Raw genomic sequence first — 72,089 nt, forward strand, 5'->3', positions numbered from 1 at the left:
GCTGTAGCACAGTTTGACTTATGATAAAGCAGTAAAATGAACACAAAGAACACATGTGTGACGTTAGCTTGTCATCTGCTCAAATCCCATATCTGTACATGATGCACGACAAAACCTTTCACAACAGTACATTTTATAGAAATTGTACACAGTATATGTCAGAAATATTTTGCAGGCTGCATGCTTGCACCCCCCTACTACCCAACTCACAAGTGGTCCATCGTAAAACGCTGTGAGGCACTGATGATTGGCAGGTACCCCTTGAGAACTGTGTCTACATATTTGTGTGCCTCAAATGGGGGTTGTGTGGTAATGTCAACCATATCAGACACAGTTATATGCTTATTTGCACATGTGTGTTTTCCTTTCTGTGGGTCCATCTGAGAAAATGACACTGCCGCTGTTGTTTTTTCCCTTTATTTATTTTTTATTTTACATATAAATGTCAGTATATTTAATATAGTGTCATGTCAGTGACAGTAAAATGCTTGTGTGAAGCATGACACATGATGAATAATTTAGCCCTGTGGGCATGCAGGCACTCTTAAGCACTACTACAAATGTGTGTGTGTGTGTGTGTGTGTGTGCGTGCAAAAGTGGACGAGGTCTTTTATCTATTAGTCCTACTGACACTAAAGTATCCATTTAAAATATTGTAAAATAATAATAATAAAATGTATTTTTAACAGGGAACCCAGACATTTGAGGCCTATTAGCAGATTATCTAATAGATGTATTTAGTAAAGAGCTGCTGCTGAAATGTGAATGCTTATGCACAAAGACATTTTTCTTTATAATATGTATTTTTCCCTCTCCAGAGAGGAATAAATTAAAAAATGCTGTCTTCTTGCCCGCTTCTCCCTGTGCGTCAATTTATCCAAGAAGCCTGGAGGAAAATCTGATATTCTGTCCGTCAAACTAAATAATTTACCTGATCCATTGGCTGATAGGACACAATTACCTCCCCTTCCTCAAAAGAAGAAAAATGTTGGCATTTGGTGAGCCATGGAGTTACAGAATGGACTGAGATATTAGTGTTCAGGTAAAGATAAGAGGCAGGCAAATTGGAAGGAGGCAAACATAACAAATGTTCTTAATCTGGAGATTTAAGATGATCTAGTGTTTGTGGACTTAAAAAAGGGGGGATTTTTAGGACATGGTTTTGAGTACTTTTCCATTACAACCACTCACAGAAGGCATACCGAGGTCATTAAATGGTCTTTGTTGATGTATGTAACCTCAGTAAGCAGTCTGACCAGATAAAACAGCATCGCTGCAATTATCTAAGTAGTATTTATTGTTATATGTGCCATTACAGCCAAGTGTTGAAAGATGACAGCCAGCCTTGTACTTTAACCCGACTGTAACCTTTTCTCATGTCATTTAAACACAGTAAATGACACACAAAATGGTTCAAATGTGAAGAAATGACTAAGGGAATGTGCCTGGAGCGTCGTGCTATTTATATGCATGCGGAATGAAAGCTGTAGGACTGAACTCACACATAGGATGATTGTTGTCTGGCTTATGAGTGCCTCTGAATGGCTCTTTATTGAGTTATCCGGCTAAACAGTTTTATGGAGCAATGACACAGACGCCTATATTTTTTTCAAAACATGTCAAACTGTTTGCTTAAAATAAAAATAGGTTTGTGTCTCCACTTGTGTGCATGTAAAATTGCCACCCTAAACCTATAACTAAATCCCACCTCAAAGTGCAGCCTAATAACCCTCCCCACGAACAAAAAGAAAAAGGAAAAAAAAAAACAAAGAGAAGAAGATAAAAACCTGCCTCCCTCTTGCAGGAGTGAAAAGAGAGCAACAATAGGGCCCTAATTTGGAGGCATTGTCTGGATTCCTATTCGGAGCGATTTGGAGAACAAAGGCCCGCTTGGTCCCCTCGGACTGTCCGGGACATCACTCTGATCTCCGACTGGTAATTCCCTCCCCGGGTCTCGTCAAAGGTGACAGGGGCCTGCGAGCTGACGGGTCAGCGGGGTGAGAGTTGTCGCGGAGCGGCCAATAGTTTTCCTTACGTCGGTGTTGTGATCCAGTTTGGTTAAAACATTGATTAAAAATGAATTAATTAATAAACTAAAGTGCCTGAAAACGCTGAAGAAACACGAACCGAGGACTTTTTTCAAGCTTTTGTGGCGAGAAAGCGTCCGTAGCGGTTGCTCTCTCGCGCTTCTCCGTCAACGTTTCTGCCGCTGCCGTTGAAGCGTTTCTTTTGCCTTAGCAGGGGGCCGCCTTGAAACCGACACGCTGCAAGGGGGAGGGGCCGGTTGGAGTGGAGATGAAGAGGGCAGCATGGGCAACTTGAAACCGACTCTGATTTCTTTTTTTTTTTTTCAATCAGCCTTTTTTGCAACTATGTAACATGGAGCGGTGCGCTTCATAGCAAAGTTAGGGCTCGTAAAAATCCACCAGTATGACTGTACTGTGCGCGACGAGGACCAAGAGGTCATGAGCGAGGATTTCAAAAAACCACACCAAAGACTGAACCACCTCCCGTCTTCTCACCCCCCCTACATGACGCCGTATTCTTAGTTTTAACATAATGGTACTAAATGAGTAGACCATGGCACCCCCCCCCCCCCCCCACCCCCCTCTTCAAATGCAAATGTGTGCATGTTTTTGTCCCCTCTTGAAGTCGGACAGTCGACACACCCAGCGTTGATTCACTTACAGGTCATTTGCATACCGAAAGCGTGACATTATTATTCTTAGATTGGTTTAGGTTAGTGCGTCAAAAATTACAGGCATCATGAAGGTGATAGGAATGACTTGTCTAAACTTAACTCTAGCTTATTTGATAGAGGTGTAAGAGGATTTTCACCGCTGAATGAACAGTGCTTTGGGATGGGAATGACCGTGCGGGCATTTGAACACACCTGGTATAATGTAGCCTTATAATGTAGCCTAATTAATGATCAACCAGGTGAATGTCCTAAACATTGAACAAAAACTTGATTGTAATGCATTGGCTAAAAACTATACCAATAAAAAAAGCTTACTGTGATTTATTTAGGACCTAGACTAGGAGACAACTCCTAAATTTTAAAAGCATCAAGAAACAGTTCATTATAGGCCCACTGAGTTAGAAATTTTAAGCTCTTTGTCGCATCCAGAAAATGTCTTATCTATAAGAAAGTAAATTAGTGCTCAGGTTAATTATTCATCGTTTCCTGGTGAGGAAAAAGTAAACTGCTGTCCATGTAAAAGAAGTGGAGTGTGACGTTTTGAGGGGTCACACCGCCCTCCATACATTCCTCTTCCCTTCCTGCGAACCAGCGTTAATTATAATCGGCGTGGAAATGGGAATGAGTCTTAAAATTACTCCCCCTCAACAAACTTACACACGGAGCCTACATAAAATCAAACACATACACACACAGAGACATTTCCATGAAAAAAGTGGACCCCTCTGCTTGTTTTGATCACTCAGTCTTGAAGGGGAGAGGGGACCTTGAAACTGCTTAACATCCTTGCTCCATAATTGGTTTTATAGTGTTGGCAAGCGGCCAGCGTATTTCTTCTTTAATACGCTGGGGACTTTGATTGACAGTTGTTTCAGCCAATCAGACAGGAGCTGCTTGAACGCTCCAGGGTTGGGTGGTAGTGAAGGAGATGGGCGGGGCTTTGAAGGAGATGGGCGGGGCTTGTAAAACAATGCTGTGTTTCATTGCTGAGGAGGACGCGTCAGGGGGCTTTCTCCCCCCTCCTCACCCCCCTGTTATCCCCCAGTTTACCTTCGGACTAGCCTGCAATGGACTACTCCAGTTTTCCCAGCAACCTGGACGGATTTTGAGAGACGTAGGCATATATATTTTTAAGCTCCTTCCCCGACATTTCCCTCCTTTAAAGTAAGCGGTCGGCATATGTTTTTCTTTTATTTGCTGTTTTCAGCTTTAAAAAATGTCAACGTTATCGCTATTTTAAAACCTAATTTGTCACAGAAAAGCGTGTAAAAAGGGCGCGGAGGGTTATTGCTGTGATATGTAGGGAGATGTTCGCGGTGTGAAGGGAAAAAAAAAACACAGTTTCGAGACGTTTCCTCTGTGAAAGTTTTGCGTGTGTAACCGTGAAAAGTTTGAAACGTGGCTGAAATGCGGAGCTCCACCGCCCGCTGTCGAGCCGCAGAGTTTCACCAGCCTGCCCGGTCCCATAAGCCTACCTTTCTGTCCGGGTTTCTGAGGGCTTAATGGCAACATTTTGTCTGCAGTGTTTTTGTTAAAGGAAGGGGGAAAAAAAAAGGGTTATTGTGTTTCTGAACGGGCTTTTCTTCGGATCCCGCCCGCCTGGATATCACGAGTCATTGGTGTTGTGTTTTCTTGCAACCTTTGAAGGTTATCATGACTGTACCTTTGTTTCCCCTCATTCTGTAAATATATTTTTTTAACTTTAATTTAGATTTTATTTAATCTACGTGGAGTCTAATTCCGATCGCCGTGTTGAAGATGACTGTGCATCCCGAAATATGTCTTTTTTTTGTCATATCAGATAAAGTCGTAGTTACTTAATTTTTATTCCGCCTTTTTAGTCATTTATTTTTTTATGTAACACGTGCATACACATGACTGCATAGATAGTAGGCTTTTTTTTATTTAAGCTGTCGGGAATTTAAGCTCTTCCAAAGTATTTATTTTCTTCGGCTTTACGTTGAATAAAGTCGATTATCATCCGATGTTGTGATGTAAAACATACTTTTCTATATTAATATTTCTTCAGAAATGCGTTTGAATTGTTTATTCACGTGTAGATCAAACGAGATTGTCCTTTTATGAAGTGTTTTGCTTCTGATTCTTTTGCTGGGCTGCACCCATGTCCAATAGAGAGGTAGCCCATATACTAAAGATTCATCTGTGGGCAACAAAACACCGCTGGCCCTGCTGATGAATGATGCAGGCTTTTGCAACCTTATTTATTTTTAACCCGTTTGAAATTTATATTTGATGCGCCTTTAGTATTTATGGTGTATTGGTTTACATGGCTCCTCGGGTGCGTCGCGGATAGGCTTGCATGATTTACTGTTTAGGAAAACAGCTGGGTAATCGGAAAAAGAAAAGAATAGGTCATTAAATCGGACATTTAGCCTTTCCAACGCGTGATCTAGAGGGATGTTTTCACGGCGATCACACAGCAAGCTGGCCGCTCCTCCGCCTGCTTGTTTCTCTGGGAAGCGGAGCTCCAGGAGCGGCTGCCTGCTCGATGTGCGGTGGGGGTGTGGAGAGCCGCTCACACATCACATCATGAAATTATAAATATAAGTTAAATCCGCATTAAGGTCTGCATTTAGAAGACAACGAGGGCAACTCGCGTGGTTTTGCTTTAGGACAGTCGATATTCAGCATTTAGTTTCTGAAGTGTTTTTTCCAAACTGCGTCATTGCGCGGATGGGCCGCCTTTTCGTCGAAAACGGGAGAAATCCTAAAAACTATCGCTTTCCAACAGTTTGTTTTGAAGCTGCGTGTTACTGGATGGTGTATCAAGAGATGTTTTCTTGTATTTTATAGGTCAGCAGTATGGCTGAAAAGGAGTCCGAGTCGCCTGGGAAGCTAAAGACATTATTATAGCCAGAATTGGCTTCTTTTTCGGACCTATATAATTTCCTTTTAATAACTTTCCCCTCTGTGGATAATGGATGGCAGAGATTTCGGTCCTCCACGATCCGTCCACGTACCACCTCCGTTGTTGGCGGGGCTCGCGATGGAGTCTCACCGACTCGGATCAGCAGCAGCAGCCGGGAGGATCCCTCCCTCGCCCGGCCACTTGGGCGCGAGCCATCCGCCGCCTCTCCACTCCGGGAAATTTTTGCCATCGGCCATTAACCTACATCCACATCACAGTAAGTGCCCGATGTTTGACTGTCAGATCCTATCATGCGCGTTGCCCCACAAGCGCAGCCATGAAAAGATGAAATATTAACTTAAAATGCAGAAAAAGAAAGAAAAAAAAAAAAGCGCGCAGTTTGCGTGTTCATGTGCGGTCATATGGCATTGGGTTGAGATGTTGATCTTTATATGGTTCAATTGCTGTAATAAAGCTGTGGCAAGTTTCAAGTGCGATCAGATCACTCTCTTTTTACAATGTGCAACCCATTTGCGGAAAATTACTTGGCAATTTCTAACACACACAGTCCGGGTTTGACTGTTTGGAGGCTTTGGGGATGGTGTAGGTGTTTACTGCAGCAGTGTGCGGGTCAGGCGGCACTGGTCTTTTGATTGTATGTGGACCATTACACCGTCACTGCTGTGAGAGCAAATGCAGTCCGTGTTTAGCCTGTGTGCGTGTGTATGTTTGCCAAAGTGGGAATGGTGAAGTTGTGACCTTAGAGGGATGACAGAGCACTGTTTACCCTGCTGAGAGAATTGCTGGAGTGTTTGTGTGAGTGAAGAACGATGGTGGTTCTGTATTTAGAGTTAAAACCACTCTGCTGGAACATTTGTCAAACGACTGATGTTTTTTCCCCCCCTTTTTTTTTTCAACGCTTTTGTAGCTGTAGGACACTCCTCTCTGCTGCTTCCAGCAAACAGGAGAGGAATCTCTGGGATGAGAGTGTGTATTTGTGTGTGTAAGCATGCCTTAGGTGCAAAGTACAAGCATCTTGTAGGTGTGTGCTTGTATTGTGTATTCAATAGATCATCTACAGTATCTGGTGTTTCATGCTGAACTGGTGATTTTCCTCGTTGCTTTCATTATCTGCATTAAACAAAACCTTGAAAACGTGATTTAGAGAAAAGAAACGAGAAAAAAAGACAGAACGTTTGCAAATGGTTATGTGGTCGGTTGCAAATGAAGTTAGATCACCCATGAAAACATATGTTCTGCAAGTAGGAAAGATGTTTCTGCTGTGTCTTATGGAAAGTCTGACATCCACTTTCATCAAGTTACCTCCCTATGAAGTCATAGCTGCAGATACAATTCCGTTTTCTTTGGTTCCTCTCAGAGGTAAACCACAAAGATAATCATTTTCCACTTTGAGATGCGTCCCCCCCGCCCCTCTTCATCCTTTGAGTGTGGGTTCAGTGCTGTATTTGGGGTGGTATTGGAGGCTATGCTTGCAGGGCAGGGCTCTGATGCAGCGTTAATTTGACATACCAACAAAAGCCCGCACACTGAAACTAACGCGGAGACATGAAAAGGTGTCACAGATGAAATCAGCTCGCAGCGGGGGGGGGGGGGGGGGGGGGGTATGAGGATGATTGATAGGTGCGTTGTGGCAAAGAGCTGCTTCTGGGTGCAGAGTGTTGCAGTCAGTTCAACGGATTTCTGCATCTCCCACTGAACATGAAACACCAGATTTACAGAGAGCAACACAAATACTATATCTGCCTAAATGTTTTCTGCAGCAGAATGCTTGAGCTCGGGTGATTGTGATGCGCCCCCCCCCCCCCCTCCTGTGGCTCTGAAATGAGCTGAAAACTGCTTGTGGTGTGGAACAAACTTTACCTGTAGTTGGGAGGGGGGGGGTTGTGAAGTTGAATCGACCCAACCACTGTTTCAGCCCAGATCGGTAGTTTAAATACGCCCTTGAAGCGGGATACATTTTATTCTGCCCACACACTGACCTTCTCGCTCTCTCTCACACTCACAGGCTGCACTCACTCAAACAGACCACTGTACGATGCAGGTCATTTAGCTTTATGGCGCGCTTCAATTTTCAATCCCCACACATTATATTAACCAAAACCGATTGAGATCTCAGTCCCATGTTTGTAATACCACTATGCAGCCTTATTACATAATAATTACCCAGTAATTGCAAATGCTCATAATGTGCCAGTTTAGTTGCAATTAAATGGGATGAATCCAGTGCTCAAGGACCTGCTGTGCAATCAATGGAGCTCAGACAGCTCTGCTGCTGGTTTTGTTTACATGTCCCCCTTTGAATTCAGTACATTTTTTTTGCATTGTTGTTTGTGGCTGAAGTCTTGTTAGAAGATCTTGTCTGTTTATAGTTGCGAGTTAACTCTTATTTCCCAGGAGTCTGGCTGATTTTGTTCATTATTTGTCAGTTCTATTAAGATTTATTAAGTGTCTCCCTTATTTTAACCGTTCATGTGAAGCAGCTCTATTTGGTTTAAGTGCATCGTCGGGGCTGCAAATATTACATTGACATTTATGCTGCTGGTGCTCTCTGTGGTTTAAAAAAGACTAAATGTAGTGAAAATGGGATTTTTTTTTTTCCTTTAGAAGATTTCTGCAGCACCTACTTCCCTCTATTTGCACTGTTTATATTTAAACAGGAATTCACTAAAGTCTGTGTTTTTAGATGTAAAATGCCTGTAAAAGGTCCTCTGTCTACTGAAGGTCTGATGGTGTTGTCATCACCAGATTGAGGTCCTCTTCCTTTGCTTCTCCTCCTTTTGCGTCTGAGAGCAGCAGTGGCAGAAAACGCTGAAATATAAATGCACAGAGTCCAGGGGACGTTTGTTTGTTTGTTTTTTTATGTTCCCAAACTGAAATGTTGCCATGGCAGCAGAATATTTCACGCATCAAAAATTCAAAGAGATCGTTTCACAGTATAAAATGATATTAGATTTTGGCCAAATAACTACAAACTTTTTCTTATTATTACTGAATAAACCTGAAGCGAGTTGGAGTCACTTCTGGTGTATGACGTTTTGACTCTATAGAGGAACCTGTGAAGTATCAGACAGCAATGTGAAACAAGTGCATGTTGAGTGAGACTAAAAAATGTCACTGGTGGCAGCATCCCTCATCGGGGAGGCTATTCACAGAGGAGTTGCAGAAGACAGGAATGAGACGCATGTGGGTGTTGCGGCGCGACCAGAGAAGGAAGGTCAATAGAAGCAGATGAAAACAGCTTGAGACAAATGGGGAAGGAAAACTAAACGGGCACATTCTCTATGGCGGCAAGCAGCGTTTTGTCTCTCCGAAGGTTAAGAGCTGAGCTTACCGTTTGTGTGTGTGTGTGTGTGTGTGTGTGTGTGTGTGTGTGTGTGTGTGTGTCGGTGCAGATGGAGAGGATTGAGGTCTTGTGTATGTAGGAGCATGTGATTGTGCTTAGTGCTGTTACGACTGGGATTTCCCCCCGGGACCGTGCAGAGATAAAGTAAGAGATTTATCCTGACCACAACACATTCATACACTGTTAGATAAATGTGGTAACCCTTCAGTTGTTTTCTCATTCCATTTTACACACACACACACACACACACACACTCTCACTGGTGCAAAGGTGTAATAATTCATGCAGCTTACAGAGGAGGCCAGCAGTATCCGTACCAGTTTGTCTTCTGCAGTGCGAGGTTAGTGTTTCTGTTTAAATTAATGTGACGAGTGTGTGTTTATATGTATTCAAGACAAAGCCCTGAGAGTGTAAGGATGAGGCTCGGACATGTCCCCGCTCAGATTAATTGAATCCTCCAGGAGAGAAAACAGCCTCCTTAAGAGAATGCACAAGACATCGCTGCCCTGCTACAATAAACCTGTCAAGCAGACAAATGACACACACACACACACACACACACACACAGCACTCACACACAGCTGTCAAACATGAGAGTGATAGGATGGTGTGTGTGTGTATGTGTGTGTGAGAACAAGCATGCCTTGGCATGTTGAAATACCCAAAGCATTAGCTAAGTCATTCACTCTGCCAGAGCCCTCCCTTTAACACAAACAACAGCCTCCAGCACACAAAGATCTCTCTCACACATACACACACGCTGCATGTTTGGCTATGTGTTGAGGCTCTGCTCATGCCATTACATAAGCTTAATAATATTCCTCCGAGGACGTTCAGGTGAACTTCAGAATGTGTGAAGATCAGCTCTTGTTGGTTTTCGGTGCCCAGAAATGGCCGCTACCTCTGACATCTGTATGTAGTTTAAAACTCCGCTCGCAATCAGCGTGGGAAAGTTTGGTCATGTTCCCAGACCGATAACATGCTAATAACTCATAGCATGTCTTTGTTATTGTTGTTGAGTTTTTTGGGGTTTTTTTTCTTTTTAAAGGAACCGGTTTCCTGTCAGTGAGCACAAATGTAGTTTGATGTTGACATAAAATCTGACTTCATGATAAAATGTTGAACCAAGATTCAACAAACTCTGTGTCACAGCTGTTCATGGCGTTTATTTATACATGTCACTGCCCTGCTGTGTTTGCCATTGTGTGTGTGTGTGTGCACACCTGTTGTGAGCGTTGTTACCATTTGCTGGTGTTGAGGAGTGTGTCAAAATCACACCTGCCTCCTCCTTCACACGGTTTTCGAGCGCTATAGGAAGGTTTTTAAAGGCTCGCGCACTCGTGAGACATGTTTCCGTTTAAATACTGAAGCAAGTTTTGGACAAAGTTCCAAAGAAAGTGCCGGAATAAATCAGTGTCTGCTTTATTAACTTGTTTGGTGGATAAACCTGATCTTTGTGTGAGGAGAATTTGGCAGCTCAGTTTTGTTTAAGTACTTCAGATGGAGTGTGCTGGATCGCTGTCAAGCTCCTGTGGCTTACTTAGTCAGGGTTAATGTTATTAACAACACCCCCGCCATACCTAGTTCTCATTCACACAAGTTTGTGGTGTAAAAGATGATCAGTTTCAGGCATTTAAGACTGCATAGTCTGCAGTGTTTGTGTCTGGGCAAGCATTTAGAGTTTATTTACATGCTACGAATTGCAACATTATGACAGCAGATTGGTATAAAGTAATCATAGTCATTTACACCATGTTGCACAATAATCCATGTGGCTACATGCTTAAGTGTTTTTAGAGCAGACATTTATGAACTTCGCTGGTTTTAATGGTATCACCGTTTCAACATTTTTTATTTCTTTTTGTGTTTGAGCAATAAAAGATGCCCTGCGGCAACTCATATATGCTGTTCTTGTTTTATTCTTTGTCAGACACACAACCTTTTTGTAAGTAAATGTAAAATAAGATGTGTGATTTGTTAACCAGAATGTTCTAGCTAAAGTTAAAAGCTTAATATTTTACTTTGTAATCATAGTCAAAATATACTTATTTATTTTTACGAAGAGATAAAGCATCAGATTAAAACGTCTGATAATTGATTTTTGTGGTTCTTTGTTCAGATTTAATCTGTTTGATTCTTATGTAATGCGTTGTTTTGTTCATTTCACATCCTGCAAGAGGATTTTTCTTTTCATTACATACGGTTTGACTTTTTGTTGTTGTTGCAGCCTCCGCTTGCTTCTGCATCACAGATTTTTAAGTAGCTGTTGACGGAAGAATAACCAAACAATTAATCATAAAGCTCAGATTGCTTTGAAGAAAATGATCCGTGTCGGGTGGAGCAAACTAGTCTGTTTTTCTGTCATCCTGGGGGAAATGTAGAATACAAAATAATGCAGAAGACAACTTCCAAAGATGCTTGTTGCGCACATTTCTCTTCAGAGTGGCTTGGGGAGAAGAGAGTACTTATTAAAAATTTGTTTCTGATGCAGATTTATTGAGGCAATGCAGAGATTGATCAATTACATATTGGCAGGGCTAGTGTTTGGAAAGTAGCCATGGTTTGGACTTTTTATTTTATTTCAAATTAAGAAATGTTCAGCCTGAGCTTCCAAACACACACACACACACACACACACACACACACACACACACACACACACACACACACTATTTCTCAGAAATGGATCGAGACCAAAAGAAAAACAAGATCTCTGTTTTTTCGACTCTGAGTCACATGCCTGCAGTCAGACTCGATGCTAACATCCTTGTGTGTAAACCTGCACATCCCTGCTTTTCCAGCTTTGCAGACTGGGTTAGTGCTTACTGGTTTCTGGATGCCAGTTAGCTGTAGCAGAGGTGGAAAGCTCAACAGACTTTTACAGCTGAAATGTTTTCAGTTTTGTTTTTTTTTTGTTTTGTTTTTGCAAGGATAAAAACCTGAGATCAATAGAGATTCTCCCCCCCAGCTAACCCTGCTTTGAGTACCACTGATGGATAACAGATGGGTTCACAGAGTGTGTGTAGGTGTTTGTGGTGTGTGCGTGTGTGTGTGTGTGTGTGTGTGTGTGTGTGTGTGTGTGTGTGTGTGTGTGTGTGTGTGTGTGCGTAGCAGGCTTCTTTACCATTTTTTTCTCTCTCACATTGTGTGTGCTTTTGTACAACTTCCAGTGTTGTTCTTGGATTCGGTGGCTTTTCAGTACATTTTTATATTGATTCGCCATCATGGCTCTTCCTGAATGTGGATTCAGATTTTTTAGTGTGCGTTTCAGATATACAACGCACACGCAAATCAGATTCGATATCCAGCAGGCCACCTCTTCTCTGATGTCGAGGTGTGTTTTTATGAGGATCTGAACATGGAGGCTTGCAGCGCGCTGGGAGTCAGAGAGCGTGTTTCTTGGCAACTCGCTTATCCCAATATGGCAAACTAACTGTCTTGTGAACTGGGAGCCAAACGCAGTGTTTGTGTAAGTAGTGACGGGGGTGGGAGGGGAGAGAGAGAGGAAGGAAGGAAAGGGCTGAAAGAAAAAGAGAGCGAGCGAGAGGGAGGGAGGTAATGAAAGAGTAATTCCAAAACATTTAAAGAAACATTTCCCTCTCAGCTAACATTGGGATGTTGTTTCTGGAACAAGGAGTGCAAATATTTTGCCTCATTCCACCCCTCCCTCTTTTTCCTCCCGTAGACTATTTTGAAAGGGAATTTGGGATTTTTTTTCTTCTTCTTCTCCTGGTCACTGGCACAAAGCGTAACTGTAGACTGGAGGAAGCAGAGTGTGTGTGTGTGTGTGTTAGCACTGCTCATAAAATAAAGAGCCTTTAGGCTGCTGTGATGCTGAGATTGATCCATAGTCTGTGCCTCTCTGCGTGTGTGTATGAGTGTGTGTGTGTTAAGGAGGCCGGTGTTTAGCCTGAAGAAATGGAAACTGCTGACATCCTACCACGACTTCAACATTCCTGACAGGTGGTGGTTGTGAAAATATTCTGCGAGGCTGCAACTATGCACAGCTCCTCAAACACACACCAGGCAACAATTAGTGAATTATAGGTGAGGATGATTTGTTAGAACATCACTGGGCACGTAGCCCGACACACACTGGAGGGAAGCATTAAAAAGCTGCGGTAAAATGATTTCTTGTTAGATTTTTAGTGGTGTTTTTGAACTAAAATGGACTTGATCCAGATTTTAAAAAATCTGGGAACTTTCTGGAAAGAGTCAATGGTTGAACCCATAAATATGTCTTTCTAAAATAAACAGTGTTTTTAATAGATCGTGTCACTGTGCTGTGACACTAATCCATCACTGAAAGATCAACTTTACATGACCCAAGCTAAACAACTCTCTTTATCTTACTTGAATATAATGATTGTATTTTTGGTGAAAATATATACAGGCGTTATATTTCTGGTTGAGTCTGCTGTTCATGTTCTGATTTTAACTGGTTTAAATATAAAGGAAACAACAAATAGATAGATTACTCTAATTGAAGTTTTTCTTAACATTATTAGCTCATAACAGAAAAATAGAGCAACAGACCAAAGCCAAAATAAGAAACCGTATCATGTATGTTCATTGTTTTCTTTCTTTTAAGTGCATCAGAGCTGGTTGTACAAACATGGTTATGGTTCATCTTTATAACATTAAGCCATAAATGCAGTTGTTTGTATGATTGTAATGGATTGTAATTTATAGACTATTTTTCTTTTTTTTTTTTTTTTTAAAGAAAAATCACATCAAACTCTTGTGTGTTTAATGTGGGTGGGACAGAGTGACAAATACATTTTTTCTTTGTTTTGCTTTGTTTTATTTATGATGTATAAATGTGTGTGTGGACTATGCAGCTTCTGCAGCATCTTGACTCAAAGGGCATTCATCTCAAACCCACACAACTGTTTGCAGATGTGCAATCACTCGACACAGTGCAGCCACAAACACAAAAGTTGCCCTCAGTACACTCACGTGCCGCACAAACCCTTGTGCACCCATACACACGCGCGCACACACTGATGCAAACATTAAGAGACTCTAATAAATCCCTGTCTAACAGGGCTGGGTGTGGAGGGTTCCACCTACACAGAATTTTCAGAGCAGAGAATAAAGGCACAGTGCATTACTGCTGTATGTGTGTGTATACACCTCTGTGATTAATTGGAAAGCTGCATTTGGTATTGATTTAAAACGCAGTGTGTGTGTTTGTGTGTGTGTGTGTGTGTGTGTGTGTGTGTGCACGCATACTGACGGACAAAAGCTTTAATGTACTGATTTAGATGCAGGGGGAAACTCAGCAAGCGCAGCATGTCTTCTAGATTCCCACAGGCCTAATACAGAATCACACACACACTCATTCAGTCCCTTCCCCCCCAGCCCATATACAGGCAGCACCCTTTCCCCTACACACATGGTTAGTTTTATCAGGGTAATGGCTGTGCAGTGCGTTCAGTAATGGGCCAGCAGGACGGTAGTGGTGGTGGTGGAGGGGTGGACCTTAAGCTAAACATGAAACCTTTTCCAACTCCTGGCAGGCTGTGATTGAAAGAGGCAGCAGCGGTTCAGAGGTTGGAAGTTTGGTCAGATTGTAAACATGACGAGGGTGGAGTCTAATAAAAGCAATCAATACCCATATCATGTTGAGATATGGGATTGTTTTATGAGGATTTGCTCGGTCGGCGGTTTCAGCAGTGGACCTGGTTTTTATGTTGAGGTGAGGGGAGTGCACAAGCTTTCAAAGGCATTTATCAGTCAAAGATAATTCACTCCAGCTCTCTCTTGTGTGACTGCTGCAGCCTGGGTATGTGCTGGATATTAGGGCTGTGACAATATGCTTTTGTCCCCATTCGATTCCAATTGTTTTGGGTGGCGTTTCGATTTAAATTGCGATTCTCTCAAATCTTCAATATCGCTGACTTTTGTAAACTAAAAACAAATGTAAAAAAAATGTAAAAAAAATGTACAAAACTGTTTTTTTGCTCGTCATTTTTCTTTATTTCAATGAGGAAAAAACAACACAGTAGCCAGATCATCATTCTGCTGCTATAAAGGCCAAGAAAACAAGTAAAAAGATAATTAAAAACAATAAAAATGGCAGAAATTTATAGTGGATTATTTTTTATTTATTTGAAAAAAATCAATTTTTTAACAAAAAAATTTATTTTAAAATTGTGAAGCAAAAAGTCCCGATATTCGATTTTCCCACCCCTACTGGATATTTAAAAAAAACAAAACATGGGAAAGTGTTGACTTCTCAGAGCATTGTGCCATTCTCTGATTCCCGTTCTTGAACTTTTCCTTCAAAACAAAACACACGAGTAAGAATAAATGCTGTAAAAAAGGAGCTCTCTGATTGAATTTGAGATGCATTGACACATCTGATGATCTGTGTCTGCCACATGAAGTCAGCATCCCCCTTCAATCCAGCACTACAGCCCATTAAATCACTGGCTCCCAGGAGACACAGTCCCCTCCACACTGGCCCACCTGGTTCCCTTCCTGTCGAGAGGATTGTGGTTTTCAGTCCGCAGTTACATTAACTGTTCCCTTCTTGGCGTTCAGGCTGCCTGCGGTCTGTCTTGTTGAGATGGAGTGGAAGGCTGTGTTCGGTAATAATGTGATTACAACAGACTGCTTTGGCACAGAAACATCAGCGCATATTGACGGAGCTCCTGGTATTCAAACACACAAAAGCATGATCATGTCCTGCAGAAAAATTGATCCGTGTTGTTTTGTAGTTTGGTTTCAGTGGTTTTAAGGGTGGCTGACTGTCTTCATAATTTCTCGCAGGTGATGCCTTTCCGGCGGGCTCCAGTCCCTTCCTGTCAGGTTATCCAGGCCCCTCCGCCTTGACCTCCGACCCTACATACAGATCAACCAATCCCAGCGGGCTGCAGATGGCCCAACTCTGGGCGTCACACGCTCATGAAGGTAAATAACCTCAACAAACATTTGCATGTATCTTTAACCTCCTTTTTCCATCTCAGTACTTGATTTAAAGAAGCGACTAGCGTCACATTTTCATGACATTTCTCTGTCTGCTGCCGTTTAATGCCCAGAAGGCTTGCTCCTCTTCTGTTCCTCACTGCTTCCACCGCTGGGATCCTGTTTCATTTCTGTGTCACGGCTGGAAGCTCTACTCCCAGCTCTGTCCTAGATGTGTCTCAGTTTCTCTGTCCTCGACCCAGTCCTGTACTTTCAGTTGTCATCTGCGACTGTAATCTATCTTCCTCTGTCTTCTTCTCCTGGTTTTTTTCATAGCTTCCCATCTATTGCACACTTATTCTCTGTCTGCTCTCCAGCCTCACTTCTCTGCAACATCTTTCTCCCAACAGAGCTAGTGAACATACTTTTACACAAGTGTCCTCTCTTTGGACGTCTCTCTTCTTTCTCTGGCCTGTTCAGTGAGTGATTGAATCTTGGTTCTGTCCTCATTCCCTCGTGTCCTTTTGTGTCACCTTATCAAATTTCCCTCGAGTAGAAGGTCAGATAGGAGGAGAGGCATCCTGCCGTACGTCCTGGTGAGGTAAAAGGACAAACAGATTGCATTTAAGATTTCCCGTCAAACTGATTGCATCGCCTCAGCGACACAAATCTTGTTCAGTGGTTTCCAAACACAGAAAATTAGATTCTGTCTAATTAGTCTTTAAATTTTTGGCTTGAGTTTCAATAATTCAAGGACTGCTCAAGGGGGGAGGCAGTAGCATGTGATCGCACCTGGGGTTTTGTTTAAACTCCACCCATTTATGGTTTGTAATAGATAAGATGTGACGTTTTCATTAGTGAGCTTTATGGTTATTGATGGAGTCATGATTGATTCATCTGAACCTGCTGCCATATTTAAATAGATCAGTAAATAGCTGTGTTTCCATTATATTTTGTTTTTGTGCAAAATAAAAACGATATTCGTAAACATCAATTGCGATTTGCTGGTGTTTCCATTGAACAGTATACAGCCATTAGCCTCAAGTCTCGTAAGTTCTCTGTACTCTCGCGAGATTTTACGAAAATTGTGGTTTTTGTCAAATTGGCATGTAGCGTTATTTTGGGGTTTTCTACTTGCTGCGGAGAATTTGCTACAGATTACAAATCTTTTCTTCCTAGTTTTCTTTTCTAAAACTCTGAAATTCGCTGTTTTTTCCGCACCACGCCATCTTTATTGGAAATAAACTGGTCATGACCCCCAAGGTCACTTCCAGGGACACGTAAATGCGAAAAAAGTGTTTCCATTACATTTTTGCGAAATGTTTCCATATAAAAACGTCTGAAAAACCACCTCAAAAGAGCGTAAAAATATATGATATTGAAATATGATATGGTATATATGATAATATTTGAACCTATTTTTAAATGTCGGTGTTTCCATTAGTGGTTTTTATTGCGATATCTAGTTTTTGCGCAATTCTAGGTGTAATGGAAATCCACCTACTGAAAATTACCTTAAATGGATGCACTTTGGAGACTGTAAAAACACCCTTTGTCTATATGATAAAGAGTAATAGCCTCTCCTTAGTCACAGCATGTTTGATTCTATATTTAAGTAAAGTAGGGTGCATAAAGCCTGGATAGATTTTGACACTTAAGTTTGGCTCTAAAGCATACTTAACAATCTTAAGGTAAAGAGGCTGAAAGTCTACATCTAGATAAAGAAGTCAATGACTTCCCTTGCTCTGATATCAAATAAATCTTTCTCAGCCTCAGAGTAAGTTTTAATACCTGGTGACTGGCTTTAATATCAGCCAGAGTTTCTTTAAAGATGAAGAGGTTTCCAGACAGTAGCTTAGAAGCTGACTTTGCAGATTGCTGTAGCTGTATGGCAACCACACGCCAAAGCTTGAAGAGAATATGCTTAGCTGTAATATGTGGTTAAAGAGTTTAAAAACAGAAACCCATCTGTCTAACCTTGTTTGACATTAAATATGGATGTTAGTCGCTTCTCTTGCCAGTGGCTATGTTAGCATGTACATGTCATTTGACCCGAATAAATAATAACTGAACAAAACACTACAGCACCAGCAGTACTTTATAATACTCCTAGCCTCACTAAAGGTGTTATATGTATGGAAAATAGTTCAATAAAACTAAGATGATTTTTGTACCATGGAGACATGTTTGTCATCACAAAAGAAAAAAATATGCCCAGCTAAGTTGTGTGTTGCCTGTTTTGTAGAAGATTCAATACACATTACATAATGTTGTAAATCTCATCTGGGATGTGAGTTTAATCTTTTTCATTTTCTGTTTAAAGCCACTAATGCCTGGTTAGATGTTGTATTATTTGTCTGAAAACTGTAAACCCTGTGAAGCAGGGGAGAAGTAGAAAAAGAAACCAGGGCATACAGTGCCTTTTACTAGTGACCTGTTAACATATCCTGCATTTCTTTGGAGGTCTTTAATTAAAGATGTGTTGTTGAATTACCTGCTGAACAAATGTTCTATGTTTGATTGTGAGGAATATAAATGAACTAAGATGTTATTTTAGGTGCTGATTTTACAGGTTTAGCAAAAAGAAAAGACTGTCCTGAAGTGTTTCTCTTTCTCTGTTGTTATTGGCTGTGTTTTAAAGAAAAGAAAAACAGTAGGGGTGGCAGGGATTTTTTTTTTTTTGGCCTTGCCAAGGGGGAGGGGGCCTTGCCAGAAAAAGTTTGGAAACTAGTGGTCTATAATAAGATTTGGTCTCTGAGAGCAGCAGCTGGCTGGCGGGCAGACTCTGGCTCAACAGCCCGGCCTGATTTATAGACATTTTGCAGGTGACGTGAGGTCAACTGAGAGTTTTATGTAGAAAACTAAGTCTATATTTTGAATTTGCTGAAATTTGTAGTGGAGAATAAGCAGCTTAATTGACAATGAACTAATCATTTGTTTTTATAAATATTTTACTTTCATCTCTTAAATTATGAATGTTCTGGTTTTTTTTGTATTTAGATATTGTAAGATTTGGCTTGGTTTGGTCTCCATGTGTTGTGGGAATCGTTGAGCTTTTTATGTAAGAGAGCAGTCAAATTAGAAAAAACGTTTTTACACATACATTTTTTCACATGTACATTTTCAGACATGTTTCATAGTCAAAACAGTGTGTGAAATAGCAACACTTCCTTCTGAGGTCTTCGCTCCAGGTGTGTGAGCTACAGCTTTAAAATAAAAAAAAGTCTGGACCAGATTTTCTGCACAGGAGAATCCGGGATCTAGATCTAGATTAATATAAAAAGCTGACTGTTCCTAAGGTTGGCCACACTCCACCTCTAACTACGGTATTTATGCAAAACTGGCCATTAAGTATTAAGTGATCCTGCTAACAGACAAATACCCAGTCCTGACTACAAATGACACAACTCTCAGTTTAACCTATGACAGACATGCTCATAACTTTCATGATGGAAGATTTCTTATGAGTGTTTAATCAGACTGTATTCACTTCATTAGATGGGGGCGGTACTTTACAGAATGATGTAATGATCTGAAATCCAGCTTTGACTCTTAGATCTCATGCGGTGTCGTCAAATGAGACATGAAACTGCGACTTCACCTCTGCATTAAGAGTCCAAAATTGTGAAAGAATAGACTCCAGTCAGTCATCTTGACATTTTGTCCTGCTGTTTTGTTTGCGATATTACTAATATATTAAACAAATAATCAGAATGATCACGAGAAAGGATTAACAGATATCAGTGGAGTAATAGGGAAAAGAAGCTGTGATAATTAGGTCATCATTTCTGTAAATTGCTTTGTGCTGTGTCTCCAGGCTATCCTCCTCTCCCGAGCAGCCTGTACTCCAGCCCCTACCTGTCGCTGGGCCACCTGGATCCTCCTTCGCTCTCCCAGCACTCTCTCTATGACTCCCATAAAGGTCAGTCGCTGTCACTAACAACAATCATGGAGACAAATTGTAGAAGTTGGCACATAAATCTTTAGCTATCATCTCCCAGATCAGTGGAGGTAAACGTGTTTTTTGTTGAGCGTAGTCATTGTGAAACTATATTAGGTTGGTTGTGAATGTGCAGCCTGACTTATGCTCCGGGTAAAGCCGTGCGACGGCGTAGATGTGGGTCAATGTAATATTTTCTTTGCAGGCTGATTCATAAATATTTATTTTCACCCCGGCCTCTGTCTGCAGTGAGCTGCTATTTTCTCAATCTGGTGTTTCAGCAGTTTGTAAACGGCTTGTTTGCATTTGTTTCAGAGGGATACTTCCTGTCATCTTCTTTGAATCGGTCACCTCTACACCCCCCATCTGCTTCGTCGACCAGCTCCACACCCCCTCAGAGGATGGCACGGGATGGGGGTAGGGACAGGACGCATCGGGGAGAGCGGGAAAGGGAGAGGGATCGGTCACGAGAGGAGGCGCGCCCGCACAGTGTGGTGGACCTGACACAGGATGGGAGGAGCGAGGAGGAGCGCCGGGCGGGTAGAGAACGGGAACGTGAGAAAGACAAGGACCGGGACGCAGACAGAGAAAGGGACGGTTGGTCTTTCCATCTTCACCAGCAGAAGTCACACTCTCATTCTTCCACAGTGGAGTCCAGATCCAGACTGTCACCTCCACAGGCTTCTTATCTGCCTGCTGGAGGAGGAGGAGGAGGAGGCGGGGAAAGGTTTCATGGCCCAGAAACGGACAGAGGGGGTCGGGACGAGGGGGGCAGCAGCTCCCGACCCCAGCACAGTCATAACTCTAATGCAAATTCAAATAACTCCAGCTCGGACAGACAGAGGAGAAACGAGTCTGTGGCCACATCAGCTGGGAGCCTTCACGTCTCCTATGTCCTTCCTCCCGCTCTGCAGCCGTCCACCGCTGGTCTCCCCCACATCTCCACTCCCAGAGAGCCTATCAGAGAGCAGCGAGTCAGCGCACCTACATATGTGCCTTCTGTTGAGGTTTACGACGAGCGGGCTGGGCCCATCCAGATCGCCTCACAGGCCCGAGACAACAAACACTCAGACAAACACAGAGACAGAGAGCGGGAAAGGGACGGAGAAAGAGAGAGAGAGCTCGACAAAGACAGAGAGAGAGAGAGCTACAGGTTTCATGAGAAAACCCTCAGGGAGCATCCGCGGCTCTCGCAGTCTGGCGATTTAAGCAATCAAAGAGAGGAAGGTTCTGTCATCTGCTCCAATGGTTCGTATGGTAAAAGAGGTCAGGACGCTTCTTTCTCTTCAAACCAATCACAGTTCAGCCCAGAAACCAGGGACATCTCCAAACATCTCAGAATGGGCTTGGAGCGGGCGGGGGCGGAGCCTAAGTGGAACGCCATCAGCCCGCTGGCCAACTACGCCACAAATCACATGGCGGCTCTTGCGGCCCAACACGGACACACACTCTCCTCCCCCCACAGTCAGTCAGCACACACACAAAAGTCCAGTTCTCCTCACACATCGCATCGACCCAGCAGCTCACAATCCTCCCACAGTCATTCCCCTCAAACGCAACACGGACAAGGGCGCACGGACGAGGAGGGGAGTCAGAGACGCTACCTGACCCCATCGGGGCTGTACAGACCCGGAGGCTCGCTGGTGGGAGTGTCCGCTGACAGAGAACGAGGCGGAGGGGCCGGTATGGACTCCTCTGAGGTTTCAGCCATGCAGAGTCTGATTAAATACAGCGGAAACTTTGCAGCTGAAGGCCCCGCTTCGTCCAGGCACATGGTCGATGGCCGTGGAGATTTCGGGGGTCTGGCTAGCATTGGGATGGACGCTGAGAGGGAAAAAGAGCGGGAACGGGAAAGGGAGCGGGATAAAGACAGGGAAAGGGTTGCAGTTGGATCAGGCTGTTCGGGAGCAATGAGGGTCCCGCCTCAACTGAAGAGGGAACAGGAGCGGCCGGACAGCGCCCGCTCATTCGGCAGGGAGGCGGAGGGTGAGGTGCGCCACCCTCCAGTTGGAATCGCTGTAGCTGTGGCCCGACAACGAGACAACGGGAATACCAGCAAACAAACCAGCGGAACCTCAGACCCGCAGAGACCCCTGCTGCAAACCGCTATTAAAGGTAACAATGTTTTTATGAAGCTACACAAATAAATTCGCACTCATTTAAGATCTGTGGCATCTTTTTTACATTGCTGACAAGTATTTTATACTTTTTTTTACCAAGTAAAAATAAGTATATTAAACATTTCTTAAAGCATTCGCTTGTGTTTTCTCCAGCTTCTGCTTTCAGCTATCTGATATTTCTCAGAATTATTGTACTGGTAGAGATCCTCTTAGCAAAATTAACCAATTCCTTGTTTTGGTTTCTGTGAGCCATCAAAATCCTATTTCCTCTGCCCCTGTTTTGACTGTAAGGTACTGAGCCATGAAGCTCGACCTTAATATGGATGAAATAACAAGTAATTTGTGGTTAAAAAAGTAATGTCACTGGTTTTATTTTGATGAAAGGCTCCTTTTGCTGATTTTTACTGGCAGTACAGCCATCCCTGCAATAGTGCACTCCATTCTTGGACGTCAAGGTCACTCGGCTGTAATGCTCCTACTCAATCTCCCTGCCTTTTACTTGCGTCTGTGTCAGCTCCATGTATCATTGAGCTCTTTCTGTCCACCCACAACTCAGCCTACCTTGCTGTCTTTTTGCTCTTTTCATTTAGTTCAATGTATCTCTGCTTTCCCTCCCTTTCTGTTCTTTTTTTGGTGGAGGTACTCACTCCTTGTCCCACCTCAGGCCTTCCCTCCTCTTGCTCTTTCTTCACCCTTTTCTTCAGCTCCAACCCTCCATGCATTAAACATGTCATTACGGAGTGCCACTAAAGGCTACAAACAAGCTTTGAATTACAGTAAGACCATGGGTGTGTTGCTAAGCAATGGATCAATCTTGAAAGTAACTATGTATGTAAATGAGTGATTGTCTATAGATGTTTGCATCACCGTTCAGGGATATTTATTCATTTCCTTGCTCGAGCAGAGCGCGTGGTCTTATAGCTTCAACACTTCACATTAAGAAGAGAATTAAATTAAGAAAAGCATTGCTATAGAAACAGAAATGGATGGGTGAATGAAGGGAAGGTAGATGGACGGAAGTGAGGAAAAGAAGGATAGTGCAACAAGAAGGGAAAAGGATAGATCAATAGGTTGATAGATGGGATGAGAGAGGTTTGTCGAGAAGTAAAGGAGTGAGAAAAGGGAGTGATGGAAGGAGGAGCGGTGGTGAGGAATAAGGGGTGTGCAGGGCTAATCGCTGGGTCTGATGCTGAGGAGAGCATGTGGGATGGACTCTCTGTAACCTTGGAAACAGAAACCTTTGCTACAGAGAATATCAGGGCTTGTTAAAGTATCCTGTCGCTTTTCTGGGCTTCACACACGCATGCACACACACACGCACACACAGGAGACCTGAAGGGTTTGACACACGTGTATTAAAACCCTTCTGCTGCTCAGGGACCTTCAGTCTGCACTGAAGAGATGGAGGAGAAAGAGAAAGTAGAAGGTGGAGAGCCTCATGTTTATTCTGGATGGCCCGGTGGAGCGCTGCTGTCGTTTTATTTATTTTCCCTCTTGCTTTCTATCGCTGTCTTCAGCCGTAGGCCCCCCCATAATGAGCCGATGGGTTTAAAGCTTTGAGTGTGTGAGTACAGTAGTGACTTTAGATTAATTGACAGGAGGAGCTGGGACTGTCACTCCATTTCTGTGTGTGTTTGTACAATATGCACACAAATACAATGTTGGGTTTCAGCCTCAGTGTGATATTTACAACTCTCCTCTTGCTTTGACAGGCTGTGTCATGTCACCATTATATAGCTACTGTTACCTTGCTTGTCCACATCTCCCTTCTCCTGTTTTCTTTCTGTTCTCACCACATGCCCTCCAACGTTGGCCCTTCAGTATAACAGTTGTTCTGTCGTGGTATTCTCTGAAATGTACGTTGCATTTGGGGAATAGATTTAAAGTCTTGTGACTTTGGTGATGCAGCCACTAAACATCCATATCTAATGTCATTTTTTTCTGCCCCTTTGCCCTGAATTCATCGTAGATGAGGAGCGAGGGGAGGACCGCGCTCGCCACCATGACGACAGACTTCTGGTTGGTCGGCTCGATCGTGAGCAAGAGAAAGCAATCAGGTGAGAGAATGAGGCTGCATGAAGTTCTCCTTATAAAGTGTTCAGATCAGGCAAAAACAATGACGAGTAAAAGCCCATTTAAGCTCGACACAGAAGGTGCAAATGTGGGCAGATGAACAGTTTCTTCCATCTCCTGCATCACTTACACACGTAATTTCGTCTGTTTCAAGGGGCTTAGCTATCTGCCGCTTGATGCGGAAAACAGCAATACCGCCAGAAATCACAGGGGGCAGTGTTGAGTTGTATATGGCACAGAGCCAGCAAACAAACCACAGAAGAAGAGGAACAGGCGGTGGAAAAAGATGACACAGAAACCGCCCAATAAAAGCACCCACTAGTGGGCTAACTGACTTAATGACTATGGGGACATAAAGATGCATGGAATTATGAGGGCAGAGATATGTGACCATGTTTGAAACAGACATACCCATTCCTGTACATATGGGAGAATAAATGAGCCTTAAGGGTGTTTTTCTTCCAAATATGTGCTTCTTAAACGTCTTATCTCTTTCCAGAGAGTCCAAGAATCTCTCTGAGTTCACTCAGATGCATCCGGCTCCTCTGTCAAGTGGATTGACACCCAGTATGATGACGCCAAGCCTCATGACCCCAAACCTTATGGTCACAGGAGGAGCGGCTCTAGCAGGGGCAGGGAGGTGGCCTCCCGACCCCTCAACTCTGACCTCTCACTCATGGATGCCCCGGCCTGGAGCTCCTCCAGTCTGGCTCTCCAGCTCGCCATACGGTACGCAGACCTACATGTGACTGAAGTCATTTTGCAAGCTGCTGCAAGAACACATTTAGATGTTTCCAAAAGTGGAATTCACATTCTTTGTGGGAGCTTAGCATGATGTCAGAATGAGGCATGTGTTTAGGAATTTCAAGGATTTTAGGCCCAATGTTGGAAGAGAAGAAAAAGAGCTGAAATGAAGAAGAATCCATTATGAGTTGGATGGACCACAGAGGCTGAAAGAAGCTTGCAAGATTCTGCTAGTACACGCACTGTGGTTTCTGATCTAAAAGAAAAGGGAGGGGCTGTCTGTCCAGCAGCAGGCTCCAGGGGTCGAGTGCCACAGACATTCCTGATCTTTGCAGGACATTCCAGACCTGCTTCTCCCATGCCCTCTGTCCAGAAATAACAGTGTCAAGACACATATAATCATATACTTATGTAAACTTACGTGTAACAAGACAGATGCTCCTACAGAGCTCCAGAAAAGGAACCGGTGTCTAGACAATGAGGGCAAGAAATAATAATAGAAAAAAAATCTCTCAAAAAGCATAAAAATTTAGCGTTTGTTCCCATATGTGGCTCAGAAACGATGTCAGTTTAGCTGTGAAATATAGATGAAGAATAAACACCTTGGAAATTTAGATTTAGTTTAGCTTAGTGAAATACAATCCCTCTGGTGGTACTCTTGTTTTCATCAAGCATTTTTTCACACTTCTGCGTGTGTTCTCACGCTTTCTTTCATTGTCTCCTCTTCCATTCAGGCCTGGGTCCCTCGTCACTCCACCAGTCCCTCCCCCCAGGCTACCCACCCTCTCTGCCAGGCTCCATGCCCCCTCCTTACCAGTTTGCCAGGGACCCACAGTCTGGACAGCTGATCGTCATCCCTGCTGAACACCTGCCACATTATGGTACGAAAGCTGTTCACTCTCTCAGTATACATATGTGTGTGTGTGTGTGTGTGTGTGTGTGTGTGTGTGTGTGTGTGTGTGTACGAGTGGCAATTAAAGTATGAAATGAAGCATCTTCAATGTAGAATTTATATGATTTTCATCTTGAGGCAGATGTTAGAAGACGTATTTACTGAAAACAAACAAAACTGCTAGATCAAATTGACAAGAACATATTTCATTGAAAATAAAATGTTCTGAAGCAACACCACACTGCACACCAGTTCCCATCTGGGAAGAAGGGTCTGCTTTAAATGGATTTCTAAGTTTCCCCTCTTTCTTGTGCTGCAGGAGGGGATCTGCTAGAGCGTGGAGCCCCAGTGTGGTCGGGTGTGTATGGTACAGGGAGCTCCCTACAGCACGCCGCCCAGCTGCAGCTCCTCTCTCAGCAGCAGATGCTCCGGCAGCAGGAGCTACTTATGATCCAGCAGCACACGGTGCAGGTCCTGGAGCTTCAGAGGAATGCACAGCTAGTTGTAAGTGGACTTGGCATTCTGCAGCTCATACAAAAAACACTCAGTGTTCAACATTTGCAGGCATGAGTTTTGCATGGCCACATCAGTTTGACTCCTTAGTAATGATACAACATGAGTATTTGATGTTTATTTAGCTCAGAAGTGGTTGTACATGAGGAGAAAAACAGTTTCCATTAAGCTACAGCAGGCAATTACAAATAAACATTTGACTTCTCTGTTTTCTTTCTGTTTCTACAAAATAAGTTGTGCAACATAATTAATAAACACTCGCATTATGTGTCTTTAGAAGAAAGCAGTTAGGAAAGTCTTAAAAAAACAAAAAAAAAAGTACACATGATGGTAATATTTCGACAGTGTCACATCAGATGTACACAGTGAGTCCATCTGTCAGAAACATCTCCTCTGCTGTGTCCCAGGAGCGGCTAAAAGCCAGCGAGCACCGGCCAGTGTTGGAAGAAAAGGCTGACAAGCGGAACGCCGATCCAAAAACCCGACCTTCCTCAATATCCTCCCCGCTACCCTCACCCATTCTCCATCCCCGCAAACCTCCGCTTCCCTCTCGGTCCCCAACCCCATCCACGTCTTCCCTCACCCCTCTGCCTCCTGTCTCCTCCCCTGTGACCACCCTCAAGTCAGAGGAGGGAGGGCAGAGAGTCCCATCGCATGTACCAAAGCCCCTTCCTCACCCGGCTTCTCCCCGCTCAGCGTCTCCACCCCCATCCTCACCACGGCGACCGAAACAGGAGGTGGTGGAGGAGAGGGAGGTGGGACGGAGGGAGCAGAGAGGGGGGCAGAAGTCTGCTTCTGCAGCTTTTCAAGGGATCTACTCTGGTGAGTCTAAACGAGCCGAGGGATTTAAAATCTGGTTGTCATCACCTCTGGGAGATTTTTTTTTCTTGTACTAATCCGGTGACTTCTATATTTTTGCATTTCTTGTACAACAGATCTCCCTCCAGGTTACCCTTACCAATCCATCACCGCACCATACGGCACGCCCTTCCCACCCTATCACCTCTCAGCACCCACAGCAGAAAACCCGGAAGCACATCACCCCTGTTCCCCTGCCTCAGCAGCCTCTTTGCCCTCAGCCCACTGCCATTCAAGGCTTCTGGACGCCAACATGAAACCTCAGAAACTAGAACCAACAAAGACTGGGTCTTTCCTCAAACAGGAACCCGACGAGGAGCAGCCTCAACTTGATGCCACACCCGCCTCGCTCGGTCCTCGGAGCTGCAGTCCTGTCCGTGGAAGCAGCGCTGTAGAGATAGACAGGCAAGCCCCGAAGCCCAAGCCTCAACCACTACCTCTGCATCCCCCCAGTCCTCCAATGCAAAAACTGGAAGCCTTGAGAGACCTCAGCAAAGAGGAGAAAGAGGGGCATCCCATTAAAATGGCGGTGTCATCTTATTCTTGTCGGACGTCGTATGCACCACCTCCATCACGTGCTGAAGCGGAGCCTAAACCAGAGGTTGCCAAGGAACCAGACCAAACGCAATATCCATCGGTCATCGTCGCAGACTCAAACAGCCAGGAAGAGTCCCAGATGTGTGTGCCATTGGAGCAAACCAACATCAATGTGTGCGAACAAGAACAGCCTGACGCTCCAGTTGACTCTCCTGGTCAGAAAGAAATCTGCCAACCTGTGTGTCCTTCCCTCTCTCCCCACTCTCCGTTCCCGCTTGTCATCAGTTCAGAAGATCCCATGGGGGGCATGCTCGCCCTGCTAACGGCCAGTGAGATGGCCCAGGCCAGGCCCAGATCCCCACCCGTCCTGACGCTCATATCGCAGGTAGAAAATCTTCCTGTGGTGTCCGACTGCAGCAGCGCTGGACCCCTGGAGATGGTGGCATTAGAGGGGATGGCCCTGCTCAGCCAAATGGCCCAACAAGAGATTGATCACATGAGCCTCGAGCAAGGCAAGCTTCTTCTTTTCTTTTTTCTTTTTTTTTTTTTATAACCCTCTATTCTGCTGTGTTGCTTGTGATATCCTTCTAATCATCAAATATTTTAATAATCGTCCAACCCATTCAGATCTGACATTAGAGGGTCTAGACTGCCTTCTTGAAGCCAGCAGACAAATCCTGTTAGAGGCCATCGAGACGCAGTCCCACATCGATCTACCAAGAACGCTGGATCCAAACAAGAAGTACAGCTGGAGGCAGAGGAAGGAGGAGCCAGTAAGATGAAGACAAACTTTCACCGCCGATGGGAATGTGGCAACTAAATTCTGACTCCTTTGCCTCATGCTTGTGTCTTTGAGCAGCTGTACAGTAAAATGTCTGTGGACATGCTGGACGCGGTGGAAGTTGAATACCGTGTTCGTCTGGCAGAGCTTCAGAAAACGTATAAGGAGAAGCAGAGAGAGCTGAGCAAGCTGCAGAGGCGCAGCGACAAGCGGTAAGTAATGGGGAACACAGCTCACTAGGGCTGGGACGATATGCTTTTGTCCCGATTCGATTCCGATTTTTTTGGGTGCCGATTCGATTTAAATTGCAATTCTCACAATTCTTTGATAATGCTGATTTTTGTAGATTAAAAACAAAATAAATGTATAAAACCTTTTTTTTTTTCCCCACGTCATTTTCCTTGATTTCAATCAGGAAAAAACAACCTAGTAGCCAGACCATCATTCTGCTGCTATAATATCCAAGAAGAAAAGTAAAAAGATCAATGAAAACAATAAAAATGACAAAATTATTTATAATGGATTATTTTTATTGATTTGAAAAAAAATATAAATTTAACAAAAAAACACCCCCGATTTTCAGTTTTTTGATTCGATTTCCCCACCCCTGCAGCTCACCCAGGAAATGAATTAATTCTGCTCCTGCTATGATACATCCTCCAAAAAAAGCTCATTTTTCCCCCTCAGTCTAAAAAAAACCTTTAACTGTTGCACACTTTGTGTCAGTGAGCGGCAGCAGGAGGACGAGAGGAGGAGCCTAACTAGACGGGGCAGAGGAAGACCAAGGAAGAGGAAACACTTGGCCACGCCTCTGAAACTGGACAGCAGGCCTGGAAAGTAAGTGTCTTCTCCAGCCTTTTTGATATTTTTGTTTATTTTGTTCCTCTCTGCTCATTGAGCAAGTATAAATATTTCCATCTCTTAGGGTGGTTAAGACAGTGCAATACTCCGAGGACTCAGAAGCTGGGGAAGGACAGAAGAAGAGGTTCCGCGTTTCCAGAGATGAAGAGGAGGCGGAGACGGGAAGTGGAGGCCTGAAGATGAAAAAGAAGAAAAAGAAAAAGAAGAGCTGGAATGACCAGGAGCCATCCACCAGTCACTCTCTGGAGGTAGGCCACTGGGTCGTGAATCAAAGTGCAAGTGTTACACATTCATTCTTATTAATTAATAGTGGGGTTTTTTTGTGGTTTTTACAGGCACTCAAGACAAAACGTGGACACATGTGCGAGCAAGAGCAGCTGGCTTCGGACCTGGACAGAGCTCTGTCGCTGTCGCTTGGCTCTCTGGGCGCGCCCCGCAAACTGACCTCTGGTGCAAAGTTAGATAAGTCGAAAGGCAAGTCTGCGGAAAGCGGACTGAAGGAGCGAGGCATCCGCTCCTCACTTAAAGGAGGGAAAGTCAAGATGGCCGCCAAGGCTTCTGCCTCAGAGATTGTCCGGAAAGTGAAAGGTCAGAAGAAGACTGCGATGTTCTCTCCCATGAGATCAGAGCTCAGCAGCTGTTCCAACAGTGAGTATCTGAAGAGAAAAATGTAGCTTAGATCTGATGTGCCCGAGGTGTTCGCGCACAGAAATCCACATGTAAGCAAAAGCAAGTTTCTTCTTTGTGTTCAGTTCAGCTGAATACTTGGATTTTGTGTTTTGTGTTTCCATCGTTTTAATGACGATCTTGTGCATTAAGCCACTGATATGCAAGGCCGGATTATCCAATGGGCATTATGGGCTGGGGCCCCCGCCCACTTGGGGCCCATTTAGAGACTAGTGGAGCCCACATAGGCCAAACACCAGCAGTTTGGACTTGAAACAAAATGTACATAGAAGCCAGATAGTTACACCACAGTGTCTAGTGTATTGTTGGTGGTACCACTGGCTGAGAGATGTTAGAAATGTTGTTTCACGGTGTATCGTTCACAATTTTCACAATGTTGCGCTGGGGAAGGGGGGCCCGTGGGACACTGGGCCCAGGGCCCTGTAAACTTTTAAACCGGCCCTGCTGATATGTGATCTCATCTGTTTGTATATTTTTGAGCTGATCAAACTAGCAGAGATGAACACATAAGTACATATAGATGTGTTTTTACTTCAGGAAATAGTTTATATTGATTTTGCTGCATATTTGCTGGTTGAACTTAAGTAGAATCCCTCTTTTAGCCTGACCCTTTGTCTTCATCCTCCCGACTTCATGAATCATTAACCGCACTTTCTCCACACCAGACTCTGATTCAGAGGAGCACAGTTCTGCTCGAGGGGGCTGGCCTCCTCTCTCTGGGACGCGCTCCCACAGCAACCTGAGCAGGAAGAGGCGGTCCGCGTCGTCACCGACATCCCTGCTGACCAGTCAGAAGTCTCAGAAGAAGAAACACAAGCACTTATCCCTGCTGCTGGAAGAGGCGGGCCTCAGCTCCTCTGACGACTCCTTTGACCAAGGTTACTGATCAAATCTTACCGCTCCAAGCCTTTTTAAGATTGAGTCAGACAAAACTGTGTCTCTGAGCCTCCTCGCAGCTTGAGCCTGTTGAATGCTTCTTGCTAAAGTAGCCGTTTTCAGACTGTGCTTTACCTTGACCAACCCTACCTCTCTTACTGCTGGCTTGGTTTGCAACGTAGCAGTGTTTTATTTGTTTTGTTTTGTTTTGTTTTCTCAAAGAGTTTACCAATTTCTATGGACTTTTTATTGCCTGGATTGCAGAACTGTTTTTGTAGCATTTTGTACAAAGTATGTGAAATTGTGAGATTCTTTTTTTTCCATAAAGTTGTACTGCAGTTTGGTGCCTATAAGCTTTATTAAAGGTGTTGATTTGATTGGTACAGTTTGCAAAGTGCTGTGGTCTTTGTGTCTGCTTCATCTGTTTGTCTGTTTCTGTCAGTCTGTCCAGCTGCCACTGCACCTCACACATCCTTTAGCATGCTCTGTTCATCAAATATCCCTTCTGGTTCTGGTCGAAAGGTTGGAAAGACGTTTGGAAAGCTAGCAGAGGATTAGCTCAGAGCACACGGCTGGAATCTGATAGGACAGATTGGTTGTTGATTAGTTTAAATACGGTTCAAATAAGCAGATATATCATGTTAGTGTGTTTTTTTCTTTTTTCTTTTTTTTTTAGTTAAATATTTTATTATGAGACCAAATGTTTTTTTTATTGACTATGTGGCTTGGTGTTTGTTGTGGGTGGTCTGCATAAAAGGTGATTAAATTTGGGGATATTTGTACAATAGAGCTCCTCCTGTGTGTACTAAACCTTCAAATAACCCTTTTCCCTGCTCTCTCAAGACACCTTGCTCTGTCCTCTCACCTCCATCCCAACCCCTGACCCCCTTCCTTTCCTACCCATGATGCTTTGAGTGTCTCTCAGCCTGTTCCATGTGCTTGTGCTGCTGCTACTGCGACATTACAGAAGCTTGGCGAGGACAAGCGCAGCCTTGAGCCCACTCTACCTCGCCACAGCGATCCCTCCCCTCCCCCTCCCTCACACACACACAGCTGTGGCTAAAGCCTTTGCTCTAGCCGGGCTATGCTAAGGCTAGGCTGCGCTCTCGCCGCTGCGCTGCCCCGCCCCGCCCCGCCCTGCCTGAGGCCACACCCCTGTCACCTGCTCTGTAAGTAGGAAGTGCCCCTCCCTCTATTCTTTATTGAACACTAACATGGACGATGCAGCAAATTAAATCACAAACACAAAACATTAACTTTTTTTTTTTAATATAGTTTGTTTATTTTTTTCATTACAAATTGAAGTTTTCTAGTGGTAGCCATGGTTACGCCCACTTACCCGGCTTCACGCCTCCTGATGGCTTGTAAGAAGTTTGAAGGAAGGATGTTTGCTTGTTGGGAATAGAGGATGTAACCATAGTTACTCGAACCTCAGGCTAGCATCATGCCTCGGGGGCCTCACAGGGCTGTCTTCTCAGTGCCTGCTTGTTGTAACGTCTGTCTGCTACTGTTAACACACAGTGGATTCACAGTACAAAGTAAAAGCACAATTTAAATCAATGTAAGAAGTAAAAAAAGATTTAAGTGCTGCAGTGATTTCTCGCTTTACTTTAACACAGCATCGCTGCTGGCTCTGGTCAGACCTGAAACCAGCTTGTTTTAATTAAAAGATCTCATTTCAAGTCCAGATCTGCTGCAGGTAGAGACAATGTACTGTGTATCCACCTCCACTGTTAACACTAACCCCTGAGGAGACTCTCCTCCTGTTCACCTCTTGCCATGCAGCTAACTGCACCAGCAGCACACAGCTAACCAGCAGTATGCCGATGTGTTTGTGCGTCTGTTCCTTTTTTTTGTCTGTTCTGCTGGCTTGTTGGAGGAAGAGGAGATGTTTTTTTTTTTATTTTAAGATCAATTTTTTGGTAATTTTCGTATTATGAACTATGTTTAAGCCAAACTTTAGCTCATAGGTGTGCGTGTTGGTGTGTTGTGCAATGTTAATGATAAATTCCCAGTTTACTTGCTCCGTACTGCAAGGCAGGCTGCCGTGGTTTCAACACTGTTCCTCGCCTGCCTATACATTCAGAAGTGTGTGAATGTGTGTGAGACTGAATAAGAAGATTGTTACCATAAGATCCCACTTGATGTAATTGTTGTATTATTTTTACTTTGCTTTCCATGGTGCAATAGGAAGTGATTTTTTGACCTCTGTCCCAGACGCACACCACAGCCTTGTTGTCTCTGAGCTGATTGTCTTCTCTCTGACGCAGAAACTTCGGAGGATGAGGACGAATCCAACTCAGATGACGACGGCGACTGCGAGGAGAGCGGGCTGGGTCTGCTGGCAAAGTTTGCGGCGAGCGCGCTCCCTGTCAGCTCAGCCCCGCTGAGCCTTCTCCATGATGGCAAACACGGCAACAGGCAAAGCACTCTGGGTAAAACAAAAAAAAAAAAAACAACACAATGAACACAAATGAGCTGCCAACTGGTGTTTCTGTAAAAGAATTGAAACAGATCAGACATGGATCAGCTTTTTGTTTTAAGAAAAAAGCAGCATTTCAGGCTGTAATTTGGGTTTTTCTGGTTCAACAGGTTCTAATTGGAGCATGAAATGATTCAGTCTTCAATCATGTATTGGCTACAAACTGATCAATAGTTTTAACACACAAGCATATTGATTTCATAGAACCTAACACTATTATTTTATTCATGTTTAGTAGATAGTAGATGTGTGTGTGTGTGTGTGTGTGTGTGTGTGTGTAAGAGGAGAAGGGCATTTCCATCACTTTAACATCTTTCCTCTGACAGGTTCATCTGAGTGTGAATGGTCAGACTCCGGCTCAGATTTGAGGCTTAGGAAGTTCCCTTCCCTGCTGCATGGGAAGCGATCCGCCCCAGAGCTTCCCCTCCTGCCTCCGGCGACACGCCGCGTCGACCAGACCAGCCCCACCAAGCGAGACGAAGCGCTGCCCGTCAAGCGGAAACCTCTGGCGAAGCCGCGCCCCAAATCCCGCTCACAGCGGAGATTTAGCTTCGACCTCAGCGAGGACGAGGGCTGGAACCGGCGACGCAGCGAAAGGATTTTCCTCCACGACGCCACCGCGTCAGCCAGTCAGATGTCCGTGTCGGCGTCTTCCTCAGCCAGCCAGAGCTCCTCATCCAGTTCGGCCCCGGCTCTGACCCCAAAGCCCACGTCCAGACCCAAATCCACTCCGCCCACTCGAGAGGGAAAAGATGTGGTGAAAGTACGTCAACAACTGTCTTTTTCCTCCTGTGTCCTAATCTTCCCAATTTCATTCGTCCCGTCTTCCATCAAACTCTGAATCTCTTTATCTCGACATATTTGCGAGTGTGTGTCTAAGTGTGTGTGTGTGTGTGTCTGAGCACCAGCAGGGCTTCTCAGTACTTCAGTCACTGCAGCAGTCCCCTGCTGTCTGTGTCGTGTTGTTGACAAGAAAGGACAACTGCAGGCAGCCTGGCAGCATTGCACCTTGTGTGTGTGTGTGTGTGTGTGTGTGTGTGTGTGTGTGTGTGTGTGTGTGAGTGTGTGTGTGTGTGTCACAGATTTACAGCCTTTTTTATTCATCTGCCTGCTTTTATTCGATCAGAAAAAGAAGCCGAAGGACTCTCCTCTGCCTACGAGCCCGTCCGCTCTGTGCAGTCCAGTCAGCGAGGGCCCTGCACCTCCGAGCCTGAGCCCGACACACAAGAGCCAACCTAAAGCCAAGAGCAAAACCAGGGAGGTCAGTGGGATGATGGATTTCTGCAACGTTTTTAAAGATCTGACACTTAATTAATCCAACAAGGTCAAAACCAGAGAGTTATAGTCAGTGGAAACTCCTATTTTTTTTATGGTTCTTGCAGCCTTCCAGAGGTGCTGTGAGCCGGCTGATGGAGAGCATGGCGGCAGACGAAGACTTTGAACCAAACCAAGACAGCAGCTTCAGTGAAGACGAACTCCTCCCACCACGAAGCAACAGTGTGACCGAGAGCTCCTCCACACCTGGTCGGTAGCCACACATTACAGCACATCGCACGTACTGTCACACATCATTACTGACAACTTGGCCGTGCTGGCGCTTTCAGCTCCCGTGCAGTGTGTGTTGGACAAGGACTCTCTAGTGGACGGACTCAGAGTTTTGATCCCAATGGACGACCAGCTCCTCTACGCAGGACACGTAAACACCGTGCACTCCCCTGACATGTGAGTACACATGAGCGAGTCTGTGAAAAAGTCTGTCCTGCCATCATTTCTTTACATTTTGCTTAAAGCAGCCAGATCTTCTTTTCACATTTTAAAGTGATCTTGCATAAAAGTCCTCCAGACTTTCTGACACTTTATTAAAGTTTTTCCTTAATAAATGGCTTTTATACTCATTTTCAGTCCAGTCCTTGTAGTTCTTTTTTTTTTTAGCTTTTGTTTAAGCCGCATAACACTGAGCTGTGAGTCATTCACGCACCACAAAGGTGTGCAAACTCAAGGCCTTGATTGGTGTTGTATCGGATTCCCAAAGTGCCGTTTTGTGTTGTTTCTTAAAAGATTTTGAAGATTTTGGACAAGTGGAGGATAAAAGAGAAATTGTGAAGCCTAAAAAACAACAATCTACAGCAGATTAATGATATCTGGAAGTGATAGGAACTAACCTGGTAAAGACCTGATCCAGGCCCTGAGAGATGAGTCTGGACCTTCATTTGATCTGCTGTTCTCTGAAGCCTCATCAGAAATGGTCTCCATGGAAAGGCAGCTGTCAAGAAGTCTTTTTTAGGGAAAGGAAATTAGGGGTAAAGGCCGACATGCCAAATGGTGCAAGAATTGGACTGAAATGAAGTTAAAACAGGCTCTATTGAGTGATGAACCTCTCCACGTTTCAATGAATCACTGCATCTGTTTCTAGTGTTCCCTGAAACATATCAAATATACGTTTTGGAGAAATAAACGTATTCATTTTTCTGTCAAATTAGAAGATTGAGACCAAATAAGCAAAAGCAGAAAAAGCCAGCAGCTTAGCTCAGCGTAACAGATGCAGCTTCGCTTCTAATGAGCGTCCATGGCTGAAAGATTTGAAAGTGCAACTCGGCATATTTACCAAAACTTTATTTAAACATGGGGAGAGTCTTCTGTTCATTCATAATGAAGATTAAAAGCAATAAATTTCGATATAACTTGGCTGATTTTGAAAGCCAGAAGGTTTAAATGAAAAGAAAACAAACAATTTGGAGCCTGGCCTTGTGGCTTTTAGCTCCACATCAGATGTCTTCAGCCGGAGTCAAAACGCCGCCATGGTGGTTCATAAAAAGGCCACGCATTCCTCCGCCTGTTACACATCAAAGCAGGCAGAATCCAGATAAGAACTCTGCTCTGTCTCTGCCAAACACACAATCTACTCTGGAAACTGTCCTGCGGTGTGATTAAAAGCCGCAGGCCTTTACACAGTGACCCCCCCCCCAAACTTTTGACCCCGCCTCTATTCTCCCACATTTCCTCTCTGCAGATACAGCGTGGTGGTAGAGGGCGAGAGGGGGAACCGGCCGCACATCTACTGCTTGGAGCAGCTGCTCCAGGAGGCGGTGAGTGCACGGCAAACGGATCAGCTCCAAGCTGCTCTGCAGCTCCATGTTCTGTTGCTTTATATGAGCTTTTGTTTGTGTATTTACAGATCATCGATGTGAAGCCTCCAACTGTGCGTTATCTCCCAGAAGGCACTCGCATCGCTGCCTATTGGAGCCAGCAGTACCGCTGCCTGTACCCTGGAACTGTCGTCAACGGTGCGGCGATCGCTCCATCAGCCATTTGAACATGAGAAATCTGTCACAATCAGCTGTTTTTCTCCTCACACGTGATTGGTCCAATTTCTCCCAAACAGGAAGTTCAGATATTGATGAGAATGATGATCTTATCACCGTGGAGTTTGACGATGGTGACACGGGCCGCATCCCGCTCTCCCACATCCGACTTCTGCCACCAGACTACAAGATCCACTGTGAGAAAACACACACACACACACATGCACACACACACACAGTTTGTAGATGATTCAGTTGCAGAGTTATTTTGAAAGTGAAAAGGGAGCACACACATCAACCACACACACAGAAAAAGACTTTCTCTCATTTCACTTTCACACCCAGCCATCGATTCGAATTTCATTTCCTGGTAGAGTGCTACTAAAATACACCTATTCAGCTGTGTCCGTGTGTGTGTGTGTTCCAGTCAAATACAGTGAGGAAAATAAGGAATCTGAATGGAGAAATTTCACAAAACTCTTTATTACATCTGCAGATTTTTTCTGCCTGTCGCCCAAAGCCAGCTGGGATAGGCTCCAGCTTCCCCATGACCCTGAATTGGATTAAGCGGTTCAGAAAATGAATGAATGATTTTTTTCTCGTCTATTTCTGCACAAACAGTCTGAATGTTTTACTTTGCACAAACAAGCTGCTTCCAACGTCCTGAATAGCACAACTTTATTGCTGCAGGGTTGCTTTGGGAGCAGCAGATGTCTTTTGCTCATGATTATAGTGTGAGAAGGATGTAGTTTTAATCCCTGGAGTTACAAAGAAATCGTCTGTCCAGGCGCTGAGCCGTCCCCGGCGCTGCTTGTGGCCAGCTGCTCAAGGAGGAGGGTCCGCAAATGCAGCAAAGAGGGCAAAGAGGCAGGGACGAAGCCAGAGGAGACCACGCCCAGGATCAAAGGAAAACCGGGTCGCAAACCCAAACCCAAACCAGGTGAGGGATTGTCCTGTTTGTTCATCGTCATCACTGTCAATGCTCACCGTTCCAGCTGCTGCAGCTTGAGCCATATATGGCTAAATAAAATGCAAATAAAAGGACATACATGGGAATCAGATGTTTATTTACATGAATAATGGGTAGGGCTGTGAAGATATGCTTGTGTCCCGATTCGATTCGATTTATATTGCGATTCTCACAATTAGTTTGATTTTGCTCATTTTTGTAGATTAAAAACAAAATAAATGTATACAACATTTTTTTTTTTTTTGTGCGTCATTTTTCTTGCTTTCAATGAGGAAAAAACAACACAGTATCCAGACCATCATTCTGCTGCTGTAACGCACAAGAAGACGAGAAAAAAGATCAATAAAAACAATAAAAATGACAAAAATTTTAGAAAGGATTATTTTTATTCCTTTGAAAAAAAAAAAAAGAAAGATTTTTTTCACAATAAATCGATTTTAAAATTGAGAAGCAAAAAAAAAATCCAGATTTTCGATTTTTCGATTCGGTTTTCCCACCCCTAGTAACGGGTGTCATTCAGTTTGTTGCGTTTTAAGATCACACTCGTCTTTAGATCGGTCATCTTTTCCCGCCAGCTTTAAAAGTTTTAAAATCGACTTTCTACAGCCAATCTCATTTTCCACATCTGTGCTATCAGGCTGATTAACTTACAGCCGCTCTGTTGCTCCGCGTGACTCAGAGTCTAAAACACGAGCTGTGATGTGCAGCATGTCGCACGTCTGATTCGCTGACGCTGGCTCCTTTTTCGACTGGCTAAGCACTTCTCCAATGAAACTTTTTTCTTTCCAGGAATGTTTTCTTGCTGATTTGTCTTCCCTGCCCGGCATGCGAGGCTGCAGACCACAGAAATCATGAAGCCACACATTTAACATGTCAGCACTTTGAGCTGCGCTGCGCTTGAGGCAAAGATTCCAGTCATTGAAAGACCTTTGTTTTGTTTTTGCCCCTGTTTCTTCTACAGAGACCTCCCTGAATCCGGATGGTTGTGAGAAAGCTGATCCACCGCCTTGCTCCAGCCAACCTGCAGAGAGACCAGCAGCTCCAGCGAAGCCCGCCCAGGACCGGAGCTCCTCTGTGCAGAAAACAGCTCAGGAGAAGCACCGTCCTGCTTCCCGGCCTATAGTGGGAACCTCGGTTAAACCGGGCCGCAAAAGCTCCACAACGTCCCCCACAAGAAGCCCTACGCTTCCCAACCCAGCGGCAAGGAAGAGCATCCCGACACAGCCTCCCGTTTCTAAATCCGCCCGGACTCTCCCCCCTTCGCTGTATCCGTCCACCTATGGGAAAGTGTTGACTGTGGATCTGTACAGCGAGCCCAACCTCGGCTCGTACAGCAGCCAGCTCAGAGAGCGAGAAAGCAACAGCTCTGCCAGTCCCGCCACTAACAGGCCTGTTTCTAGACCCAACATGATGTCCTCCGCTACAGCCAAGCCCAGTGCTACGTCCACGCCCAGAGCCTCTTCTGCTCCGTCCTCTAAAATCAAACCGTCCTCAGAGCACCACAGTGGGTCCAGACCCAGCCATGGCTCGGGACTCCTGCCCAGCCCCATCTCCAGGCTCCCAACAAGCAAACCCAGCTCTTCTATGACGTCCAGACCATCGTCTTCACTGTCGCCAACTTCTTCCTCTAAACCCAAACTGAAAATGCCATCAGAGCAGCTGTCCTCCAGGATCCCCTCCAGACCCAAACCCAGTCCTGCTCCGGGCGACGTGAGGCGGAAGTCTCTGTCTGGGGAGCCCCTTGTGAAGCTCGACCATGAGGGCGTCACCTCCCCAAAGACCAAAAAGACCAAGGCTCTGATGCTGCTGGAGAGTTGTGGTGTCAGGCGAGACCACACCTCCATCGCCACGCCGACAGCCAATCAGAAGGTGATGAAGGCTAAACCGAGAGCTCCAGAAAGGGAGGTGGGCCTGCCAGAGAAGGATTCCTCCTACCAAGCACCGCTGCTGGCTAAAGACAAGGCGGACGGTAGCGGGAATGTCAGAGGGCAGGAGAAGGACGCCAGGGAAGAGAAGGCTAAAAAGGAGGAGAGAAAGGAGATGGAGCGGCGAGAGGAGAGGAAGATGAAGGAAGAGTCTCAGAGCAGCAGCAGCTCCGATTCAGAGGAAGAAGGAGAGAAAGGGAAGGTGAAGAAGAAGAAGAAATGCACCTCTAGCTGCTCTTCCTCCTCCTCGTCCTGCTCCGGCTCCTCCTCATCTTCTTCTTCATCATCATCTTCATCGTCCTCTTCTTCTACTGATGACTCTTCCTGCAGTTCAGATGAGGAGAGGACCCCGATGCCTCCCCCAGGACCCGTTCAAAAACCTCCAGCACAGGACAAAGCTAAGGATGAAGCAAAAGAAGCAGAAGAAGAGGAGGAGGTGCAGAAGGAGGTTGAAATAAAAGTTGAAGAGGAAGAACTGTCTCCTTGCTCAGAGTCTCTCTCCCCCTCAGCCTCTCCAGCTCGTGCCGCTCCTGCTCCCACCAAACCTGCCAAGCCAGCCAGCGGGAAGGGCTCCGGACAAAGGGGCCGCCCACCAAAAGCCAAGCCTGTTGGAGGAGAGGGGAAAGCGGGGAGACCGAAGCGGAGAGAGGGGGTGCACCTCCCCACGACTAAGGAGCTTGCAAAACGTCAGCGGCTCCCCAGCGTGGAGAACCGGCCCAAAATCTCTGCTTTCCTTCCAGCCAGACAGCTCTGGAAGTGGTTTGGGAAACCCACCCAGGTGAGAGGAAAAAGTCCCTAACGGCATGAAAACCCGGAAATACAACTGCTGCCGCGCTCGTCCAGTTTTCACCACTTTTCTGCCATTTTTCCAGCGACGCGGTATGAAGGGGAAAGCTAAGAAGCTCTTCTACAAGGCCATCGTACGCGGACGAGAGATGATCCGCATCGGGGACTGCGCCGTCTTCCTGTCTGCCGGCCGGCCCAACTTGCCGTTCATCGGCCGCATCCAGAGCATGTGGGAGTCCTGGGGCAGCAACATGGTGGTCAGGGTCAACTGGTTCTATCACCCAGAAGAGACAAACCCTGGGAAGAAACTCGCTGACAAAAAGGTTAGCGTGACCTTTATTATTATTACTATTAATTATTCTGACAAATATGTGGTTGAAATCAGCTGATGGGAGGTTCCAGCTGACATCTTCACTTTGAAGTTGGATGAAATGATCCCATCGGTTGGATGTTTACATCAGTTGGGTCATCAAGGCCGCCATCCTGCAGGTTTTCCATGTATCCCTGTTCCAACACATCTGGCTTCCATTAAATGGATCCAACAGCCTATGAAGTTCTGCACATGACTCATTGAGTCAATTGTGTTGGAGCAGGAATACATGGAAAACCTGCAGGATTGCAGGGACCCCTAGCTTACATGAACAGATTTTATACGACTGTAATGCTTGTAATACACGTATGGACAAAGAAGATGAAAACAAATATCCACGTAAACAAGTCATTGTTTTAAATCTTCCAGCATCCAGATGCTCTTTAATCCTTTCAGATTTTCCCCCAAAAAATGTTTTATCCACCACAAAGCAGTTCTGTTTAGCCTTTTTTTTTTTTTGTTCAAGCATAGATAACACAGCTTGGGAGTAGTACAACATCTCTAAGCAGCAAAAGCATCTGCACATAGATATTCCTAAAATGCTTGGTTACATCACCAGTCATTATTTGTATTTAAGTTTCTCTCAGTTCTGTCTGCTTCCCCTTTCTCTTCTGTTCAGCCGTTCTTAAGCTTTTTCTGAAGAACGTGCACCACAGAACCCATCAGAATGAGCGTAGACGTGCTCGTTGTTGTTTTCCTGCTCGTCAGATCGTGTCGGGTTAAACGACGCATCGATTCGATAAGCCGAGGTGTTTACATCATTCTGATTGGATGTTCAGTCAGATCCAGAGTTTGTCCTGCAAACGGAGCCGAGCTGGTGATGATAGGAGGGGAATTTCTCAGATTTCGGGAGAAATGAGGATTTTAATGCGCGTCTTGTTTTGTCCACAGAACTGGGATCAGATGTGTGGCCAGTCTCTCCCAGCAGCTCTGCACTCGTCCATCCACAGGAAAGACTTCATGGAGGTGAGATCGAGTAAAACAAATAATTAAAAGCTAATAATGTCGTAGTAGTACAGCTGAATGCCTCGGATTAATGGCGTTGCGTTAAAAAGTCTCTCTCTGCCACAGCGTGCCCTGTACCAGTCCTCCCACAGCGACGAGAACGACGTGCAGACCATCAGCCACAAGTGCCTGGTGGTCGGCGTGGAGGAGTATGAGCAGATGACGCACACCCGTCGCTATGCCGACAGTGAAGACCTCTACTACCTGGCTGGCACGTACGAGCCAACAACCGGGATGATCTTCAACACGGACGGCGTTCCGGTTATCTGCTGAAACAACAGCAACACGTGCAGGACCTCCCCCAAGCTGCTGAAACCATGACAACCCAAGCTGCGGTCTAATCACTGTCACGTCGGATCCTCTCTGGACAAACCAAACTGCTCCTGACGACGCGACACACTCCAGAGGACTGTCGCGAAGAGACAGGAGGCACTACGGACAGTATTAAAAGGAATTAGTCTCCTTAAGCGTTTGCACACACACACATGCGGACTCGTCAACACGTTCTGTTTTACTTCACGTGTTCATGGGAAACTTTCAGAACACGCACGAGCTCTTCAGTTCCCTCTTACATGTAAATATACCACGAACTCACACTCACAGTATATATGCTCATACATGCAAAAACACAGTGTAAATACTCACCCATTGCACGCGCCCACACACACACACACACACACACACCGGTATCTAGAGGAAAATGTGAGTGTTTTATTTCCATGTTATAGTTTTATGTCAGAGTAATTTTTCTGGAGGTGAACAGTCAAGAAGCTTTAATGAACTGTGAAAGATGATGCAGGAGAGAGGCCTGTGTCAGCCCCCCCCCATCCGCCAGGCCAGACGCAAAGACACGCACGCCCCCCCCGCCTCCCCCCGGTGTGATGTTGTGATTATGATGTTGCCGTGGTGATGTTCCAGTTATATAAATGTATCTACAGAACAGCAGGACACAAAGACAAAGATGCGCAGGAAGACGTAGATCCTACCGTCGCTATCCAACAGAAAGCACTTAAAAAACACTTAAAGTCTATTTTCTTGTTATTTAACCGCCCTTCAACCCCCCCATGGTGACAATCCTAACTCGGGCTAACTGTCCGTGTACTACTAAGATGTGCGACTCCCTCACAGACTCAGGCTAAAGAGAGAGGAAGGAATCTTACATTATTGAAAGTGTTCATCTTCATGTATTTCCTTATTTTTGAAGGAAAAACACTCGATAAACTAAAGCCAGCTGCTGTTGGCGTAGCTTCTGCTACGTTTAACACTTTTCTCCCCGAGCCTGCAGGCCGTCTGAAGGCTGAGGAGGAGCTCTGTGGGAAATAAAGGAAGATGCTTTTATTTTTTATGTTCCCACCCCCCCCCCCTTTTTTTTTTTAATTTTTTTTTTAAACAAGCTAATGTGGAGATAATGTTGTTAACTCCAGTGGGTGAATTCTTTTTTTTTCTTCAAGTCAGGGTTGTAAACACTGCAGTGAGTCCAAGATGCATCAAGGTCGTCGCTCCGATATTCTCCGTAAAGCTGTCAGCACTGATCACATCAGTATAATTCAGTTTCATCACTCATCTTCCATAGTTTGCCCTCATCTGCTCTGTTTGTCCTTTTATTCCTCCTGTCTGCAGAGTTTGCACCCTCTTATTGTCCTGTATTCAGTAGACTTTTACTTTTTAATAAGTTTGCTTTTTCTTTTCTCTTTTTTCCTTATGTTGTCTGCCTCTGCAGTCCCACGTTACCCTCTAAGCAATCACCGTTGACATGAGTGCACTTTGGACTGAGGAGACTCTCTGCCCGGGGGTCTCATAATATGTCTTCCTTGAGTTATGAACTACCGTCCCCCTCCCCTCACCGACGCCACCAGTTGTCGCTAACTCACCCTAACCTCTATGAATGCGAGCTGTCACATCTCTCTGAACACGTTTCTCCCGTTGTGGTTATTTTAGCTGCTTATCGTTTTTCTATGTGCCTAGTTGAACCAGTGGGTTTTAGGTCAGGACTGTTGAATGTCGTGCTCAGGACTCTGTGAGCGTGTTGGGCAGCCTTACTCTCACATTCCTGATGATGATGATGATGATTTGCCAAACTTCTCTTATTCACCCCCCCCCCCCCCCCCCCCCCCCATCCCCTTGTTTTTTTTTTTTTTCCTTAAACTCCCCACAGTAATTCTTACTGTCTTTAAATGCAGAAAAATGTTCAGATGCTTTTCCAACTTGGCCCTTTTCCTTCCTTTCCTACGCACACACACACACACACACACACACACACAAACATATATATATATATATATATATATATATATATATATGTTTGTGTGTGTGTGTATATGTATATAGTTTACTGCAGAGTATATTGTATGTTTATATACAGCATATAAACGGCTGTGTACACATAGCATATATCTGAGTATTAACCACGCTGCCCTCTCTTTGCTTTGCTCTGCCTTGCTGTGGAGATTGAAGATTGTCTTGTTGATATTCAATAGGTGTGATATTTTCTACTCTCTCTCGAGACCTTTTGGTGTGTCTACATTTGTCAGATTTGTATTCTTTTTTTCTTTTTGTTTTTTAATTCCTTCTGAGATAGCTGCATGATGTTTTAAAAGATGTTCCAAGATAGAGCGCGCGTTTTCATGTTAAATAGCAGGCGTTCCTGATCATTCAGACATACAACCACCCAGTAACGGAAAGTTTGATCATTTGCTGCTATTGGTATTTAAAGTGGTGGAACCAGGTACAGAGTGACTAAATGCTACATATATGTTTTTATTTTTATTTTTATTTTAAGATGACTAAAAATCTTACTTGCTACAGCCCCACATGTTTTGTATTAAGCTGTTGTTGCAGTGAGCTGAGGCGTTTGGAGCGACAGGTGGCTGAAATGTATCTCCGTTTGGTTTCTCAGCAGTGTGGAGACACAGGTCGCATTGGTGTTTGCAGAATGAACAAGTAAAAGTGCCCGTTATGAATGTTTGTTTACCCCCGGAGCTGCTAAAGCCTTTTTTTTTTTTTTCTCAGTATGTGTGTGTGAGTGGACAGAGTTAAGGAGACCGATAACACATCAGTTTCTTATCTCCTGATGGCACAAACACAGACACACACATCTGCACACCCCTTGTAAACCCTCTAAGGTGTGTGTTATTGCCTTCCAGTTTCTATTTTTCCTTCCCCATCTCCATCCAAAGCCTTTGGCCTTCAGACAGGGTCCAACTAAAAACACACTCTTTACCCCCCCCCTCCCCCACACTTTGCCTTTATTTAATTTGTTTTAACAGCTTGACTTTCTACAGTATGTGTCGTGTTTTTATCACAGTTTTTCCTTCAGCTCGTCTCTAAGATGTTTATTTTTGCTGTGATTATTATTTCCTTTTTTTTTCCCTTGTTTTTTTAAATCTATGTTTTTCCGTTGCTTCCCCTCTCTGAACAATCGTCCACGCTTCTCATGCAATACTGCTGATGGGCACTGGGAGCTAGCTGCTAGAGAGAGAGAGAGACAGAGAGAAAGAGAGAGAGAGAGAGAGGTGGACTGGAGGCTGGTTCTTCGTCTGCTGTTCCTTCAGTATCGTTATCGTCCTGTTACAGAGAAAAAAAAAGATTATTTTGAACATAAATAAAAAAAATCCTCTAAGTTTTGTAAATGATCCTTCAGTCGAGGGAAAAAAAAAAAGCTATCAGAATATACTTTGTACACATGTCTAATCTTGTAAAAATGCAAAAATGATACATTTTAGAGAGAAATCTGAAGCTAGATATATTCTGTCAACCTATACTATATGTGTAAGGAGCATTTCTTTTTTTTTTTTTTTTTTTTTTTTTTTTTTTTTACAGACAGCAACCATGTTTATCAGTGTTTCTTTGAAATTGTTTTAGTAAGTCAATATTTTATAGTCGCTCAATAAACAGATGGAACTGTATCACTTTACCTGTGAGCCTTTTATTCCCCAATTTTATTGAAACCTTTCCCTTTCACACACCGCTTTTCCTTTGGAGAGTTTTTACACATAAAAAATGTTCACATACATACGTCCACAGCGAATGGAGTTGTTACACAGATCGCTTCCTACTGAGCAGCCAGTTCCGCATACATCCAACCAAAGCTCTTGTCTCAAAATCCCCAATCCAAATTTCCTCCCATTGGCCACAATATATGGTCCCTTTTTGAGGGTGTCAAGCAGTAAGTGTCAGCTAGTCCTTTAACCATCGCATTGGAGAGGTCATTTTGGTGGCTAAACAGCCACTTTTCTTTGATATCCAAAAGAAAAAACGGGGGTAGAATAATCGGAGTAGTGCTAACAAACCTCGGTAGAATATGACTGACTCACCATTTGGTTTCTTTTCAAATAATCCTCCAGTATTTACAGTCATGTAGTGACTCTACATCCAACCAACAGGAAAAAACATCCCATTTCACTGACAACAGCCACCCAAAATGAGATTTAATACCAGATGTTTAACCACAGCAGCTCATAGAGGTTTTTATGAGGCTGAGATGAACTTCTTCCTGTTAGAGCCGTCTGTAGCCTGGGAGCAGCATGCTGACACCTCGCTGCATCACTCTGAGAGCAAGATTTCCTGCACACAATGATATTATAACTTACATATTACCAGTCAAGTGTTTTGACACACTTACTCATTAGATGTCATGGGAAAGTTTGTCCCAGTTTGTGACTTGTGGTGTGCATGGCAGAGGGTGTTAATAGTTCCCTCCGGGGGAGTACCTAGAAGGTGTTTTTAGGACTGCTGGGACTTTTCATGTTGGGATTTTCAGAGGAAGGTTTTTTTTTTTTGGTGTACCCCACACCACAGGAAATGCTGTTTAGCATCGTTTATAGGACTCATTTCTTGGTTATTTAGTGCTCTCATTTCAAAGTATGACGCTGAGGGGAAACACGTGTAATGTAACTGTATATTTACTGCTTCAGAGCGGTGATTAGTTTAAAAGATGAAGACAACAGGAACATCCCCTCACCAGAAAAAAAAAAAAAAAAAACCTTTGTAAACTTTTTTAAGAAGCCAATTGTATAGAGAAAATACTTTGTCTTGTAAAAACTTTTAAAAAGTTCCCCTCACCTCTAAAGGTACACCTGATCCGTGGAAGTGTTTTATCTAGATGTCCTTGCTGTGAATGCCTACATTGTCCTTTACCATCCTAAACCATTTAAAGCCCGACTCAATGAAAATAGGTAAACAATTTAGTGAGTTTTCCATGTAAAAAAATAGAAAAAAGGGAACAAATAAAAATCATACAGGTGCTATAATTAGCATGTTAGAATTACAGTAATACAAACTGTATCCACCAGGGGGCAGGAGACAAGTATCAGATCATAAAATGGGTTTAGAGCAAAGTTTTTACCAGAAGATGATGCAAAAGGTCTCAGTTTTTAATAAATATACACACGACGGTGACTGGCAAAGCATTTCATACGGGAACTAAAGATGCCACAGCAATTTATGTTTGTTTTATTTAAGAGCTCTGTGTGGTGTGGTGGTTCCCACCATCACAACAGGCTCCTGGTAGAACTGGGTCTGTTTGCATATTCTCAGCCAAAATACTTCTATGTTAGCTTTTTTGTTTGTTTGTTTTTTTTTTTGTTTTTTTTTTGTGTGTGTGTGTTTTCCAATTCTTCTTAAGAATGTGTGAGTGGACTGACAAAACCCAATGGATTTCTTGTTAGTGCTCATAAAAGCTTTAGATTTACAGGCAGCAACCTTACTTGTTTTTTTTCTCAAATTCTTCTTGACCACACTTATGATTTATGTTTATTTCCCCCAAAATATTCAAACGATGGATGTTTCATTGTCATGTGCTTTAGTGGTTTCTTCTCTGTCCCCCCATTTCATGCAGTTTCCACCAGAAGAAGAAACTCCCCAACCTAAAATAGCTGCTTTAATTTGGTTTATTTATTTGATTATTACAATTTTTTTCTACACCTTTTTGCCTTATTTTGATTTGTGTGGACTGCTCCTTTAATCAAGGCCTCCATTTTAGCAGCCCAGTAATGAAGCTGTGAGTTGTGATAAAATGGAGGAAAGTTCAGCTTCTCTGCTGAGCTGACCACAGGAGACACATTTTCCCACCGCTGACCGTTTGTGACTCTGCACTCAAAGAGACGGTAAGAGAGCGAGAGAGTTTGTGTGTCTTTTGAGTTCCTGTGTGTCCTTGCGTAATTAAATCTTTGCGGACTTGAACTGTGTGTTCCTGTTTCATGGTAAGAGAAGCAGTCAGGGGTTTGAACACCTCTCTGTTTCTTCCAAATGACGGGCATCAGCATAACACCACAGCCTGCTGGGAGCTTCCTCTGATGCACACACACACACACACACACTAACACATAAAGGTAGCCACACATCTTAGAACACACACATGCTTTTACAGACATGCACACTCCCTTATTCATGCCTCAGCATCGCCTCACAGCCTCCTGTGGGTGTGTCAGTGTGCCATGCTCTGATTGGACGACATCACAAGAACAGAAGATTTCTATTGTTTTACACTACATCACTTGTGGGGGCTGAAATGCAGGAGTGAGTGTATGAGCTCATTCCTTCTTGAAACAGACGTGTGTGTGTGTGTGTGTGTGCTGCACATGGTTTCCCAGGAGACAGGTATCTGAGCCGGGGAGCGTTCAGATGCATATTGAGCACAGCAGTTTGAAAGGCTTGTTATTCAGAGAAGAGACAATTCACAGACTTTCACAGCTTTGTTTGTCCTTAACTCTGGTTTTGCTTAAAAAAAAAAAAAAAAAAAGCCCTCTCCTCCTTGATTTTGCATCCCACTGCAGGTAGTTGTTACTGTATGCTACATTTCCAGTTTGGCCAATCACAGAAGAAGAAGAAGAGTAGCTGTTGCTTTGATATTAGACTCATTTAGATGATAAATTGTGAGTTTGACCCATGATGGTTCATCTCTAAACAGAACAGACTGGAGTTCTAAAGCCATCTGAGGCCGTATTGGATTTTTTAGAATCAAATATTATGCACTTCCACTGAGGCTACACTACTCACATGTCACACGGATTAAAGCGCTCTGATTTTTTAGACAATGAAATTCAGGTAGTCACAGATAGAACAGTTTTTTCTCAGTCGCCTTGGTCTGTTTCCCACATCAGCATGAACATTTGCACAACAGCTAGTGAGTTTTTCAAAACAATAAGTGCAAACTGCAGAACCTAGTGGATGTCCTGCAAAAGAGTGTTAAAATAGATAGTTCGTTCCTCAACAGCAAGTATTTACATCAGTAAAGCTGTCAGCCATCAAATGAAGAGTCCTGTCATCGCTGAGAAGAATTAGCAAGATACTCAAACGACTTAGTCATGTTTTCATTGCTTTCTGATCTGAAAGTGTTTTTTAATACAAAACAGTCAAATCTTGGAGACACAACCTGAACATGTCTAAGATAGTCCTCCACACTGGACCTGCAGCCATCTGAAGACTACAGGAAGAGTCCATGTTACTGGTTTTAGTAGAGTAGCTGACACACAATACATTAGATTTACAGTTTACTTCATACACTCTTTACCATCTTATAGTAATTTACTCACAGCATTATGCAAACAAGTATCAAACATGTGTCGCCACTTTTTATTTACAGTCTATTGTCACAACTAAACAACATACTGCTGAAACACCACATACATTTTACTTGACTGGATATATAAATGAAAAAATGTGCATATTATACACACGCATATATATATATAGATATATCTATATATCTATATATATATATATATATATATCTATATCTATATATATATATATATATATATATATATATATATATATATATATATATATATGTTGTTTATATATCTATATCTATATATATATAGATATAGATATATACATATAGATGTGTATATATATATATATATATATATATATATATATATATATATATATATATATATATATGTATGTTGTTTATATATCTATCTATATATATATATATATATATATATATATATATATATACATATATATATATATATATATATATGTATGTTGTTTATATATCTATCTATCTATATATATATATATATATATATATATATATATATATATACATATATATATATATATATATATATATATATATATATATATATATATATATATATATATATATGTTGTTTATATATCTATATCTATATATATAGATATAGATATATACATATATATATATATATATATATATATATATATATATATATACATACATATATATATATATACATATAGATGTATATGTATATATATAAAAAGTCCTCTCTGTTTATCTCTCAAGCTCGGGTTCTCTACCAGAGTCCGAGGAGTTTGAGCATCCTACACAGTGTACATATATATATATATATATATATATATATATATATATATAGATATATATATATATAGATATATATACATACATATAGATGTATATGTATATATATACTCTATTGCATTTTTCTGTCTGTCTGGCCAGATGTATCTAATCTAATATCATCCGTTGCAATGTAGCAGGAAAGTATCTCCTTGAGTGAATCAATCTTCTGCAGGACATTTTGATAAGTAGTTTAACTCTTTCATGTGCAATGACTCCGTTTTATGGAGACTTACTGGTCTGCAGTTTTAAGTGTTGTTCACTTTAACTGATATGACTAAAGCAAATGATATGGAAATTATAATACTGATAACTATATTAAGGGAAAAGTTACATGACCCAAAGCTTTTGCAATTTGTTCAGTGCAATGACTAAAACTAATCACTTATGCAGAAAGGACTAATTGTTGTGGAGTTGGAATAAATAGTTATGAGAATGTAATTTCTGTTGTGAGAAAAGCATCAAAGTCACTGAGAAAAACTGTTAATTTTATCCCATAAACTGTGGAGGACAGTTTTTGTTTCAGGGATCAAAACCAGCCAGACTGACCACAAGATAAATAAGCCCAAAGTGGAGATATTTGGTCTTTATGCACAACAGCATGTCAGGATAGAATCAACAGCAAATCAGCACAAACATCTCGTACTAACTTTCAAGCACAGAGGCAGAGGGGTGATCATTTTGGCCCATGTTGCAGCCACAGGACCTGGACACCTTGCAGTCATTGAGTCAACCACTAACTAGTCTGCATATTAAAGACTTGTAGAGTGAGATAATCTCTCTGACCACAGCAGCGGATGTACAACAGAATGAAAAGCCTGAAGGTGCTGCAATGACCCAGTCAAAGTCCTGATGTCAACCTGAATGAAATGCTGAGCTGGTAAAGGACTGGGTCGTTATTTAAAGAAAGAAAAGGAAAGATCCCACTGGTGTTTTCCACTGGTGTGGTTCCATCATGCTGGTTGTGACTCAGTTTCTTTCATAATAACCAAACCTTATTGTAGGCTACATGCAGTCAAGGCAAAAAAACACAAAACAACAACAACATATATGTGCCCTGCGATGGACTGGCGAGCTGTCCAAGGTGTACCCTGCCTTTTTCCCAAAGCCAGCTGGGATAGGCTCCAGCTTCCCCGCGACCCTGATATGGATTAAACAGTTAGGATAATGAATGAAAAACATATTTTTGTGATATTTTGTAAACTGGTCGTTCAACATCTACTTCCAAATCCCCTTTAACACAGATGTGACCAGACTCCATAACCTTACCACGTCTCCCAGTTCAGCTCAGACCTTTAGTGTGGTTTCGATGCAGTTTCCAGAAAAACAGACTGTTTTTGGAGCCTGGCACGCCAGACTGGACTGCTCTAGACATTGAATACAGAGCGACTCTACACAGGTACAGCGAGAGAGTCTGGCTTTCCAGGCTGCTGTTTTTGCACATCTAGAACCAAATCTTGAGCTTCTCTGGGGTTTTTCTGGTTCTCTTGTGAAACACGGTTTAAACACATCTGGTTTTATCATGAGCAGATCGGCTTCACGTCATGATGAAGCCGCGCCACTGAAGCATCCAGGGCTCCTGCAGGTTAGTCTCTTTTCCCACGAGTCACACAACGCTGCGATTAGCCACATTCATTCTTGCTTTCTGCTGGAAACAGTTCCTTCACTGACCAGATGAACCAACCAGCGCTAAGCTTTTGTCTAATGGGAGATATCATACTTGTCCAACTGTCATCACAGCTTGGAGCCAAAATCACACACATCACAAAGGTCAGATTCCACAGAGGACCTAGTGTACCATCTCTAAAAAGCTTAAACAATGGCAGCTTTGTGCACCTCCTATGGGGTCTTTATTTGCTTGCTAACCCCCCAAATCATCATAATGTTGAATCACTGATATTTTTCTTTGTTAGGTTAATTCATTAATGCCCCTCAAATCAACATGCTGACGTTACACGGTACATACTTGGTTGTTATAGCAGGTCATATCTGTTTAATATTAAAGAGTTAATTAGGATTAATCATTTGTCAAAGTTATGTATAAACCAATAAATAAATCACTCCTGTGGATTTCCCAGTTTGTTTTCTTCTACTGGGTTTAAAATAGTTACGAGTAACCAGTGGCGAAACCTTTAATCTGAGCTGGTATTTCCTAAAGCTGGGGGCTCCAGTCAGCCATCACAGAGTTACTGCAGTCGCTGGGAATTTCATTCAGCTGATTCTAAAATAAATAAACTTAGCAAACTTTGGCAAACAACTAGTCCCCATAATTTTTCATACAAATACCTTAAAAATCACTGACTTGGTCGTTTTTATATAATTCATAACAGTAATACAGCTTTTTTTTTTTTTTTTTGAAGTGGACACCGTATAAATGCACCGTGTCTTTTTGTGCTTGAAGCCTTTATATGACAAGACTTCACCCAGTCTACAGATTTACTGCTTCACTGCAAAATGACAGCAATAAAGATATGCTCTTTTTTAATAACAGAAATGCAAATAACACACAGATGTGTGGACGAAAGCCTTACAGTGTTCAGAAGGGCAAAAACTTAATAATAATAATAATAATAAATAATAAACATAAACCCAGCACAAAATGAAAGCAACTCAAGTTTTGGTTATATCTCTTCTTTAATGATCCCATTTGGTGTTATTTTATTGCTTATTTTAATCGTTTTATTCTCTTTTATTGCTTTGGCTGACTATGAACGATCACTTTGTTTCAACTGCAGTGGTTTTAAAGTGATTTATAAATAAAGCTGAGTTGAATTGAGTTGAGTTGTATTTTACATAGTTGGAAAGCCTGATTGGTCTTCTTTATAGCAAGGTGTAACTTGTAAGTGTCGTGTCTCTGTGGAATGAGCAACACAGTGAAATGTGTGGGTTTTCTTGAAGTTGTTTGGCTGCTCCGTTGAGCAGTTTTCCCAGTTCTAGCTGTGTGGTGGGGAAACCTGGTTTTATGTGCTTGAGGACCTCAGCAGGTGGATCATGTGAACTCAACATGAGTAACAATGAACAACTTGATATTTGTCTTTGTAGAGAAACTCTAGAGAGACTAACGACTGGTAGTAACTATGAAATTATTACGGCGCGATTTGCTTTTGTCCCGATTCGATTCTGATTTTTTTGGGTGGCGATTAGGTTTAAATCGGGATTCTCACAATTCTTTGATATTGCTGATTTTTGTAGATTAAAAACAAAAAAACATGAGCAAAACTTTTTTTTTGCTCGTTGTTTTTCTTGATTAAAATTAGGAAAAAACAACACAGTATCCAGACCATCATTCTGCTGCTGTGATGCCCACAAAGACAAGTAAAAAGATCAATAAAAACAATAAAAATGACTAAAAATTTATAGTGGATTATTTTTATTCATTTGAAAAAAAAATCTATTTTAGAATTGTGATGCAAAAAATCCTGATATTCGATTTTTCCATTCGATTTCCCCTAGAAATGATGTTAGTTGGAGCATTGGGACTGGTTGAGGGTATGGGCGTCCCTCATGGCCACGTTCGGCTTTTGCTGAAACGTCCTGGATGGAAGCCCTGAACGACTGTCTGACTCCAGTCAAGTCAAGGGGAAGGTTTTCCAACCCAACATAGCCTTGACTCCTCTTTCAGACCACCGGTTCTCTGAGTCTAAAATGTAAACATTGTTGTCCTCAAATGAGTTTCCTTTTTCTCTCGCTTGGGGAGTGTCTGTTTGGTTTCTCCAGTGGACAGACTGGAGCTTTCCTCACTGTATGAACCACATAAATAACATTGTTCTGTTTCTCAGTGGGTGTTTTGTAGAAGTTTGTGCCGTATGTGGCAGAGGTATGAAATGGACTGGGATGCGATGACTGTTAATGGTTTTTCTGAGTTTCTCTGATACCCCTGAGACATACAGAATGACTATGTTTCTTTGGAGTTGGTTGCTGTCCTTCTCCTTCCTTTTCTGGCTTTGATCAGCGCCCAGTTAGGAGTATGTAAGGCTTAACCAGTGTCCTTGTCCATCTGTACTGGTAGGTATGGTTGCCCTGCAGAATTTGGGAGTGGAGAAGATAAAATGGTCTGTCATGTGTTCAAACCTAAACCCAATTGAATATGGGACCAGACTGGTGACCATCATGTGGAGGTGGTGCCAGATTGTTGTGGCTTCTATGTTACTGGGGGTCCTGATGGCACTTTCCACACATTTAACTCTCTTACTTATTTCACTAAAGCACGATTCATTCCAGTTTTGCCTAAAGGTGACTAATAAGGCTTTATAATACAACATCACTTGGTTTTTATCAAAGGGCAAAAATAATCCACAAAACACAAATTTCCTTACTTTTGTGCGGAGTTTAGTTTTTCTTTTAATAGCAGCCCTTCTTCTCAACATATACATGAACTTTTAAGTCTGAATCACCAGGAATGCTGCAGCTAATCTAACCACAAACACGTCAGCTGCCACTCAGCTCCCCCGGCTCATGGACATCTTTAGTTTAATATAGGCAAGGCAAGCTTAGATGTTATAGCACATTTAATGTACAAAACAATTCAAAGTGCTTCGCATAAAAACATCACAAGCATTACAGGTGGTGTTTAGTCAGTTTAATGTTTCAGGAGTGAGAGAAGACAAAAAACAGGCAGTTTAGAGTCACCTAAATGCCTCAATGCAACAAGGCGAAACTGCACCGTCTAATTTATACTTGTTTAAAACAAATGTACAACGGATTTCCACGTTCCTAATCTGCATGTATGTGTGTGTTTTCTTCCTTTTGTTTCTGGCTTTTCATCTCTGCCTCTCAGTCATCACCGTGTCCATTGTTCTTTTGCCTCTCGTGATAAATTTGAATGTGAAATGACTACTAGGTCACACAAATATTAGTTCAGAGTAAGATCCCACATGAAAAGTGTGCGGTGTGTGTGTGTGTGTGTGTGTGTGTGTGTGTGTAATGTGCTGCATATCAATTAGCTATCTATTATTCATGCTGACAACGTAATGAATGAAACATCACAGTCTTTGTATTTCAGGCATGTTTACTTGCCTCTCTTTCTCTCTCTTTCTCATACACACACACACACACACACACACACACACACACACACACACACATAGTTGCTGTTGAGGACATTTAGACAGGAGAATCAGTGTGAATGAAATCCCGTTGTAGCTGTGAAAATGTGGTGATGCCCACTGAATACCTGACAGCTGAATCAAGCCGAAGACCACCAGCTCTTCCTAATTAAGAAGCAAGTGTATAATTTATCCTGAAAATGAGGACAGTCTCTAAAACCTCTATTAACAGTGTCCTCTAACTGTCCAGGCACCAAACCCAGAAAAGAGATGAGCTCCTAAAAATGTTGATGCACCAGTTTGCACTCATTTGTTATTTTCTGAAGCACCAGCAGGTGTTTTATGGGTATTTACCCCCTGGGCTTTGCCTAGGAGGCGATGCATTTTGTCAGCGGCTTCTCCACTGATGATTGGTGAAGGTTGTTGGGACGAGGCTGATGGCCTTTGTAGGCTCAGGGCTGATAAAGATACCTCAAGAGTACTAGAAAGTAGTTTTATGTGGAAGTTAAAGGACACATTCTGGTTAAAAATAATGTTTTTCAAAGATAAATAAAATAAAATCCTGTTTTATATGAAACACAGATAAAGATGAGATAGTCATCCATGTCTTCATGTCTTTATGATAGGCTTTAGGTTAGTGTCACTTAGTTTAATAAAAACATTTATTTGAATATCACGTGTATATAATTGCCAATTAACTCTGTGTTGCTCGACAATATCAGAAACTAAAGCGCATAGAAAGGTGTGATCAATCCTAGTGTTTTTGTAAGCGTATGACATAAACAAACTGGAATCTGTCTGCGAAACGTGGCTGAAACAAGCCTTGTTCCTTTCTTGTGATCTCAATAACATCTTCTAGTCTGTCTTATTAAATATAGTGATCAACAGTAATAAATGCAGCATTCAGATGTAACAGGACAAGTACAGAAATGTGTCCGAGGCCATGGGAAGATTGTTAATGGCATTCATCAGTGCTGACAGACAGATGACTCCTGTTAAAACCAGCTTCATTGTCACCATGGCTACCCTAACATTACAAACCACATTATTTTGGTCTTATCTGTTTCAGACTGGAAACCAGTTAGAATTGGCCATTTAACAATCATACTCACAAAATAAAGTATTTGGGCCACAGTGAGGAAAAAACATGTGGAAGGTAAATCCCCACCGAATTAGAAATAAACTCAAAATGTCAACAATAAAGTGGAAATGACAGAATAAAGTCGAAATGTTGAGAATAAAAATGAAATGAGAATAAAGGTATGTGCATCCTCTCGATGTGGAAGTGGGTTCATGATGCAGTTATTATTGTTCACGTTGTGAATGGGGTTTCAAACCTATTCACAATGTGAATTATAACAATAAAGCAATACAATGACAGGCTTATGATGCTGCAGGACCAGATGTCACAGGAAGCAGGCAGGATGCAGGTTTCAATGACGACAGCAACGAGGAGGAACAGCTAACAACAATAAAATGGCAATGGAGTCCTGAAGACATCGCTCCATAAGATGTTCCCTGCTACACAGTCTGAGTTACACACCTGCTAGTTTTTACTGTTTTAGAGGCTTACTTGCTGTAGACATGCTGCATGTTTATCATGACAACAGTCAGCACATGCAGATTGACAAAACACAGCTTGGAATCTGATGTATCGTCTAATACAACTGATGTTCAGTCTAATTTAGGATGTGTTGAATCTAGATGGGAAATCAGATTTCTGAATCTACACAGAACATCCATGCAGACGTGAGTCACCTCAGTGGCAAACATGGTATTCATTCACTTCAGCCTGGTAATGTGAACATGCAGCTCTTTCCCAGCAGACATCTAAACGGCATTAGAGATGAAGTGGATTCTCATGTGGGTTTGTTGTTGACTAAAATAAATGCCTTTTAAACAAACAAAGAAAGATTAATCACAGAAATCACAGTTTAACAACATTGATCTGAAACAGAGGTAGAAAACTCCGGTCCTCGAGTGCTGCAGTCCGGCAGGAGTTTCCCTGCTGCAACACACCTGGAACACATCAGACTTAATCAGCAGACTGGTGCAGAGCTTGACATCAAACTCTACACAAGTCTGCTAATTGGCCATTGATTTGAATCAGGTGTGTTGCAGCAGGGAAACTCCTAACATTTGCAGGACTGCGGCACTCGAGGACCGGAGTTTTCTACCCCTGATCTAAAACATCAACACGTCCTTTCCCCCTCATTCTGTCTGAACTTATGGATTTTTTTTACATGTCAAAACGATGAGTGTTCTGCTTCGTGGTGTGCATCAGGCAGCAGAAGATAAGAATCAGATCGTGTTCAACACGATTTTCAGCTAAGTTTTTACCATAAAGTGATGCAAAACATCTCTGAAACTTCCTGTATCAAATATGATTCATTTGTCTTTATAGGGTTAAATGTAGTGATTTGCAAGGTTAAAAGGTTTATTAATGAACATAGAAAAATAGATGAATGAACATAAACGTAAAGTTCATTACATCTTATTTAAACATGCTTAGACTTTGATGTACACATGATGTTTCAGTCTCAAACAGCATGACTCTTTTTCCACAACATACTAAATGTCTGAACTGAGGAAGGTAATTGGTTTTTTTTTAGTATCTGCTCACTTTTAACTTAATACAACCAACATCTGCGAAGTGTTTAGGTGTGTTTGGACCCACTTAGCCGTGAAATTAATGGGCCTAAAGATTTGACTGACTACCGTATATTAAATTTACAGTATTTTCAGTCAAAGGTTTAAATAATTAATCAATAGCTGACCTTTTATGGGCTTGTATTGAATTATTTTTGTCACAATTCCAAGCCGTCATAATATATTTAATCATTTTTCTTTCTAACCAAAGACTGAAATATGATCTAATAAACTTCTAATAAAGTGATAAATTTATGCTGTGATGAAACAAAAGTGATGAAGGACAGAGGAGAAGGATGACTGGTCACTCCAGCAGGGTTAGATATGATCAAATAAAAGCAAGTGCTGTGCCTGAATGTCTTTGTGTCTTTTACGTCCCTGTTTTCAGATCGATCTACACCACAGAGGCAGGGAAGTGATGTAAAAGTGCTTGTTGTTGCATTTTCAGATCAATAAAAACACAAACCTTATTCTAGTTTGTTTGTTTTTTTTAGCTAGCAAGCAATGATTGCAAAGATGATGGCAGCTCCATGGTTGTTATCGCTTCCTCCTTCTATTTCATGCAAGATTTTAGCCAAACATTATAAATAAGATATGAAAAACAAAGAGATTCATCATTATGTATCCACTCTGCTCACACACAGACGAGACAAGTGGTGGAAAAGCTCGTTCAGATCGGCAAAAAGACTCCAGCAGGAAATGTAGAGCAGATAATAGAAACTTTTTTTTGTCCTTCCACTCTCTCTCCTGTGTGTCCTCCATCTTGCACCTCCCATTCCTCCTCCATTCTACAGTATGTGGAGCAGCATGACTAATGATCAGTTTCTCTGTCACTTACCAGAGACTTTCTTTGCCCGTGGCTACATCCTAAATTAGCTCACGTGCACATCAATACGCGCACGGACACAATTGCACACACTTGTCTGAATGTGCGTACAGACACACACCAGATATTCACACACACACACACACACACACACCTAAAGAGGAGCTGCAACCCTTTGACCTCTGCAACACGGTGAACAGAAGATACAGGAGAAGATATGATGTGATTTTTACATTTATACTTGTGTGCCCCAAGTAGAGATTCTGTTTGGCAACTGAGGAGTTAAATGTCATCAATAAAAAAATATTTCTTTCACTCTCACACAGTGTGGTTAATTTTAGAGTCCTGTTAGGACTCTGTAGCTGCACATCATGCTGTTTTCTGAGCAGCGGCTCCCTCTGCTGGATGGAAGCAGCAAATACACATCTCCTTCATGCTTTGTGTCTCTTCCTGATCCCTGCAGTGAAAGGGTTAAAAACAACAGCAAGGCAGATGCTTGTAGTCATTAGGAGAATGGAAAAACACATTTAGATCTTTGTTTCATTGCCTCCTCTTCTGATGTTTGTGACTGACAGGTGCTAAGACTCAGAACACATGAAGAAGAGAGCTGCTCCTCCATCAAACCACTTTCCACCGACTTGCTGAGAAACCCCAAAAATAAAACAGTTTTCTGCTCACAGCTGCTTAAAGAGAGAAAAAAAAAACAACCTGACACCCTGAATATGTTCCTGTTCCTGTTTTGACAGACACAAAGGAGCTGTGATCTAAACATGTCTTGTTCCACTTATCAACACCACTGCAGTAGAAATAGCAACAACACACACACATATAACACACACACACAAAGAGACAGCAAAGATGGAAATAGCTGTTTTATTACTTTTTTTGTACCAGGATCATTCAGCCAAAATCATATTTGGAAAAATAAATCAATTAATAACAGTTTAGCTCATGTTGTTTGACATTTTATTACCTATAAGTGTTCATATGGATTCTAGTTGCCATGTTTTGTTTTAGTTCCTGATTCATGACAACAACTTCCTTCCTCTTCCCAAACCAGGAAATTAGCTCGCTGAATCCTTTAATTACACCTTACATCTTCATGCTATTATGGCACTGCAGCAAAAACCTCCCAAATTTTCTCCTGGAACCTACGTTTTTATTTGGTCCTTACAGAGAATCCACAAATTTTTTAAATGGTTTCACAAATATTATCTGCAAAATATGTTACAGTGGGTATTAATACAGAATATACATAGTATCTGTGAATGTGTGTACCATGCTTTTTACACCATCTTGATATGTCACAGTGAGCAGTCACCCGTTCAGCAGCAAATTCAAGCTTCTCTTGTTAGAGGTGAGAAAACGAGCGTCATCGCTGATCAGAGATTAATTTAAACACAGTACAGGAAGCCACATGGCAGGCCAGAGGATGAGATGAGACGTAGAAGCAAGTTGGTTTTGTTTACAGATCTTTGCCCAGTCCTACTGGACTGGGATGATTCGCAGTAATTTACATCCTTCTGTTTTATATGTTTTTTTTTGGCAAAGTGTTGGTGAAATGATCTGCTTCTGTGGGGAATAATACAGAAACATAGTGGCTCGTTTAGTTGCTTCTCTTCATATTTTACTTCCAGGTGAAGTTTTTCTTTTTACATCGGCTGCCTTTTCAATAATTTCCAGTCCAGTCCTTGTATCTGACCATTTTACAGATTAAAGGATTTTTTTTTTTTCCAAGACACTTTTTGTGTTATGAATCAAACGTCCATCCATATTTTATACCCGCTCTTTCCAGCAGGAGGGTTCACGGGAGGGAATGAGCCGATTACAGCTGCTGACAGGTGAAAAGCGCTTTGTAAAAACAATCTTCAGCATTTTGTTTCTGTCATTTCACAGTTTTTAATTGTAATTTTGAAATATGAGAAATACCAGTAAACCGACTGAATTTACAGGTCTCATGTAAAATCACATAAAAAGTGTGAAAAATTGTGAAAATACATATGTTTTCAATTTTTAAAAAAGGGAAATAAAACTCTATTTAACATTAAAAAAAAAACAACACTCAAGTTTAGTGGCGTTAATATTCTGTTATTTTATTGTGAATTTAATCATGCTGTTATATAACATGCATGCAGAGTTGGCCTGTAGGTTAAAGAGGTGGACGTGGGACAGGAGTACCAGGTTAAAGTCGCTGGACTGGAAGGTAAACCACTGTTCAGCAAGCTCCTTTACTGTATTTGTATGTATTATAATTTTTTTAAATCTGTGCTAACATCACTTATTCAGCATTTAAAGGAAAAGATTTAATCCGAAAGTAAAAGTAGAAACAAAATTTTTATGATGGAATTTTATCAAAATTTTCAATTTTTTGTCTTTTCCTGTCTTTTTAGAGTATTTTTCTGGGATCTCAGCAGCCAGAATATAAAGGTTTTTTTTTTTTAATGAGGTTTTATTTTTTACAGTCATTCAATCATAAAAAAAAGGCATCAAACTCAAGCTAAATGCCATTTTTGTGTTTATACATAACAACCCTTAAAATGAACGAATTTAATTAATATCATCAGATATTTTGTTACAATAATTATTTCCTATTTCTTTAGTTACACCTAAAATATAATATTTATTCACCGAGGTGATTCCCAAAGACCTACTGGTTAAAACCTGACACTTCTCAGTGCGACCTTCAGAAAGACCTCCTGTCAGGACCTGAGTGATTAATCTGGACCTTCCATTGATCCATCTACTGTTCAGAAATAATCTCAATGGATGGGTGGCTGTCAAGAAATCTTCCTTCAGGAGGGGAAACAAGGAGAAAAGGTGAAGGTATGACACAAAAACTGGACTGAAAATCAGTGGCAGCAGGTCTGTCGGTGTGATGAATCCTCCCCAAAGTCCTGAGCTCAATATTACCGACGCAGTGCGGGATCAACAGAGAACAGAAGAAAAGACAGCTGACATCTAAAGAAAATGTCCTTCAGGAAACCTGGAAAGCTATTCCCGAAGACTACTTCAAGAAATGACAAAAAAGGTTGTCAAAAGGGTTCATATGATGAAGAATAAAGGTGCTCAGACTAACTATTGACCTTCAAGCTTGTCCAGACTCTGTTTTTGCCTTATATATTGTCATATTTGTGTCATGCACATTTCAATAAACCACTGCACATGTTTTTTTTTTTATTTTACTGGTAACCTCTCCAGAATATTGTCACTTAATCCCAGCTGTTATTAAGTCCAGTCCCCCCATTTTCCCTGAATCAGCTTAAGCATGTATAGAGAATGGATGGATAAACGGATTTATACGTGAAGCAACATGCTGATGGAAAAACACGAAGCCTTGTATAAACAAACCAGACTGCTGCTTTAAGTAAACAGGAACTCCGACTAACACTGTTTTACACATGTATGTGGCATCGATCAAGCTGAAGTATATGTGAAAAATACTGTTGTTAAACAAGTGGCTGCCATTTTCATACTTGTTACACAAACAGGAAGGAGACGTTCGTGGCCAACTCTCAGCAAGAAATCCAATTTCCTCAACTGTTGCTTGAGGTGTGAATTCAGCTTGATAAAATTGCATTTGCTGCATTTGCTTCCCTCTAACACAAAGGCCCATTTCTAGCAGAGAGCTACAGAGAAGGAAAGAGACTTTATGTAACATCTGAGCTGAAATAACTGAAAAGACCTTCAACCCACAGCAGCTCGGTCAGAAAATACGGCACTCTCACAACAGCAGGACATAATGAAGTTAGCTCCCAAACAGTGCAGGACCATTCTTTATACGCTGCAGATATTAAGCTCCATCACCAACATAATGCAGTGTATTTTGTGGCTTTCTACACTTTAGTCGCTTTTTCTCACTAATGTATAAACTCTGAACTCTGCTGACCTTCTCAACACTGAAAAATTAAACAGATCCAAGAGGAAGCGTGGGCGAATTCAAGCTGCATTGTGCAAACTAAATAAATAAATACAAAGGAAATAAAGGGAACAGATGCTGTGTGAATAACTTAACTGAAATCAAGCTATAAAACATATTAATCTGCTATCCTCTAGAGGCTTCGCATTAGTGAAAATAAAAACTCTTTACTGTGTTCAGTACATTACATTCTGCATATTTACATCTTTACATTCCCTTTTTGTATTTAGGAACAGGCCGACCTTTTGGCACAAATGATTTCTTCCTGCTTATTACGATGGTATTACATTGACATTAACCACAGATGCTGTTCAGAGGGACTATGTGAGCATCATTTAGAAAAGGTTGGAGATTTTCATGTCGCCTCCTCTGACAAACACAGTCCAGCATTCATCTGAACGATAAAGTCCAAAGACGCTGCATTGATTTCCAAAAGACATTTAGTTCAAGATCAAACATTTCTGCAAAATTAAGGATCTGTGCACATAAATGTCTAAATAAGTTTGATCAATTCAGAGACAAGTTCCATGAATGATGAAGTGGGATCAGAACTTTTAGAGAAAAGTAACAAATCAAAATTCATAGATAAAAATCATAAAAGTCACACTTCTAACCACTAAAAATGGAGGCATATCAGTCATGATTTGGGCTGATCATAGGAAGCATGTATTCAGGTAAATTTAGTCAGTTTTGGAATATTAAATATGGTAAAAGGATGATGCAAAACACAACTAGATCTACTTGTAACTACCTCAGAGACGGATGTTTTATCATGGTTCTCATGTTCCTCTGACTTGAATGGCATCAACTATCTGAGGAAAGCAACACAAGTTTCTGACATTAAAACTCGGTTTCTGATTAATTTTGATGACACACTGACATTCATTATGCACATTCCTGCAGCTGCCGTCGCCCTGCAGTGTGTCCCGGAACGGAGAAACGTAGAGAGGAGACAAGCTGCAAGATGGCTGCTGAATTAGCCTCCGTTAGGCGACGGCAAAGAGTGGAAATCTGCCTAAGTTCAGTAGCGTTGCTTTAAAAGAGCAGCAGCTGCAAGACAGTGCAAGGTTCCCATTGAGCTTGAGGTCGTTTGCAAGAAGAAGTGAATCCTCAAAAATATTCATTTAATGACTTTTTCGTCATTAAAAAAAGACATAAAAAGAGTTTGCAAGCTGTGATGTCACTCAGTCCAGTCAAACTTTGTCTTTGGCTTTAATATCTTTTACATTTCAAAATAAGAAATTTTAAAAAATCTGATTGGAAATATGAAATGAATGTCATCTTGAACTTGATGCCTTTTGGAAATCAGATAATATTTTACCCGCTTTGATATTGACATTAACACATGTTGACCAACTTCATGTTTTGCATGCAGCTGTTTACACAAGTACGTTTTTCCTATGTTTCCAGCCAGGAGAGGCTGAAAGAAGAGCGAAAATATAAAAAGTCACACAACACATTGACCTCTGTTCATTTTCTCATTGTTTTTAAACTATTTCTCCCTCTACAAAATATAAAACATTATCTTAGAGACGCTGTTTGAAGACCAGTCAGGATGGACGGAAATGCTATGACTAAATTAAGCAAAAAGAAAAAAACAAAATCTAATCAAATTTAAGAAAAATTAAGAATATTGAATTATATCCCATTTTGATGGCCTTTCTTTAACACCTAAATATATCCAGTCATATAAATACCTATTATACTTCAGGGTGCTCAGTTTATTTTTTATATTATTTTATTTTTATATCAATTCTCCAGTGTATTAGTTTTCCCAATGCGAGTGGTGGGGGGGTTACAACAGCGCTCTGAGACACTGTTGTGTGTACATGGGTGTATATGGGTATGTGTGTGTGTTGCATGTATGCAGGTATGATTATATTTATATATGTCTCTATAAATATGTTCATGTATATGTGAGAATGTGAAATTGATGGTTATGTAGATTTAATGGGAAAGGATGGAAAAAGAAGAGGGGGGGTGTTCATCACTTTTCTAATGTAAAGCGCTTTGAGTTGCATTTATGTGTGATAAACTGCTCTATATATAAAGTTTTATTTGATTTTGATTTGATATAAAATTTGGCATCATCGACCTGTACTAATGTAGCAGAATACTGTCAGGAGTCAGAGGTGCTTTGTCTTTAGCAGAAACATCTTCACAGTGTTCACATATTTAAATCTTACTTTTAACAACATTAACTTTAAATATTTAATAGTACTCACACAGTCATGGTGCAGAAATTGTAGCTATAACTTCTGTCTTGTTGGGGTGATTTTTATGGTAAAGTCAAAGGATGCGTTACCCAAAAGCAGGTAAAATCTCCATGAATGAATCTTCTTCAGCAGCTGACTCACTCTAAACCTCATGTTTTTACTTTGAATTGTTCTGGGATGTTATTAAAAATGCAACATGTGTGACTTCAAGACAAAGTCTCCTTAGAGTTCACTCCTTGCTGCAGATTTAGCTTTGACATTACACCCGTCATATGTCAGACAATCTGTTTGCCACATGCAGACAGTAACTGGTGATACACAGATCAGCTTCTGCTGCTCCGCCCTTGTAATTCATCACAGCACTTATTTTTTTTAAAGTCACTGGATCACCACAAAGGAGAACCAGAGAGTTGAGAAATTTGTCCTTTTTTCATCATTTGATGCTGCTTTTTTTATTTTATCTCTCCTCTCATCCTCTGCAGCTGGATTCAAGTCCATCAATCCACACTGCTGCAAGTGTAAATGATTGGTCTGTATGTGTGTACATTCATGAGCATAAATACCTCAGTATATGCGTGTTTTATGTCAGTGGACATTCAGTACCCAGTAGCGTTGTAAGGTGCGTGTATGTTCAGTGTGGAGAAGCGCTCTCCTCCTGCAGGAACGGTGAAGCTGTAAGCTGCATAAGCCACAGCGGAGCCGACCATCAACCCTGTCATATAGGAAACCGTCATAGTATTCCCTGGAGAGAGACAGAGCGAGAGCAGAGAATGACCGTTGAGCTGACAGAAATGAGAGAAAACGGGCTTTTCTGGGATGAATTTCAAACACTAGAGTCGATACTCCCGAGAGAGAGTGGGTAAGAAGTGAGTACATTTAAGACATGCAGAACCTGCAGACATTCAAACCCTGGAAGAGGTTCTGAATGGCTGCCATTAAACAAGATCCTTAACAGAGTTCCTCTGATTTATGTGGCAAAAAGCAACAAAACTACTCGTACTACCTACTTAATGTTAGAAATTTTTTAAAAATGAATTACAGTAAGCAATCGGTGCTAACAAATTATTAGAATCATAGACATGCTAGCAGCATGTCTATGATTTAGCTTTAGCTGTCGAAATCTTATCTACTTATTTTTTTTAAATGTGATGTGAAAAATCTGATTTTCACAGTAAACCTGAATGAGATTAAAAGAAACTAATATGGAAACTATTCGTGATTAAAGTTTTATTTACAGTGTGCCTTTCACCCGAGGCCAGATTATCCAATGGGCACTTGGGGCCCACGTAGGGAAAACACCAGCAGTTTGGACATAAAACAAAATGAATATAAAAGCCAGATAGTTGCACCACAGTCTTCAGTATGTTGCTATTGGCACCACAGATGTTAGAAATGTCATTTCACAGTGTATCATTCACAATTTTCATAATGTTGCGATGGGGAAGGGGGCCCTTGGAACACTCTGGGCCCAGGGGCCTGTGCACTTTTAATCCGGCCCTGCTCTCATCTGCCTTTGCTTTAACATCTGCATGTTCAGGAAGTTGATCTGCTACATATAAGTAAAAAGGCAAATGCACATGAACTCTCCCAGATGTGGGAGCCTAACTCAGTTCCTTGGGGTCCACTGTCTTGCAGGCTTTCCATGTTTCCCTGCTGCAACACACCTGTTTCAAATAAATGAAAAGCTCAAAAGCTTCTTCCCCACTTCTGCTAAAGCCTGTTAACGGACCCGATAACTTGATGCAGTGGCAAGTTGAAGCAGGGAAACATCTAAAAGCTGAGACGCAGTGGAGGACCTGAGGACTGGAGTTGAAGAACTCCACAGCAGAGTAAACAGTAGAAGTGGATCTACTAAAGCCTGGTATTCACCATGTGTTTGGAACTCAGCTGAAGAAGTATTCATCAGGTACATGAGACCAAACCAGTCAGATAATTCTCCATAATGCTGTAGTTTAAATGAGCAATATCCGCAGAAACAACAACTGTCCAACTTAGTAACAGGTCTGTGACACATGGTGGCGGTGGTATCATGGTTTGGGCTTCTTTTGCTGCTGTGCAGGACTTCTATGTACAGTTATTGTTGATAAAGATGTCTTTCCTTGCTTTTGCCAAATAAAGATTTATAAAACTAAATAAAACGCTTGTCGATAAACCAATTACCAAGTATAAATATTAATTTTGTATTAATTTTAAAAACTGCATTGACTTCATCTATTTTTAAACATTTTACAGGTGTTATTTATGCAGCAGTGAAGATGATTTTAACAGTCTGGAAATTGCACTGTTGTATCTGTGATAAGAAGTAATTTCTTATCTAATCTTCAAGGTATTTGTTTACAGTTGTTCCTTTACATGAGTAAACGACACGCCCACTTTAATCATGTAACTGGAGGTTTATTAGTAAGAATAAATACTTTCTAAACTCGAAAAACTTGTGAGTTTTGCTCATTTGTCTTAAACGCTTATTCTGTTCATTTTTCTTGCTTTTTTGACACATTATGAATATATAAAAAATCTGACATGTATTTTTTATTCTTACTTTCATGTTAAAATTAAACTGAAAGAGGACAAGAATGAAAAATAAACAGCCTGACAAACCCTCACCTGCCAGCTCCCTCTGTTCAGGTGGCACTTTTCCAGCAGCCTGGATCATCGGCACAGACCCAAAATATCCGTTGGTTACTCCCATAAGAAGAGAGAACAGACACGGCCAGGCGGGATGGGACAGAGTGGGCGCGTTGGCTGGGTACACGCACATGACAAACAGAGGGATGAAGACCACCCTGAGGCAGGAGAAGAAAAGCAGGCGGCCTCCGGACCAGTCGTACGGCAGCGCTGCCAGGATCTGTGGAAACAGTAGGGGTTATTTCAGCAAATTTAGGCAGCAGATTTGCAGAACAATTTTTAATTAAAGGGAAAAACGAAAAATGGACTTTCTGTCTCAGAAAATGAGACTCCGCTGTGCAGTAATTCTCTGCTAGTCTACTGCTTGGAGCACTGAACAATAAAGACACGAACCAGTGGATGTCAAAAATAGGCCGATGAGAAAAAAATCTTTTAAACCTCCAGTCTTTGCTCTTCATTGTGACACTTTTTACTCTTTCTGCTGCCTTTATTTTCTTTGCTTAAATTGTATATTTAATTTTTCTTTCACTTAACACTTCAAGCCTTTTAAAACAAGCCATCAAACATCGCCAGTCACGTATGTGTTTAAGTGAAAACACCAGCAGATATTTTAGTGGCATCCAACCAAAAACACAGAAAAAAACACTGCTTTTTATCTTCAGTAAAAAAAATCATCAGCTTACATCAATACTTTTAGTACCCATTCCTGACATATTCTGGAGGTTTCATGCATTTTTTCTAAGAAAGACTTAATACCGACCCAAAACAGACCCATGTTCACTCTGCAACTTTAAACATGGTTGGACCAAAAAATGCTGCTACACTGATCAAAGAGTTTGTTTTTGTCTACATAAATGTTTGTTGAGCTTAGAGAAGTATATATATATATATATATATATATATATATATATTGTTTTGACTTTAATGTTGTCTGATTCCATTTCATATGGAAAGAGATAAATATGTTCATCAGTCTGCAGCATCAGCCGTGCATTTAACAGAAATTTAGGGGGCTTTTCTCAACTTTCCTGCCATTTCGTACCTCTCCCATATTTGACCCCACACCAGTTGGCATACGTCTACTGAGGACGTCATAGCAACAGTCCTGCACACTGTTCTGTCCCATCTGGAGCAGCATCAACACCATCATGTCCAACCGACTGGAGTAAAAAAAACTATTGGACTTTGAGTTCCACGTGCCACCTGTTTTTGAATCAAGGACTGTTTCAGCAGATCAAACCCAGATGGTTCAAGAGGTCCCCCACAGTTCCCCAGCTCTCAGCCTCAGCACCAGCTCCCCACAGAGCTGTGTGCTGAGCTCCCTGCTCTTTTCACTCTACACACACAACTACACGACTACAGGACAACACGTCCACACATCGCAGCAATGCCATAGTCAAGGTTGCAGATGACACAACTGCTGTTGGGGGGAGATGTGTTAGCCTATAGGGACGAGGTGGAGTGTTTAACATCATGATGATCAAGAAGATCAAGAAGCTGATTGTGAACTGTTACTTTAATGAAGATGGTGTAGAGGAGGTGTCTGAAATCTGCCTCCTGGGAGTTCACATGCGGGAAGACCTTACGTGGGGGGAACAAACAGTTAAACTGGTTAAGAATGCCCAGTAGAGACTTTTCAAAGGTCCTCACAAGCAACAATGTGACACTGAATGTACTTGCTACCCTGTTTCCCTGCCTGATCATGAGCATTTGTGCTGTCTGTGTGTGGTACTGCAGTTGTACTGGGGCACAGAGCCTGCCCAAAAGCAGACTGGTTGCCCATTACAGTTCCTCCAGGAACTATACAGCTCCCATTTCCTTAAAAGAAAGCTAAAATCCTTCTTCAAACTCATCCACAGCCTGGACATGACCTGTTTAAGAGCCGAGCAGGAGGCAGAGCCTTTGGTTATCAGGCCCCTCTCTTATGGAATAAGCTCCCAGTTAGTGTTAGGGAAGCAGACACCCTCCCCACCTTTAAGACTAGGCTGAAGACTTGTCTTTTTGATAAGTCCTATAGCTAGGGATGGTTAGCATCCCTTAGTTATGCTGCTATAGGTTTAGACTGCTGAGGGACATTTCCTGATACACTGAGCTTCTTTCTTTTTCTCTTTATCTCCTTCTTTTACACCCCCCCCCCCCCCCCCCCCCCCCAATAACAGTGTTGCATCATTAACATGTATGTCTCCTGTCTCAGCAGGTCTCCCTGGCCGGGAGTAGCAGTTCCTGTTGTCTGTTGTCTTTCTGTCCTCTTCCCCCCACACAGCAGAGGCAGATGGCTGCCTGTCCTGAGCCGGGTTCTGCCGGAGGGTTCCTTCCTGTTAAAAGGGAGTTTTTTCCTTCCCACTGTCGCCAGTGTGCTTGCTCAGGATGGGAGATTGAGTTGGACTCAACTCAATCTGTTGGTTTCCTTATATAGGCTATTATGAATTGGCCTTCATTATGTTTTCCCCTCTGTCTGTAAAGCGTCTTGAGATGGCATTGCCGTGATTTGACGCTATATAAATAAAGTTGAATTGAATTGAACTGTTTAAACTACTACCATCAGCCAGAAGGGACAGAACTGTCAAAGCAGAACTACCAGTCGTCATCTCACAGCTGCAAACAAACTGAATGCTTAACACAAAGATATATGACCTGCTATTTATTCTATTCTATTCTATTCTATTGATATATGGTTTTGGTGATCAAGTGTGTGTCCCATTTAAGTTCTTTTTTACTCAACAGTAATCAGTCAGTTACTATAAAAATAAATTTCGTTAAAACTGTGATTTACTGACAGTTTATTTTTTTACTGAAATAACATGTACAGTAATTGACTCAAATGAACGTACAGAAATATATCAAATCACAGCTGCAGGTCTGCGCTCCAGTAACTGATGGCTCCAGATGAGGGTCTTTGAATAACAAAATGCAAACTGGGGGACTTTAAAATAATTTACTTTAAAATACTTTCCCAATGCATATCATTGATGCTGTCACACATTATGTCAGACTTATCCCTGTGGCATAAGTCTGACATAATGTGGTTCTAATCCAATTTGCATAAATGAGATTTAAGATTTTCATTGTTTGATTTGACAGTAATAATAACAAAAAGTCCAGCCTGCATGAACATGGCTGCAGGTCAGCTAAGAAAAACATTCATCTCTTTTACTGCAGTTTTGTTTCACCTTATGCTTGTGTTTACAGTAAACAAAGTCAAACTTTAAAAAGAAACATTTGATTTTTCTGATTTACTTTCCCCTCATCTCTTCATTTTCTGCATGGACACGCATCCTGCGAGGGCTCGCTCTTCTTGACTTATTAAAAAACACATGCACGTCTGGGTGTGAATGCTAAAAACTGAACTCACGATGACTGAAACAGAAAAGCAGGAAATGAGATGCTGGAAGTTCCTCTTCAGTGCTTTGTTTAGTCTGTGGCTGCTGCATGAAAATTCAGGGGATTATAGACTAAGACGCTGCAAAGTTCTTGAAAGATGTTACTGTAGTCTAAAATATTTAGATATTTATATATGGAAAAAAATACAATTAAATATTACAAGCCTGAGATTATTATTATTATTATTAAGATTGATGTAAAAGTTTACAATTACTAAAAGAAATGTCCAATATTCGTTCTAAAAAGGTTTTTAGATAACAGTAATTAAGAATAGCTTAAATTTCCTTACTGATAAGTGGTGAAACAGTCCATTTAAGCAAAGATCCTGCATAAAATCTGTGAAACCAAGGAGGGCTTGACTGGAGTTACAATGATTATTTCAAGATTATATATAATGTTTGTTACAAATAATATTAATGAAAAAATATCACCTTTTAAAGATGTTATATTGACTTTTATTTTACAGGACCAGTACACCCTCAGTTAGTTCTGCTGATTACAGCTCAGATCAAGTCGAAGCAATAACTACAGGTAAAAGCATTAGAAATGGTTTTGTTCAATTCAGATGTCACAGAAATAAATAAAATAACAACAAGATGACAATCAAAGCCAGCCTGGCTGCCAACAACAAAGAGGTCTAATAATATGATATAAGTGAAATCAACGCAGGATGCAGGGTGGGATATACTGATTATTATTTATATTTACTGTATGCTATATTTTTCATCAAAACAACATTTCTGATATGAGACATGCATTCCTACACAGGACATTAATTAAAAATCTAGTTTATCTTCCTCTACTTTTCAGGGTTGACATGATGGTATAGAAAACTTGTAGCTAACCTTGCCAACAAAGTCTGACATGTTGAACGTGGCCATGATGAGGATGGGGAGCCATTCGCCTAAGGTGGGGTTCCATATCTCAGACTCCAGCCCAGGAAACAGACACAGAGTGATGCTGTAGGTCACAGCGATGGACAGCATGTAGGCCCAGATCACACGAGATACCACGTAACGATGCAGGATCATGTCTGATCAAGGAGAACACACACACGTAAGGCCACATTTAAAGCAGGTCATTTTGCAAACTTTCTTCTTCACAATAATCACCAGGCGATCAATTTGAATTTTAAATCCATGTGTTAGAGTCAGAGGGTAATTGAGCAATGAGTGGAAAATTACCACGGACACCAGGCCAGCTTCTTCTTATCTTGGCTTTTGGGGCATCAAACCGGACATAGGTTCCACCAACAAAGTCCTCAGCTCCTTCTTCTGTAGAGCACGGTCCCGTCCCGCCGTTTCCCTGAAGACAGAAAAACAAAAAACAAAACAATTATATAAGGGATGGAAAAAGTAACCACATCCTCCATTATCATACAACGTGTCCATGATATTTCACAAAGTTCAGAGTTTGAAAAAACAAAGCTTGGATATGACTCAGCACATTTTCCTTTCAGACACTATGGGGGGCTAGTAGGCTACATGCTAAAGTTACCTTGCATGTTAGT

The 72,089-nt window shown here is 42.1% G+C and overlaps 2 protein-coding genes across 2 annotated transcripts in view; one reads left to right on the plus strand and one right to left on the minus strand.

Annotated features, from left to right (window-relative positions):
• Positions 1 to 5,540: 5,540 nt before the first annotated feature.
• Positions 5,541 to 42,021, plus strand: tnrc18 (trinucleotide repeat containing 18). The gene is made up of 29 exons (XM_079252698.1): positions 5,541 to 5,847; positions 15,712 to 15,852; positions 19,664 to 19,768; positions 20,102 to 21,901; positions 23,876 to 23,963; positions 24,479 to 24,708; positions 25,458 to 25,604; positions 25,935 to 26,119; positions 26,536 to 26,950; positions 27,064 to 28,035; positions 28,151 to 28,296; positions 28,383 to 28,516; positions 29,031 to 29,141; positions 29,230 to 29,413; positions 29,501 to 29,813; positions 30,518 to 30,730; positions 32,999 to 33,163; positions 33,537 to 33,973; positions 34,337 to 34,471; positions 34,593 to 34,734; positions 34,815 to 34,932; positions 36,221 to 36,296; positions 36,386 to 36,494; positions 36,593 to 36,709; positions 37,300 to 37,452; positions 38,444 to 40,185; positions 40,280 to 40,516; positions 41,455 to 41,529; positions 41,635 to 42,021. The coding sequence occupies exons 1-29, from the start codon at positions 5,640 to 5,642 to the stop codon at positions 41,839 to 41,841; spliced, it is 9,105 nt and encodes a 3,034-aa protein (XP_079108824.1). The 5' UTR covers positions 5,541 to 5,639; the 3' UTR covers positions 41,842 to 42,021.
• Positions 42,022 to 65,169: 23,148 nt separating this feature from the next.
• The window catches only part of slc29a4a (solute carrier family 29 member 4a), a gene marked incomplete at both ends in the record, with an annotated part of 20,730 nt that continues 13,810 nt past the window's right edge, over positions 65,170 to 72,089 (minus strand). Inside the window, 4 exons of the mRNA XM_079253507.1 lie at positions 65,170 to 65,315; positions 67,178 to 67,418; positions 71,425 to 71,612; positions 71,764 to 71,884. Of these exons, the coding sequence (XP_079109633.1) occupies positions 65,170 to 65,315; positions 67,178 to 67,418; positions 71,425 to 71,612; positions 71,764 to 71,884 (696 nt within the window). The remainder of the gene's footprint in view (positions 65,316 to 67,177; positions 67,419 to 71,424; positions 71,613 to 71,763; positions 71,885 to 72,089) is intronic.

Source organism: Telmatherina bonti (assembly GCF_933228915.1).
Source record: "Telmatherina bonti genome assembly, chromosome: 14".
Lineage (NCBI taxonomy): Eukaryota > Metazoa > Chordata > Actinopteri > Atheriniformes > Telmatherinidae > Telmatherina > Telmatherina bonti.

Coding starts and splice junctions, on each gene's coding strand:
- tnrc18 (XM_079252698.1), top strand. CDS start 5,640: ATGGATGGCAGAGATTTCGGTCCTCCACGATCCGTCCACGTACCACCT. Junction 19,769..20,101: donor TCTCTATGACTCCCATAAAG/GTCAGTCGCTGT, acceptor CATTTGTTTCAG/AGGGATACTTCCTGTCATCT. Junction 33,164..33,536: donor CAACAGGCAAAGCACTCTGG/GTAAAACAAAAA, acceptor TTCCTCTGACAG/GTTCATCTGAGTGTGAATGG.